The sequence below is a fragment of the Bombina bombina genome, chromosome 9 (genome assembly GCF_027579735.1).
Source record: "Bombina bombina isolate aBomBom1 chromosome 9, aBomBom1.pri, whole genome shotgun sequence".
Classification (NCBI taxonomy): domain Eukaryota; kingdom Metazoa; phylum Chordata; class Amphibia; order Anura; family Bombinatoridae; genus Bombina; species Bombina bombina.
This window is the reverse complement of record NC_069507.1, coordinates 128474882-128546970: the sequence shown is the minus strand read 5'-3', so window position 1 is coordinate 128546970 and position 72089 is coordinate 128474882. Positions and strand designations below refer to the sequence as shown.

The 72089-nt window shown below is 37.7% G+C and overlaps 1 protein-coding gene across 2 annotated transcripts; it reads left to right on the top strand.

Moving 5' to 3' along the window:
* The first annotated feature begins 23152 nt into the window (after positions 1-23152).
* On the top strand, positions 23153-68610 carry CLCF1 (cardiotrophin like cytokine factor 1). Of its 2 annotated transcripts, none has more exons than XM_053692367.1 (3): positions 23153-23282; positions 27678-27841; positions 63574-68610. In XM_053692367.1, the coding sequence occupies exons 1-3, from the start codon at positions 23267-23269 to the stop codon at positions 64063-64065; spliced, it is 672 nt and encodes a 223-aa protein (XP_053548342.1). In that variant the 5' UTR covers positions 23153-23266; the 3' UTR covers positions 64066-68610. The 2 variants fall into 2 exon arrangements, with proteins under 2 accessions (XP_053548342.1, XP_053548343.1); XM_053692368.1 differs by having other exon boundaries at positions 23218-23282; positions 27756-27841.
* The last annotated feature ends 3479 nt before the right edge of the window (positions 68611-72089 follow it).

Sequence of the window (72089 nt, the reverse complement as noted above, 5' to 3'; positions counted from 1 at the left end):
GTGCCAACCATTATCCTAAAGACCCAGAGAACATCCCTGCAGATCAAGAGACTGATCTGTCTCCTAAAAAGCAACTCATAGCTTCAGGTACTTTTGTTCCACTGCACAAGATGGAGGGGTAGCAAATCTACAAGTCAAGGACACCAGACTGACATGGGGTACCAACTTCACATAGGTGACTGATTGCTAGAATTTACTGAGACATTACAGGATACCTCTGAGTTTTGCAGACAAAATACTCTTAAAAGAAATGCAGAATATCTAAACGTTTACTGAAGACACTACATTGATCGACTGATGTTGATTTGTATTGTGTTTGTTTTTTTCCCCCATTTTGTTTCCTTTTGTACTCTCCCGTTTATTGATTTTATGGGAAGAAGGGGTGGTATGGTGTTCAGACAGACTAAGAGGCTATCCTGGGTTCTATCTTTCTGCATCAGGGTACGCTAGGAAGCAGAATAAGCTAGTTAAGTGTGGCGATCTGAGCAGTGCAGCCAGTGTAAAAGGAGATGTGAGAAGCTGAGAGAAGACATTCTATTTGTTGTTAAACCATTGCTGAGACAGGACAGGCTTATTGGGGTTTTACAGAGAAGTATTCCCATTAAAATATATGTTTATCATGGTGTGATCTAATAAACGTTTACTGACTAATAAACTTTATGTTGTTAATTATAATATTCTGTCTGTGTGTGGATCACTGAAGGGACATTTGCAACAACCCACCCAGTATCTTATTGTGACACACACACTCCCTTGGGGTAACATAAGTATCTTTGAGAATAGGTCTCCCTTAGACACCCCTACAGGTTGGACATTACCTTCATTGCCTTTGACCATTAGCTCTTACAGGAAACAGAAATCAAGGAGGGTATGATGACATTGAACTCTCTGACTGCAACAGTATTTTCTAACAGGCCAATGGTTAAAAAAACTCTGTCAGATTTTTTTAACTAAGGCGCCTGGCGCTTTTTTTAGTAGAGCTCCTCTCTGCAGTATACTCTTACTAAAGGGCTACCAAAATGGTATGTGGTCTAAACAATACAATTGTAAATGAAAGTGTTCCCTTAATATGTAGCTTAGAGTGATAGATATATTATACTAAACACATTCAAGTATAATAGGGATTTAAGGCTAAAAACATTTTTCACAAGAGCAAAATATAATGATTTTGGAGTGTGCTTGTTTCATGCATTAAACTTCCATTAGCTACAATTGAAATGATGATATCTAAGAAAAAAATTGCAGATGGGCTGATACACTGATCTGTTGTGTATTACAATGTTCACAGCAAAGATGATTTTTGTCCTCATCATTAACTCACAATAACTTTTTTGAGATTGATTTGAATGCCCTGTACTGACATCTACATAGCACAAATGTGAAATACAATGATTTGTTGTGTATAAGTGCTAGATAATTAAGCTTACACTTCAGAAAGAAATATGGACAAACTTGATGGGACTTTTAAGTGTGATCTGCTTTAAACTCTTTATTTCTATAAATTGTAGGTTTCCTTTAAATATATGACTTTGTCTCTGGAACAGCCAGATGTTCCAGAGACTCCTCCCTTATTCCATGCATGGTGCAGATAGGACACTGATTAAAGGGCTTGTGACGGAACCCGGCTAGTGATTATAGCAGGAGCCCACCCAAATAACTAGACAGACTAGCATTCCGGTGAAACAAGAACTAACGTTTATTGGGAAAACACACAGTTTATATACACAATCGCATCAAGATTAAGAGCCTTATCAGTCCCCTAAATCTCCCGCCATTCCCTCCCCTCCAGACAGGCTTGCGCCATCCATAGAGTCCATTGTCCCATAGTGTCCAGCGGTATAAGGATGGTGGTTCCAAGGTGATCCCGGGATATCGGCGGCACTTCCAGGGTGTCGTTGAGAAGCCCTCGGTCCCCAGCTGCTATAGTCCAAAAAGCGACGTGATCCATGGCTGGGGGCTGGACACATCAGTACTGGAATGCATTGAAAGCTAGATTCACCGCCTTTACATTCTTAAAAGCAGTCAATATACCTTTGTAAGGCACAATGTGATAAAGGTAAAAACTGCCTTTATAGGAGCTTAAAGGGACACTCAGGTCAAATTAAACTTTAATGATTCAGATAGAACATGCAATTATAAACAACTTTCCAATATACATCCATTAACAAAATGTGCACAGTCTTTTTATATTTACACTTTTTGAGTCACCAGCTCCTACTGAGCATGTGCAAGAATTCACAGAATATATATATGTATATGCATTTGTGATTGGCTGATTACTGTCACATGGTACAGGGGGAGTGGAAATGTACATAACTTTAAAATTTGTTAGAAAAAATCTAATACTTATTTGAAGTTCAGACTAAGTGCTATTGCATTGTCTTTTTATCATGCATTTGTTGATTTAGCAAATCTGCTGTATTGACTGGTCCTTTAATAGCGCTGGAGAGATTTCTTAGAAAATCTCACAAGCCCAGAGAGCTTTAGACCATCAGGCCCTCAGTACATTTCATGCATCTCCCTCTAATTATGGGGCAGATGTTTTGGAATCAAGGTTACTCTGCAGGTATTGTATTCATAATACAAAACTTAAAACATATTCGGCTAGATTACGAGTTTGGCGTTAGGCTTAAAAAGCAGCGTTAGCCGGTCCTAACGCTGCTTTTTAACGCCCGCTGGTATTACGAGTCTTGCAGGTACAGGTGTACCGCTCACTTTTTTGGCCAGACTTGGAAATACCGCAAATCCACTTACGTAAATTGCATATCCTCTTTTATCAATGGGATTTGCATAGCGCCGGTATTACGAATCTGCCAAAAAGTGAGCGGTAGACCCTCTCCTGTCAAGACTGGTACCGCATTTTAAAGTCAGTAGTTAAGAGTTTTACTCTACAACGCTGTAGTATAAAACTCTTAACTAAAGTGCTAAAAAGTACACTAACACCCATAAACTACATATTAACCCCTAAACTGAGGCCCTCCCACATCGCAAACACTGAAAGAAAATTTTTAACCCCTAATCTGCCGAACCGGACATTGCCGCCACTATACTAAATATATTAACCCTTAAACCGCCACACTCCCGCCTCGCAAACACTAGTTAATTATTATTTACCCCTAATCTGCCGTCCCTAACATCGCCGCCACTATATTAAAGTTATTAACCCCTAAATCTAAGTCTAACCCTAACCCTCCCTAACTTACATATAATTAAAAGAAATTTAACTAAAAATTCCTATCATTAACTAAATTATTCCTATTTAAAAATAAATACTTAACTGTAAAATAAACCGTAAGAAAGCTGCAATATAACTAATAGTTACATTGTAGCTAGCTTAGGTTTTATTTTTATTTTACAGGCAAGTTTGTATTTATTTTAACTAGGTAGAATAGTTACTAAATAGTTATTAACTATTTAATAACTACCTAGCTAAAATAAATACAAAAGTACCTGTAAAATAAAACCTAACCTAAGTTACAATTACACCTAACACTACACTATAATTAAATAAATTAACTAAATTAAATACAATTAAATAAATTACATACAATTACCTAAATTAAATTATCTAAAGTACAAAAAAAACACACTAAATTACAGAAAATAATAAACAAATTACACCTAATCTAATAGCCCTATTAAAATAAAAAAGCCCCCCCAAAATAAAAAAAAAACCCTAGCCTAAACTAAACTACCAATAGCCCTTTAAATGGCCTTTTGCAGGGCATTGCCCCAAAGTAATCAGCTCTTTTACCTGTAAAAAAAAATACAAACAAACCCCCCAACAGTAAAACCCACCACCCACACAACCAACCCCCCAAATAAAATACTAGCTAAAAAAAAACTAAGCTCCCCATTGCCCTGAAAAGGGCATTTGGATGGGCATTTCCCATATAAGGGCAGTTAGCTCTTTTGCAAGCCAAAACCCCTAATCTAAAAAATAAACCCACCCAATACACCATTAAAAAAACCTAACACTAACCCCCTGAAGATCAACTTACTGGGAGACGTCTTCATCCAAGCCGGGCGAAGTGGTCCTCCAGACAGGCAGAAGTCTTCATCCAAGCCGGGCAGAAGTGGTCCTCCAGACGGCAGAAGTCTTCATCCAGACGGCATCTTCTATCTTCATCCATCCGGCGCAGAGCGGCTCCATCTTCAAGACATCTGACGCGGAGCATCCTATTCTTCCGACGACTAAAACAGAATGAAAGTACCTTTAAGTGACGTCATCCAAGATGGCGTCCCTTAGATTACAATTGGCTGATAGAATTCAATAGGATTGAGCTCGCATTCTATTGGCTGATTGGAACAGCCAATAGAATGCAAGTGCAATCCTATTGGCTGATTGGATCAGCCAATAGGATTGAACTTCAATCCTATTGGCTGATTGCATCAGCCAATAGGATTTTTTCAACCTTAATTCCGATTGGCTGATAGAATTCTAACAGCCAATCGGAATCTAAGGGACGCCATCTTGGATGACGTCACTTAAAGGTACCTTCATTCTGTTTTAGTCGTTGGAAGAAGAGGATGCTCTGCTTCGGATGTCTTGAAGATAGAGCCGCTCCGCGCCGGATGAATGAAGATAGAAGATGCCGTCTGGATGAAGACTTCTGCCCATCTGGAGGACCACTTCTGCCCGGCTTGGATGAAGACTTCTGCCCATCTGGAGGACCAATTCGCCCGGCTTGGATGAAGACGTCTTTCAGTAAGTCGATCTTCAGGGGGTTAGTGTTAGGTTTTTTTAAGGGTGTATTGGGTGGGTTTATTTTTTAGATTAGGGGTTTGGGCTTGCAAAAGAGCTAACTGCCCTTTTGCAATGCCCATACAAATGCCCTTTTCAGCTTTTTTTTTTTTGAGGACTTCCGGTAGGAGGGGCTTAGCGCGCAGACGCGTGTAGAGAACGCCGTCTGTCTCTGGAGGCCCGAGTTGAAGCCGCGGCATCGAGTGCCTATAGGTGGGTCTGACAAAGCCCGCCCAGGACCCGTAGAAGCCGGAACGAAGCTTGGTAACCACCTAAAGCTTGCCTGTTGCAGGCCGGAAGACCCAGCTGAAGTGGTAGATAACCGACCTTCGGGAGAGACACGCTAGCCGCCAAGACCCACGAAGGGAGTGGCGAGCAGTAATAGCGGTGAAGACCCCTCGGACTACAGATTCCTGCCCCTGGAAAACGGTGACCTGGCTCACCAACTCAGGAAAGGCCCTTGGGGAACCTGAGTGTAACATCTACCGTGCCTGTCGACAAGTCCTAACGGCAAAGGAGCACCACAGGAGGATAGAGTTTGCTGTTCAGAAGAGATACAGCGGCTGAAGCTACTTTATAATAAGATAAGTGAAAACTTGCTAATTGTTAAAAAACGGAACCTGTTTGCACCTGTTCCTCGTATTTCTCTTGGAAAGTGGATATAGAGAGGGGGGGGAGGGTCAGGTATACGTCCTCACTTAAGCTGTAAAGGGGACCCTGCGCGGGTAGGGCCTGACATTGACTATCTTTTCCTTTCCCCCCCCCTGACCCACCTTGACCCATCCTGACCCATAGAGAACAAGGGGAGGAAAAAGAGAATAAAGGGAACTTTCTTTAAAAGCATCCCCTAAGGACTGGGATATAATATTTTCTGGAGAAAAAGAAACCTTGAAAGTGGCTTACTGGGGAATAATTGAGGAAACAAAAAGGAGAAGGAAGAAAGAGCTTATTAGTAAACCCATTTCAGAATTCAGGGAGGACTGGCTAAAACACAGGGCCTTTGATGGGTCAAAAGTTATTGTAGGAAATAAGCTGAAGAATATGGTTTTCCTTCCTGGGAATAAAAATATATGCAAAGTGTTTGAAGAGTTGAACTGAATTGAAGAACCAGTGATTAGGGGGATTAAGATATATCCACTGGCAAGCATATACACTAAAGGACTGTAAAAGATATATGTATGAAAGGACTCTAAAGGACGTTTCAGTTCTAATACGGAATAGACAGGGGCTAATTTTAGTATTATAAGCGCCCCCCCCAGGGGATATATGGGATTGTAAGAGGGTCAATATGATATCAAATGTGTGGTAAAATTGTGACAACATATAGCAATTCTTAATCTTAAAATAGAGAAGTGCTTGATATATGATATACACTGATTAAGTTAAGATTGTAAATTTGATTGGTATGTTGCAAGGGAATGTTGCATATATATGTGAGAGCCCTCGGAAGTATGAGTAACTAAAATCACTATATATACAACTTGCATAATTTGTGTGCGGAGGGTAAAGCTTAGTACAAATTGTAAGCAATAAATTCCAAGTTTCCCAGACGAGAAGTATACTACATTTATAGTCTATAGGACACTCTAAAAGGGCTTATTGGATAATATTAAACAGGGGTAAGAGTGTCGCAAAAAGGCGACATTATATATGAATGGCATATATGCTGTTTTAACCGGTCAGACATAGGAGTAGTAAATATACTATATTATTTTTATAGTTTACACACTGTAGGGGAAAAATATAGTACAGATTGGTTGTGGTAAAATCTAAAGCACTCCTCCCAGACAGAAGCAAAAACCCAAGAGTATTCTCGTAGTTAGGGTTAAAGATCACAGTAGAATCCTTAGAAATATAAGCCTGGTTTAATATAAGAGAATATGGCTCTGATATGTAGTAAAAGTTAAAACTGATATAGTCTAAGGTGATTTATAGAGACATAATAATATAAATAGGAGCCGACTGGAAACAAATTTTGGAGGCTGGATAAGGGGGAGGCAAAATACACTTAGAAACACGTATATTTGAAACATCGATAAACGCAAAGCAATGGGCTAATATAAAATGTATTACTGCTGAATTAATAGCTTTGAAAATCACAGGTTGAGCAGAAGTGATGGAAATAGAATAATACACACAAAGCACTGGGGCAGAACACAGTTGTACTATAAACACTATATTCATAGGATTCACGAAATTTAAATAGAGCGACCAAAGGGCTAAAAAAAATTTGGGGCATTCTAAACTGTACATGGTATTAGTAATCTTTTTGCACAAATAGGGTAGAAGGGAAAATTTTAAGTCCCTTAAACAGCACGTTATATTAACATATTGAACAAGGTATTAATTAATCACTCACAGACTAAATATAGATAGAGGGTGGAATAGGGATATTTTAGGACACACACAGAGTACGGATTATCCAGTATTCTTCACTAGTTAATATAATCTCTTTATTTTTGTCTCTCTCTGTTTTCTTAAATATATATATGGAAAAATATTTAAATAAAAGTAAAACCTCTTCACCAAATATGTCTTCTAGAAGTAAGAATCAGGAAAGAAAGGGGAGTAGAATCTCATTAGAATCCCACGGGGGGGCAGTGGAAACAAGTTTCGCTCAGAGCTTGAATAATGAAGAGTTAATTAAACAGCTTGATGCATTATTCACACCTAAGTTTGATCTGATACAAAATAATATATCTTCACTAACACTTGAGATAAAACAGTTTGCAACCAGACTGACCCATGCAGAGCAAAGAATTTCAGATATCGAAGATGGGGCTATTCGGAGGGAACAGGGATGTCCACTCAGATTGAAAATATGAAAAACAAATGCCCTTTTCAGGGCAATGGGGAGCTTAGGTTTTTTTTAGCTAGTATTTTATTTGGGGGGTTGGTTGTGTGGGTGGTGGGTTTTACTGTTGGGGGCTTTGTTTGTATTTTTTTTAAAGGTAAAAGAGCTGATTACTTTGGGGCAATGCCCTGCAAAAGGCTCTTTTAAGGGCTATTGGTGGTTTAGTTTAGGCTAGGGTTTTTTGGGGGCTTTTTTTTATTTTAATAGGGCTATTAGATTAGGTGTAATTAGTTTAAATTTCTGTAATTTGTTTATTATTTTCTGTAATTTAGTGTTTAGTTTTTTTTGTACTTTAGATAATTTAATTTAGGTAATTGTATTTAATTTAGTTAATTTATTTAATTGTAGTGTAGTGTTAGGTGTTATTGTAACTTAAGTTAGGTTTTTTTTTACAGGTAAATGTGTATTTATTTTAGCTAGGTAGTTAGTAAATAGTTAATAACTATTTAGTAACTATTCTACCTAGTTAAAATAAATACAAACTTGCCTGTAAAATTAAAAAAAAATCCTAAAATAGCTACAATGTAACTATTAGTTATATTGTAGCTAGCTTAGGGTTTATTTTACAGGTAAGTATTTAGTTTTAAATAGGAATAATTTAGTTAATGATAGGAATATTTATTTTGATTTATTTAAATTATATTTAAGTTAGGGGGTGTTAGGTTTAGGGTTAGACTTAGGTTTAGGGGTTAATAACTTTAATATAGTGGCAGCGACGTTGGGGGTGGCAGATTAGGGGTTAATAAATGTAGGTAGGTGGCGACGATGTTAGGGACGGCAGATTAGAGGTTAATAATACTTAACTAATGTTTGCGAGGCGGGAGTGTGGCGGTTTAGGGGTTAATATGTTTATTATAGTGGCGGCGACGTTGGGGGAGGCAGATTAGGGGTCAATAAGTGTAGGTAGGTGGCAGCGACATTGGGGGCGGCAGAGTAGGGGTTAATAAATATAATGTAGGGTTCGGCGATGTTGGGGGCAGCAGAATTAGGGGTTCATAAGTATAATGTAGGTGGCGGCGGTGTCCGGAGCGGCAGATTAGGGGTTAATAAGTGTTAGATTAGGTGTGTTTAGACTCGGGGTTCATGTTAGGGTGTTAGGTGTAGACATAAATTTTATTTCCCCATAGGAATCAATAGGGCTGCGTTAAGGAGTGTTTTACGCTGCTTTTTTGCAGGTGTTAGACTTTTTTTTCAGCCGGCTCTCCCCGTTGATTCCTATGGGGAAATCGTGCACAAGCACGTTACACCAGCTCACCGCTGACTTAAGCAGCACTGGTATTGGAGTGCGGTAATGAGCAAAATTTTGCTCAACGCTCACTTCTTGTCTTTTAACGACGGGTTTGTAAAAACTCGTAATACCAGCGCTTCATGTAAGTGAGCATTGAGTGAAAACCATTGAGTGAAAACTGCTCGTTAGCACCGCATAGCCTCTAACGCAATACTCGTAATCTGGGCATTGTTTTCCTTATTGTTAAATGAGTTTCCCCGCCTCTGCTAGTCAACTGAACAGGGGCATTCCATGGTGTAGCTGACATTTCTCCTCCAGGCCTGGCATAATTACTAAACATTTCCCCCTGCAGATCTCACTGCTTTTCTCCCCCGCAAACTAAAAGGTGGCCAGATTGTGTCAAAATACTTATTACCATAATAGAAAAATACATTTAAAGGAAAATAGAGCAATTGTAAAGTACTATATGCTTAAAGCAGAGCAATCTGATCTGTATTGGCTGCTGGACTCATTTTTAAAGTGCGCCCCCTGCTCCCTTCACTCTCCTTATTACTTTTTCTATTTCCAGTGAGCTCCATTATATTCTATGGGAAACATCTTTCCATTTGCAGGGACAGCACCCTTTTTAAAAAAAAGATAATTCCATGAGGGCTTCCCCTGCGTGTGTCAATGTGGTTTTCACGTCTTGCCTGGCAAAGTTGTGATCATTGGGCCCATAATGTAAGTGGAAGAGCAATAGGGTCTGTTGTGGGCGAATAGCTTGTATAAATGGGACTGATAACCAGAATGTGTTAGTGGCTGCCAAGAATTAATGACTACTATTTTTCTATCTAAGGTGCCATCTCTTTTCTGCGTTACCATTTACAAGGGGTAAATCATTGTGCTGTGTGTTAATATACCCTGTAATTCACAGTAAAAAGCATCTGTTGTATTGATTTTATTAAGATTTTGCTTGTGATTAATTCAAAATATTATTAATTTACATATTTGGTTGTCGAATTAAAGGGAAAATTAAATTAAAAAGATAGATAATCTTTTTATTTACCATTACCCGGTTTTGTATAACCAACACTGTTATATTAATATACTTTTTGGGGCATATTTAACACATCGCTGCCCACAACGCTGTCGGCATTTATCATTGCACCAGCAGTTCTTGTGAACTGCTGGGGCACTGCCGCCCCCTGCAGATTCGGGTGTCAATCAACCCGATCGTATTCGATCGGGTTGATTTCTGTCCGTCGCCTCAGAGCATGCGGACAGGTTATGGAGCAGCAGTCTTTAGACCGCTACTTCATAACTTCTTGATAACTTCTGTTTCGGAGCTTGATAATTATGCTCCTTTACCTCTAAGATGAACTTGTATCTAAGCCTCTGCAGGCTGCTCCCTTATCTCAGATCTTTTGACAGATTTTCATTTCAGGCAATTAGTGCTGACTCTTAAATAACTCCCTGGGAGTGAGCACAATGTTATCTAAATGATACACATGAACAAACAGTACATGTTATTAGCTATTCACAGCCAGATAAGAGGTGGACTGCAAAGTTAGAAATTAGCATATGAGCCGACCTAGGTTTAGCCTTTAACAAAAAATAGCAAGAGAAAAAAGCAAATTAGAAAGTTATTTAAAATGACATGCCCTATCTGAATCATAAAAATGTTTAATTTGGACTTTACTGTACCTTTAAGGCACACACATGCTCTCTGTTTGTTTTAGGCGTCTGGAGCACCCCATGCAGGAAATATTGCTGACGTCTAGTGCTCTTGTAAATGGATAACATTCTTGTAAAACTGCTGCCCAATAGTGCTCCAGAAACGCTCCTAAGCTTACGTCCCTGCTTGTTAACAAAAGATACCCAGAGAACAAAGAAAATATTATAGTAGAAGTAAATTAGAGAGTTGTTTAAAATGTCATGCTCTCTCTGAATAACAAAAGAAAAAAAATGGTGTTTCATGTCCCTTTATTGTAACATAAAAATCACTATTTCAGTAGATGTTTAAAAAACAAATTAGCATTTAGTTTTCTTTTAAAAAAGCCATGAAAAATAATGGTGATCAAAGGTTTCACACCTGTCCAGACACTGATTTCCTCTATGAATTTGGTCTACTTTTAGGAAATCTTAAAACAAAGAAAGAAGTCAGAACAGCTATGAAGCACACCAAATGTTTAATAATGTTTACAATCCCATAAATTCACAGTATGCAGAAGGGTTCTTGGAAAAGTTGATGAAAATCTGGTGTTTCGGTTTTTAATTAAAAGCAAAGTCTGAAAACTTCCACTCAGCTTTTTGGAAAACGGTTAACTTAGATCCTATTGCATTGTTTCAAGTCCTCGGCCACCTCTGTCATATAGTCTGACAAATTTATTTGAGATTTAGGAGAAACCATCAATCTTGAAAAACGAATTACACATTTTTAGTAGTCTGTTAGGTGCACTTGATGGTTTGTGCAAAGTAACAATGTACTTTTGGGAGTTTAAAAAAACAAAAACAAAAATGTTTGTATTTCATAGAATTAACATGAAAAAATATATATTCACAGAATCGGACCAGTCCGTAATGACATCAGATGCTACATTAGCGCTGCGGAATCTGTTGGCGCTCTACAAATAACTGATAATAATAATAATACATGCACATTTAGGGCGGATGGAGCTTGAGGGCCCGTGTTTCGCCAGAAACAGCAGTTATGAAGCAGCGGTCTAAAGACAGCTCTGAGTAGGCGGACAGACATCGCCGCAATTCAACCCGATCGAGTACGGTTGGGTTGATTGACACCCCCCTGCTGGCTGCCGATTGGCCGCGAATCTGCAGGGGGCGGCGTTGCACCAGCAGCTCACAAGAGCTGCTGGTGCAATGCTAAATACGGAGAGCATATTGCTCTCCGCATTCAGCGAGGTCTGTCGGACCTGATCCGCACTGTCGGATCAGGTCCGACAGACCTTTGATAAATAGGTGCCTATTAGTGTTGCGAGCAAGCCATGTCCAGTTTATCGCGGCTGTTTGTGCGTGTCAGAAGGAGCGCACGTATTACAAGTTGAAAGTAAATGCGAGCACTGAGATAGCACAAACTCAGAGCTCTGGTTAACTGTTACGCAATCAAAAAAGTTGCACAAAACACATCAAGAATACATTTAAAAGTAGTTACACTCATGTCTGATAAAAAAATGTTTTAAAAAATATTGCATAAAAAAAGTAATAAGGCCCTAAAGATATGAAGTCTCAGGTGTTAGAAAAAATGTACAGACATATATACACATGTAAACACATGCACAGACATATATATAAGTGTATTGGAGCCCTTTGCAGTCAAGTAGCTGAAAACATGAAAAATCATATTTATGCAACATTCATACTGTTACTGTAAATATTCTTTACATAGGGGAATATGTTCCAAGTATTTTTAAATAGATAATCCTATATATTTATATATATATATATATATACACACCTTTGTGTTAAAAAAGGTATCATGATTTTAGCGCATCTAATTAAATCCTTTATAAATCACCTAACTAGTATGAGGTGATGCTACCATTAGATAATAGTATAATGAATATTAATCTAGACAAATCTATCCTAAGGAATGTATCTAAAAAGGCATATACATTATTACTAAAAGTAGAAATATGTTAAAACTTATAATACCTAAACGAATGTCAAATAAGACAACTCAAGTAAATACAGTAAAATAAAATGCAGTAGAATAAAAGGTAATATAAGTTAAACACAAAAGCATAAAACACAAAAAAATGCTGACAAAATCTGAATTAAAGTCCACAAGAAAAATGTCATATGTACTCACCAGATTTCACCTCAATCAAATGAGGTAAGTGTCTTGCCCGAAAATGTATTTACTTCTGGTGGTTTAGGCGATCTTTAGCCGAAAGGGTAAAATGCTGTATCCCCCGTTCTTCCCCAGCTGATACTTAGAGTCTGTGTTGAACTCCAGGATAAGCGTACATAAAACAAGGAGGAAAACTAATAGTGTATTACCGTTTATTATTAGGAAACAAATATACACATGTAAAGGAATCCCTTGTAAATGTGCTTACTAGAGGTAACCTCAACAAATGAGGTATGTGACAGATAAAATCATTTGCAATTCACAGTTGCGGTAAAAACATGTTCCATAAAAGCATGTCAATCGATAGAGGTACACTACCAGGACCGGGTAGTCTGTATTATATCGCCTTACGCGTTTCAAAGTCTATCTCGCTAATGGAGTACTTCTTCGTCAGAGGCTTCAATAAGGGAAAACCGCTTAAAAATCAAATACAGGACCAGCGTTTTCCCTTATTGAAGCCTCTGACGAAGAAGTACTCCATTAGCGAGATAGACTTCGAAACGCGTAAGGCGATATAATACAGACTACCCAGTCCTGGTAGAGTACCTCTATCGATTGACATGCTTTTATGGAACATGTTTTAACCGCAACTGTGAATTGCAAATGATTTTATCTGTCACATACCTCATTTGTTGAGGTTACCTCTAGTAAGCACATTTACAAGGGATTCCTTTACATGTGTATATTTGTTTCCTAATAATAAACGATAATACACTATTAGTTTTCCTCCTTGTTTTATGTACGCTTATCGTGGAGTTCAACACAGACTCTAAGTATCAGCTGGGGAAGAACGGGGGATACAGCATTTTACCCTTTGGCTAAAGATCGCCTAAACCACCAGAAGTAAATACATTTTCGGGCAAGACACTTACCTCATTTGATTGAGGTGAAATCTGGTGAGTACCCATCTTTATGTACTAACGGACAAGAAACTCTCATACTCTTCCCAGCACAACGTTTTTTGACAAGTCACCACGGACACAAAAATATCAAAATATCCCCTTCGATATTTATATGGGTGTATTATAGACTTTGCATTCGTATACAGTGTATATCCTAGTATTTTATATATGACATTTTTCTTGTGGACTTTAATTCAGATTCTGTCAGCATTTTTTTGTGTTTTATGCTTTTGTGTTTAACTTATATTACCTTTTATTCTACTGCATTTTATTTTACTGTATTTACTTGAGTTGTCTTATTTGACATTCGTTTAGGTATTATAAGTTTTAACATATTTCTACTTTTAGTAATAATGTATATGCCTTTTTAGATACATTCCTTAGGATAGATTTGTCTAGATTAATATTCATTATACTATTATCTAATGGTAGCATCACCTCATACTAGTTAGGTGATTTATAAAGGATTTAATTAGATGCGCTAAAATCACGATACCTTTTTTAACACATTTCTAACATTTGGAAGTTTAATAGGGATATTACTTCCTTTTTGTGATACAGTGGCTCTGAGCCTCCCTTTAGCTACACTATATATGAACAACGCCTGTAAATACAGACATTGGTAGCCTTGGATAAGTTTTTTTAGATATAAAAATCCTTAATAACTTTCCCTCTTTATAAGGCTGATCCAAAGAGCAGTCCCTGGGTGTATGGTTCATTTTTTTGGACACTACACTCTGTTTTCTCTTGGTTTACCATATATACACCTTTATATATATATATATATATATATATATATATATATATATATATATATATATATATATATATATATATATATATATATACAGTATATATATATATATATATATATATATATATATACAGTATATATATATATATATATATATATACTGTATATATAGCAGCAAATTAATGGAGGCACTCACTGGTCTTTTCAAATTTGTGGTTTTAATTAATGTGATGTTTCGGGGGGACACTCCCTTCCTCAGATATATATATATATATATATATATAATATACAGTATATATATATATGTATATGATAAATAGAAAATATTCTGCTATGTGAAGAACATTGCAATGTGAAATATTAATATTTAATGTCGGGTTAGCACGCTTGAGAAAATAAAATGCGATCGGGTTTGTGTGACTTGTTGGTCCCCCCCCTTTTTTTGCACTCCATTAAAGTCTATGTGGGAATACGTTAACACAGTCGTGATATTCCAAGTTCGGCACTTTGCTTGTGTCGAGTTAGCTCTCGTGCAAAAACTTTTTACTTGTAATACTCGCACTACCCAACAGACGCAAAAAGCTTATTTCCAGCTGAGTTAACGCACGAGCAGGAACAATAAATATGCCTTCCTTTTTTTTATTAAAGAGACAGTAAACTTCCTGTAAATAGAAGACATTTCTGATGCATTGCTATAGAATCACACCAGCCAAGTCTTAACGTTTTTAAAATAAATGAACATTCTTTTCACTGCAATTATTATCTGAGTTTTAGTCCACAGACAACAAGGCTACACACAGTCATTATGTTGGCATAACATGCATTATTTTGCATTTGTTATCTGATAAAGCCAGTTAGGGATATCTATGTAGCGTTAGTTTTGAGAAGTCAGCAGGGTGCATTTCAAATTCTTAACGGGCCATAATAGTCCAAAAATTACCTGCACTAATAAGTTAGAGCTTGTAATTTTACAATGATCTACCCTTCTCAACTGTGTGTTTAAAGGGAAACTGAACCCAATTTTTGTCTTTTGTGAGCATGCAATTTTAAGGAACTTTCTAATTTACTCTTATTATCAATTTTTATTCGTTCTCTTGCTATCTTTATTTGAAAAAGAAGGCATCTAAGCTATTTTTGGTTCAGACCCTGGACAGCACTTGTTTATTGGTGTGTGAATTTATCCACCAATCAGCAAGAACAACCTATGTTGTTCACCGAAAATGGGCCGGCATCTAAACTTACATTCTTGCATTTCAAATAAAGATACCAAGAGAATGAAGAAAATTTGATAATAGGAGTAAATTAGAAAGTTGCTTAAAATTGCATGCTCTATCTGAATCACAAAATAAAAAATTTGGGTTCAGTGTCCCTTTAACTCCCGGAAAGGGGTTAAACACACAGTATAAGTTCCGCTCGGGACCCGCTATTTTACCTCAAAATTTCCTCAGTGGCTACATCCTACTGTAAAGTGACTTTAGGCATCCAAACAGGATACTTACAAGAGCTTAAATATCTGATATGCAGATACAGTCCCTTTATTTCCCTCCTTAATTTAAGCAAGTTTACTATAAAATGTCATGAGATTATGGTGAAATCTCGAAATAACAGTAAAGCAGGGGTTTTCAAACCTGTCCTCGGGCCTCCCTAGCAGGCCAGTTTTCAGGATATCTGAACTGGAGCACAGGTGGAATAATTAGCTCATTAGTAAACATGATTATTAACCTGCTCTCACCCAAGATAATCCTGAAAATCTGGCCTGTGTAGGAAGCCTGAGGACAGGTTTGAAAACCCCTGACTGCAGCACTGATGCTGACTGGCTTTTTTTCAGCATGCAGCTGACAGTAAAAAAACTTAACTGAAAAATAATTGTTCACAGAACACTAACAAAATGAGGTAAAAGAGATGTTAATGTTTTTATATTTTCTAGTCAGCTTTTTACAGATATGCTGCAACACTTTCAAGTTATTTTGCATATGAGTAACATGTCCTTTTAACCCCTTAACGACCAAGGACGTGTCAGGCACGTCCTACAAAAAAATACAGTTAAAGACCAAGGACGTGCCTGACAAGTCCTCTGGGGTTTCAAGCGCTGGAATCGATGGTGATCGCTTTCGGACGCTTTCAGGGTATTGCAGTGATGCCTCGATATTGAGGCATCACCGCAATACCCTTTTTTACCCACTCTGTGGCCCTCTCTGCATCGGCCATCAATGGTGCCGATCGTTGGTGGGTGGGAGCTGTAGCAGGGAGGCGGGTGGGCGGCCCATCGTTTGCTATTTCCCGATCCGGTCACTCTGAAGTGTGCGTGATGCGTCAGTAGTGCGGCGGGGGGCGGGCGTTGTTTTGTAAATGTATGGGAAGGAGGGAGAGGGGGAATAAATGTTGGCCAAGGGATCTGGGAGGGGGGTAGGGTATTGAGGGGGGTAGCTACACTACAGAAAATGTTTAATTATATATATAAAAATAATTAAAACACATTTTATTTGGCAAACTGGGTACTGGCAGACAGCTGCCAGTAGCCAAGATGGCGGCAAATATGTAGAGGGGGGAGGGTTAGAGAGCTATATGGGAAGGGGATCAGGGAGGTTGGGGGCTAAGGGGGGATCCAACACTGCAGAATCAATATTAAAAAATAAATTTAAAAAAATGCTTTTTATTTTAGTACTGGCAGACTTTCTGCCAGTACTTAAGATTGCGGTGACAATTATGAGGTGGGGGAGGGAAGAGAGCTGTTTGAGGGGGGTCAGGGAGGGATCAGGGGGTGGGATGTGTCAGGAGGGAGGCTGATCTCTACACTAAAGCTAACCCTACAAGCTACCTAATTAACCCCTTAACTGCTGGGCAAAATAAAAGTGTGGTGTGCAGCGGCATTTAGCGGCCTTCTAATTACCATAAAAGCAACGCCAAAGCCATATTTGTCTGCTATTTCTAAACAAAGCTGATCCCAGAGAAGCATTTACAACCATTTGTGCCATAATTGCACAAACTGTTTGTAAATAATTTCAGTGAGAAACCTTAAGTTTGTGAAAAAGTTAACGATTTTGTTTATTTGATCACATTTGGTGGTGAAATGGTGGCATGAAATATACTAAAATGGGCCTAGATCAATACTTTGGGTTGTCTACTAAAAACAAATACATACATGTGAAGGGTTATTCAGGGATTCCTGACAGACATCAGAGTTACAATGTAACTATGGCTAATTTGAAGAAAAAAAAATGGTTTGGAAATAGCAAAGTGCTACTTGTATGTATTGTCCTATAACTTGCAAAAAACATGTAAACATTGGGTATTTCTAAACTCAGGACAAAATTTAGAAACTATTTAGCATGGGTGTTTTTTAGTGGTTGTAGATGTGTAACAGATTTTGGGGTCAAAGTTAGAAAAAGTGTTTTTTTTTTCATTTTTTCATTATATTTTATATATTTTTTTTATAGTAAGTTATTGGATATGATGAAAATAATGGTATCTTTAGAAAGTCCATTTACTGGCGAGAAAAACAGTATATAATATGTGTGGGTACAGTAAATGAGTAAGAGGAAAATTACAGCTAAACACAAAGACTGCAAACATGTAAAAATAGCCCTGGTCCCTAACGGTAAGAAAATTGAAAAATGGTCTGGTCACTAAGGGGTTAAAGGGATACTAAACCCATTTTTTTTTTCTTTAATGATTCTGATAGAGCATGCAATTTTAAGCAACTTTCTAATTTACTCCTATTATCAAATTTTCTTCGTACTCTTGCTATCTTTATTTGAAAAGCATGAATGTAGCTTAGGAGAAGGCCCATTTTCAGTTCAGCACCAGGGTAGCGTTTGCTGATTGGTGGCAATGGGCCGGCTACTAAGCTTTACATTCCTGCTTTTCAAATAAAGATAGCAAGAGAACGAAGATAAATTGATAATAGGAGTAAATTAGAAAGTTGCTAAAAAATTGCATGCTCTATGTAAATCATGAAAGAAAAAATGTGGGTTTAGTATCCCTTTAAAGGGACAGTCTAGTATAAATTAAACTTTCATTATTCAGATAGGACTTTTAATTTTAATCAACTTTCCAATTTACTTTTATCATCAAATTTGCTTTTTTCTCTTGGTATTCTTAGTTTAAACTAAACATAGGTAGGCTCATATGCTAATTTCTAAGCCTTTGAGGGCTGCCTCTTATCACATGCTTTTTAAATCTCTTTTCAACACAAAGAGACAGAAAGTACACGTGGGCCATATAGATAACACTGTGTTTAGGCACAGGGGGTTATTTAAGATTTAGTACAAAACAATGCTAAATTTAAGACAATAGATAATAAACAGTCACAGTCATGTGATCAGGGGGCTGGAAGAAGGTTCCTAGATACAAGGTAATCACAGAGGTAAAAAGTATATTAATATAACTGTGTTGGTTGTGCAAAACGGGGGAATGGGTAATAAAGGGATTATCTATCTTTCAAAACAATAACAATTATATGGTAGACTGTCCCTTTAAGTCATCTTCAGTCACTCTATTTGTTCACAATAACATGCTCATAAACCCTCAAGCACACACTCAAACTTTCACTTACACACCGATTTCATGGATTCACTGATACTTTCAAACGTAATCTCTAAGATATATTCTCTCACTCACAAGGTGACCCTTAGATGCAACCTAAGAGACACTGAGGATTCTGCAAACACCCCTCATGTAGGGTAAAATTGCCCCAAAGCAAAAGGCATAAACAACCAACATCCATCCTCCATCACACATCCCTATGCTCAGCCCCATACCCACTGAAAGATTCCCCCCAACTTACTTGAACATTTGGTTTATGGTCTGACAACCACAAAAGAACATCCTGGTGACCCACAAACAGCTCATGGGCCAACCAGTGTGTGAGAGACAAAGCGTTTGTCTGTAAGTGAGCATATCTGAGTCAGCATATTTGAAAGCATGAGAGTAAACATATCTAAGAGAGAGTATGTGAATAATTATGAATAAATGTGTCTGAGATATTGAGTGGGAGCTTGTTTTGGTCTCTGTTAAAGGGATAGTCTAGTCAAAATTAAACTTTTAGGATTCAGATAGAGCATTCCATTTTAAGTAACTTTCTAATTTACTCCTATTATCAATGTTTCTTTGTTCTCTTGGAATCTGGCCAATTTTTGATTCAGCACCTGGGTAGCGCTTTCTGATTGGTGTCTAAATGTAGCCACCAATCAGCAAGCACTACCCAGGGCGCTGAACCAAAAATGGTCCGGCTCCTAAGCTTACTTTCAAATAAAGATAACAAGAGACTGAAGAAAAAATGATAATAAGAGTACATTAGATAGTTGCTTAAAGTTACATGTTCTATCTGAATCATGAAAATTTAATTTTGACTATGGTATCCCTTTAATGTATTAGTGTACATGTGTCATAATGTGTGTGAGCATATTTGAATGTAACTGAGTGGGTTTCTGTCTGAGAATGTTTGTGAGTTAGGATTTCTGTTGAGTGTGTGCTCAAGTGTGTTTAAATGACTGGTGTTTCAGTCTGAGTATGTATAAGTGAAGTAGTGAAAGTTTTTGCCTAAATGTATGTGTTTTTGTTTACATACCTGTTGGTGTCTGGGGATATCTGAATGATCAAGCATGTCTGAGAATGTATTTCTCTAAAAGATTGTGTGTGATTAAAGGGACAGTCAAGTCCAAAAAAAACTTTCATGATTTAAATAGGGCATGCAATTTTAAACAACTTCCCAATTTACTTTTATCACCAATTTTGCTTTGTTCTCTTGCTATTCTTAGTTGAAAGCTAAAACTAGGAGGTTCATATGCTAATTTCTTAGACCTTGAAGACTGCCTCTAATCTGAATGCATTTTGACCACTAGAGGGCATTAGTTCACATGTTTCATATAGATAACATTGAGCTCATGCACGTAAAGTGACCTAGGACTGAGCACTGATTGGCTAAACTGCATGTCTGTCAAACGAACTGAAATAAGGGACAGTCAGCAGAAGCTTAGATACAAGATAATTACAGAGGTAAAAAGTATATTAATATAACTGTGTTGGTTGTGCAAAACTGGGGAACGGGTAATAAAGGAATTATGTTTCTTTTTAAACAACAAAAATTCTGGTGTTGACTGTCCCTTTAAAGGTATAATTTACTCTGGCAAATAGCTGATAAGGGTTAATTGTATTCAAAGATGCTGCTTGAAAACCTTTTCAAATGGGCGGGACTCTCTTTCCCCATCCCCATTGGAAGGTTGATTTCTTGTGTTGTGTTTAGATAGGTTTCTTTATAGGCAGCACTGCACTATTTACATTTTCAGTATAGGAGGTAGTTTCAACATGAAAAATCTGATATTTTCTGTTTGCAAAATAAAGTTAAAGTAGGTATTTGAAAATAATTTAATACACTTAAGCAGGTACATAGATCATTGCTTTCATTACTATAATGCTATGCATTAGGTGGAGATTAGTTTATGTGTTTATCTTACACCTTTATATTTTCCTAATTCCCTGTTAATAATTTTATATTGGAATGGCACTTTGAAGTAACAGAGATGATTTTCTAGTGGATGTCAATATTTTGCCCACTTTACTGGCACATTTGTTGCAGATCCTCTTGTTTCTACATTACCTCTTTATATTGGAAATATTGTTTTTTGCTGATGTAGCTAGGGTTGCCACCCAGCCAGTATTTTACCGACACGGCCGGTATTTTTAAGGTTCATGTCAATGTAGAAAATAAAGAATAAATATTGAAAGAATGCCCCTGTCAAAGTGAAACGTCTTCTGAGTGTGATGAATACTAGTTATAAACAAATGAGCATTTAAAATCAGTCCTATCAGCTTTAGGTTTTGAGTTATGCTGTTTAATTATTTATGCAAATGTATGTTAATTAGCATGGCCGGAATTTTCTTCCAAGAAAGGTGTAGCTCATTGAATAATCTTGTTGATCCTTATTCAAACCCCAGCTGTGTTTGTAAAAACTTGTTTGCTTATGTTATCTTTTCCACTATATATATATATATATATATTTGCATCTCTATGAGACAAACTTTATTACATTGTAGCATAGGAGAGTGTTTAGATCTGTGAATTAATTATACTTGTGGTATTCATAATGTATAGTAGGTGTTGTAACCTTTTTACCCAATGGGTGTTTAGTATGCCCCTTTTAAGGAGGTGTGTGCAATGCAATTTATCAGTTGTGAGTCAATGCCGAAACGCATAAACTGTTGTTCTTGAATACCTATATGTTGCCCTCCGTGGGATTTTAATTCTTTTATTACAATAAAAGTGAAGTTTTATTCAGCATTGCTGCTTCGTCTTCTTCATTAGTTCCAATAGCTCATTGGGGACACACTAAAATTGAGAAATGTTTACATTAAATGTCCATTTACACATAGGGGAGAATTTATTCATCAGCGGATGCTGCATTCTACGCCCATCGTTTCAGGCTCTCCTAAAATGGAAATTAAGAAGCAGCAGTCATAAGACCGCAGCTCCTTAACTTCTCCGCCACCTTTCAGGTGACAGAATGAAATAATCTTGATCCGATCTGGATGATTGAAACCCCATGCTAGCGCAGGGTGCGGCATTGCACACGCATTTGGTTTTCTGTCGGAATTTAGCGAGGTCCGCTCAACCATTAATAAATCTACCCCATAAACTCAATGAGTATTTGTGTCAGAGCAAAAATGTATTACTGAAGGTGTCTATGTTTGAGTGTGTGTTTTTATTTCTATCTAAGTGTTGACTATGAAAGTTTGTGGAAATCTAAAAGTGCATGACTGAGTGTTTGGACCTATGTGTGTAAGCAAACATATCTCAATGAGTGTATATCAGTGAGTGAGTGTGTTAAAATATTTGTCTGGTTAGTGTTCATGACTGAGATAGTATGTCCAGCTAACTAGAGGCATTGTGATTGTTTCAATGTGGGTGTCTATGAGTGATGAGATAAAGTGATTATTGTGACCCCTCAGCTGTCACAAAGCTACACCGTGTTGCAGCCCTCTGGCTGCCATTGTGTTAATTGCTGAGCAATGTGTCCAAACTGTCCCTGTCATTAAGAGTTTATAGCTAAGAAGTGTAATTGCATCACCCTTTTTAGTACTTTAGTTTTCACTGTCAACCACGGGTTAATAGCTATTACAGTCCTCTTTGATTGGCAATCGGTTATTTGCTATCCATAGTTGCAACCTTGTCAGCAAACAGGTTTATTGTTATAGGGTTAATTAAGGGTGTAATAATTATACAGCCCAATTTGACAGCTACGTTGTTGTTTCCTATGCAATTCGTTGAAACCACCTCTAAAAACTAAGGGGTTAATTCATATGCAATATTCCGTAGCTCTTTCTGACATCCAGGGGCTTATAACCATTAAAAGTGTTTGCATAAGTTGTAAGCAAAACATCTGTGCAACATCTAAGGCAAGAAAGCGATGTTTTTAAGTCCACTATTGTTCTTCATGATGTAAACACCAACGTATCGTTGTTTGCAAAACTGCTTCTTTTTTTCATAGTAAACTGTTGCACATCCAAGCTCATCATTTAGAAAATTAAAAGGAGGTTTTTACCACGTGTCAGTTGAAGAGTGAAAAAGAGTAACAAAAAGAGCATCAATTTTCTGTGTTCTCATCCACGTTCTCACCTTGTACTTTTCTTGATCTCTCACTTACAGAACTTTCTGTTGTTTCTCTCCCTCCCTCTCTTTTCACTTCCTCTCTTTCTCTCCCTCTCTGTGGTTACTCATATGACGTCAGGGGAGAGGCTCCAATTCTCTCTCCCTCCCAAAATTCCAGCACCCCCCCCCCCCCCTCCTCATCTTCCCTTCCCTCTCCTCCCCCTCCCACAGATCACCCAGTCTGCTTTTAAAAGAAGGTAGGCGAGAGAAATGGCACTCTCTGTCCAGGCTACTAGAGAAACAGCTGGGCTACCAGCGACCAGTACCCACTAACTCTACTGGCCCCAGACATGCTGCTTATCACAGGTACTCAGTCTACTAAACTTCTTCTGCCCCTCTGGCTGGGCCTTCTCACTCTTCACCTCCATCAGATCACTTTTCTCAACCACTCCTCACTCTACCTCCCGTTGTCATCTCCTCATTTTTCTCTTTAATACACTTTCAAAAAGACTCCTCCTCTTCTTGAAATGTATTTAACTGCTTTGTTTTTCTTCTGTCCTCACTATTTTCTGTCCTCTTGTGATCTCATTTAACTCTCGCTGTCTCAATTTCTTCGTTTGTTTTTTTAACAAATCAGTTAAAAAAAATTCTAGTCAAATTTTGCAGTGTACTTATTCATTGTCATTTTATTTCTACCTCCAACCCGCCCTTTTCCACACAAATGTGTGCCTGTCATTTTTATATTACTGTAGAACAGTGAAAGAAGAGTGAGACACTAATGAGAGAGTGGTGGTAAAAATGTTTTTTTGTTTTTTGGTAAAGAGAGATGGAGTAACACAGAGCTGGAGACGAAGGAAATGAAGTAGAATAGATGATTGTGCCAGACAGTGAAACATGAGAGTGGCCTTTCTGACGGGCACTTGTAATGGTGTCAACATCAAAGGCAAATTGAGACATCTCTCATCACTTCCTTTCCAGATCAGACACTCAGCGCAGGCTGCCTCGTCAAACTCTCTCCACTGTATGTGCTCGTCTTCACCTTCCATTTTATCTTTACTTTCTTCTTCCTTTTATCACCTACACTCTCCTTTACAACCTCTCATGATCCCTCCTTTCCTCCCTCTCACCCTTCTTTCATTGCTACACTATACACATGTGCTTCCTATTATATGTAAAACAGAATAAGAGAGTTAGGGGCCAAATTAGACAGATACAGAGGAGCTAGAGAAGATACAATACATAGAGATGTTGTTTTATTATTTATAGTGGGATATGATTTGCTTCTATTGGAATACATGAGTATATGATTGCCCTCACTACCTGTTGTTTATTTAGAACCTGGGTGCACAATGTACCTTCTGATTTTACATGTGTATCCCCTTATAGAGAATGAGGACAGAACTCTTGTGTGAGGAACCAGCTGTAAAGTGCGTTGGCCTTGTCGCACAACCGTTATGCTCAACATCGGAAGTTGTGTCTAGGTAAATAAGAGCCTCCACAAGGGGCAACAGGTAGAGACGGATTCATATAATCATTTTCTTCAGACAGAAACATTGTTGTTCTTGTGTCAAATCCTTTAGAGACTTGTTTGTCCTATTTATCATTTTCTACCCCTTAAATCTAAATGAATTGTTCTTTAATACTTGTATAAATCAAATATGTACATATACTATACATTTAACAACCGAAAATGGCATATGTGTATATATAACATAAATTTACCAATGGTATATGTGTTTTTAATAGACTCAGACATCCCAACCTGCAAAAACTAATTTCAGGGAGGTGGCTTCACCCGCTACTGCGCCCCCCCCCCCCCCAGTTATATATTGGACACCTTGAAACCCTAAATTAGATAGGGACTTATCATTAAAGCAGCTTCCCACTAAAGTCACATTAAAAAAATTAGCTTTATTGCACAACCACATACAACAAACCTATTTTCCAGTGATCGTACGCTTGTTGAATGCTTAAATATTTTAGAATACGAAGTTTAATTACGTGCAGTAAATAAGGTAGTATTTGTGTTTATTTTATTAGAATCAGTGGGGGCTTTTTGGTTACTGATGCTTTAAGGGTTTTATAACGTCCCAGCAACTAAAGGCATTCCTTAAAGAAGCACTTTTCTGTATTTGGGCCACATTGGATCATGGTACTTGGAGTTTCAGGGAGATTTCATTCCATTTGCTGGCATCAGGGAGCCGCTATTACAATCAGGGAGACTCCCTGAACTTCAGGGAGAGTTGGGATGTCTGTAGACTACTAAATTATACATTACTGAATCTCCTAAAACTTGATGTAAAATATTACATAATCCCATTTGGCTTGACAAATTTATTCGAAACCTAGAAGCAATCCAGAATTGGGACATAGGAATTATATAGGGTTGTATGCAGAATATTCTAAAAAGGAACCAGAAATATTTTAGGATCTGTGATTCACTGCACAAGTGCCAGTAATTGTGTGGAGATTGATATGTATGGGTGTTTATAGATAACTCGTTCCCTCTCTACCTGTATCTATTGATCAGCTTATATGAACCTTAGAAGACCGAGTATTGAGAATCTGCAAATTTAGCAGATATGTGCCTTGGATCTCGGTATTTGTTGTGTCCTGATATAGATCAAGGATTGACTAGTCCCAATAGCCATTATGCCTCCAACATATGCCCTGGTGCCCATTAAACCAACACATGCATGTTGCTTAAAAAAGTTAAGTACCGTGATTATTGATGATAATTGTCAGATTGCTGCTGCATATATTTTGGGCCATTAAGGGGCTAAATCACTGCAGTGAGTATGGAAGAAGTTGTGATTTAACTCATTGTACTTGTATTCTGGGAAGCAAGGGTTAAACCATTGCTGTGTGCATGTTGTAAACAAACAAGTGGTTACAACATTGCTGCAGGTTACTTTCTTACTACCTGTTTCACACAGCATTGATAATTTGGCCAACCAACTGGTTAAGAGACTCTTGATGATGTTTTATATTTATATATAATAATACAGATTTAGGTGACTGTAGCATATATTTTATTACTTGCCGTACCGTTATGAGTTTTTGCTTTGGTGTAAAACTAATGAAGATGTTGGAGGTTTTAAATAGATTACTTTGAATTTTTATATGGGCTAAATTGTGTTAAAGGATTTTTTCCCCCCAGTGTAATGAACTCACTGTTTTCTTGTGGCTTTTTCTACTCAAGATTATACCCCTTTCAGTTTTGCATGTGCAGATCTTTATTTAATAAAGGAGAACTAGGAAACGATATGTAGTTTGTGTGACCACATACATTTGTTTATAAATACCATCAAATTTATTTGCTGTGTATAAATAGGATTGTTGATTCCGTTTGGATTTATAGTCCATAGTAATAAAGTCGTTATTTTTTTAATTTAAACATAATGTTATTGGCTTGAATAACGATATAGTATATTTTAGTAACACATACATATATATATATACATACATACGTGTATCTATATTATATATGTATATGTACCAATTTCTATAAAATTAAAAACCCGAAAAAGAAATAAGGCATTCAGATGTCAGGGGAACACTATTAAATATGTTTACAGAACTCTAATAGTATATGCATGTATATATAACTATATAGCACTGTGCATTTAGGTAGTATATTGTGTTTGCATACGTATTTTACTGGTTGCTGTTTTTAATGAATATCTTATGTATGTATGGTATATGGTGTATGTATGGCATGTATTATTATCGGTTATTTGTAGAGCGCCAACAGATTCCGCAGCGTATGTTTATAGTAGTTTTATATGTTATACTTTTTGTTATGTGTGTGTTTAACAGTTTTTGTAACTTTTATTAAGCAATGTGCGTATATATATATATATATATATATATATATACACCGTGTTCTCCCCAGGACCTTTTTAGCGGGTGCACCACCCGGTTGTTTTTACTGACCTCCTGCTTAAAGGGACATAAAACCCACATTTTTTCTTTTATGATTCAGATAGAGCATTCAATTTTAAACACATTTCTAATTTTCTTCTGTTATCAAATTTTCGTAGTTTTCTTGTTATCCTTTGTTGAAAAGCATAAATCTAAGCTCAGAAGTGTGCACGTGTCTGCCGACTATCAAATGGCAGCAGTTTTGCAACAATGTTATACATTAGGAAGAGTACTAGATTAGATGGCATCACTATTTCCTGTCATGTAGTGCTTCAGGCACGTGCACGCTACTTACCTAGGTATCTCTTCAACAAAGAATAACCTGAGAATGATGCAAATTCAATAATAGAAGTAAATTGGAAACTTTTTTTAAATTGTATTCTCTATCTAAATAATGAAAGAAATATTTTGGGTTTAATGTCCCTTTAAATTTTAGCCAATATTAAGCTAAAATGAGCTAATATTAAAAATGTTCAATTGCACAAATTACGATCAAATACTATTATATTATGCAATTAATTTGTGCTTTGAATAGTTGAAAAAGTTATAATATTAGAAAATATTACACTGCCCCCAACCGGCTACTGTGGATAACACTATTGTGTGTGTGTGTGTGTATATATATTTTATTAGTAGGATGTGGATAGGAATATCTAGACACTATATATATGTATATTTACTCTCTATTTCTTCCTTTTTTCCATTTTTATCCTTCTCTGAATTTGTTCACCCACTTTTTCTTCCATTGTCCTGTATCCCTTCCTCTGTCATCCCATTTCTTCCTCCTCTCTGGCTGTCTTTTAATTACTTTGTGTCTACTGCATTGCTTTTCTGAAGTGGGCTCTTACAGAGTCCTATGTGGCTTGCTGGTTTCTTTCCTACATATCCTATCTCTTGATGCTCTAAATGTAACAGATCCGCTTGCTCGAACGTCCATTCAGAAAAGCTACGATCTCACAAAGTACCTGGAGCATCAGCTGCGATCTTTGGCCGGACCGTACGTAAGTATAATTGTTTTTACTAATTATTTCTAATTATGTTATTTCTAATTTAATCTACTTTTCATGGGGTATTAGTCAATCAAATACATTTTATTTTGTTCTAGATCCCTCTGATTAGCTTTCCTCCTATATATGCCTTTTTTAACGTTTTAACTTGAATTTCGGAGCAATATATAAAATGCAGCAGACAAGTTAAGGCTTTTTTTCTCTTTCATATTCATTGGACAAGAAACTTCTTTGACTTAAAAAAATCTATTTTGTACTGATTTGATTGATACATCTTGGCCCTCTGTACAGGGAGTGCAGAATTATTAGGCAAGTTGTATTTTTGAGGATTAATTTTATTATTGAACAACAACCATGTTCTCAATGAACCCAAAAAACTCATTAATATCAAAGCTGAACCTTTACCAATCCAGCCACGGGCCCATCCATCTGGCCCATCAAGACTCACTCTCATTTCATCAGTCCATAAAACCTTAGAAAAATCAGTCTTGAGATATTTCTTGGCCCAGTCTTGACGTTTCAGCTTGTGTGTCTTGTTCAGTGGTGGTCGTCTTTCAGCCTTTCTTACCTTGGCCATGTCTCTGAGTATTGCACACCTTGTGCTTTTGGGCACTCCAGTGATGTTGCAGCTCTGAAATATGGCCAAACTGGTGGCAAGTGGCATCTTGGCAGCTGCACGCTTGACTTTTCTCAGTTCATGGGCAGTTATTTTGCGCCTTGGTTTTTCCACACGCTTCTTGCGACCCTGTTGACTATTTTGAATGAAACGCTTGATTGTTCGATGATCACGCTTCAGAAGCTTTGCAATTTTAAGAGTGCTGCATCCCTCTGCAAGATATCTCACTATTTTTGACTTTTCTGAGCCTGTCAAGTCCTTCTTTTGACCCATTTTGCCAAAGGAAAGGAAGTTGCCTAATAATTATGCACACCTGATATAGGGTGTTGATGTCATTAGACCACACCCCTTCTCATTACAGAGATGCACATCACCTAATATGCTTAATTGGTAGTAGGCTTTCGAGCCTATACAGCTTGGAGTAAGACAACATGCATAAAGAGGATGATGTGGTCAAAATACTCATTTGCCTAATAATTCTGCACTCCCTGTACAGCCATTTCATAGTCAAGGGGGCTTTAAAAAAAAGCTAGTTCACTAGGTATGTGAATTCTTGCAGTTCATGACAATACAAATCAGGAAGAAGGCGGCTCTTTACAGAACCGCACTTACATTTGTGAAAGTACAACACACCGAGATCTAGATTTGCACAGATTTCAGTGTTCTGCGCTTTCACAATCATAAATGTGGCTCCAAAAAGAGAGGAATGTGGCGAGCGGCCGCCTTCTTCCTGATTCGTATTGTCATAAACTGCACAAATGCACATACACTGGCGCTCTACAAATACCTGATAATAATAATAATAATACACTATGGGATTATTAGGTATTAGCAATGAAGCTCTCCATTGCACTGGCTTAAATAAATAAATGTTTTAAATTAAACTGTACATTAAACACTAAATACATGTTATAGTCATAGTTTTGAGCCCCCCCCCCTAGTCATGGGTGCTGCCATGTTGAAATCTAGCTTTCATTGAATTCCAAGGCTGACATGTTTCAGATACCTGCACTAAAACATGGGTTCCAAAATGGTGGCACACATAATTAGAGAAGTAGTGTGTGAAATTTATTGAGTGTCCCTTTAACACCATTTACAACATTTTGCAAATTAAAGGGACAGTCTAGTCAAAATTTAAATTTCATGATTCAGATAGGACGTGCGTTTTTAAACAACTTTCTAATTTACTTTTATCATAACATTTGCTTTGTTCTCTTGGTATTCTTTGCTACAAGCTAAACCTAGGTAGACTCATACTGATTTCTAAACTGTTAAAAACCGCCTCCTATCTCACTGCATTTTTACAGTTTTTCACAGTTAGACAGATCTAGTTCATGTGTGCCATATAGATAACATTGTGCTCACTCCCGTAGTTATTTAAGAGTTGGCACTGGTTGGCTTAAATGCAAGTCTGTCAAAAGACTGAGATAAAGGGGCAGTCTGCAGAGGCTTAGATACAAGGTCAACACACAGGTAAAAAATATATTAATATAACTGTGTTGGTTATGCAAAACTGGGGAATGAGTAATAAAGGGATTATCTATTTTTGTTAACAATACCAATTCTGGAGTAGACTGTCCCTTTAAGAGCAGTTCAGGGATACAATGGTTTTAAAAAAAGTGACTGATGTAAATGACCTTGTGCTTCCTAGAGAGGCCAAATTACAAAATCTGTAAGTTAGGTTTTTAAAATGTTGCAAGCTACATTAAAGGAAGATAAAACCCATCATTTTTCTTTCATGATTCAGATAGAACATTCCAATTTACTTCATTATCAAATGTGTGTTGTTTTCTTGTTATCCTTTATTGAAAAGCATGAAAGTAAGTTCAGGAGTGTGCACGTGTCTGCAGCACTATGTGACAGCAGTTTTGCAAAAATGTCATACATTAAGAAGAGCACTAGATGGCAGCACTATTTCCTGTCATGTAGTGCACTAGCCATGTGCATGCTACCTATGTAGATATCTCTTTAACAAAGAACACAATTTTTTTAATAGAAGTAAATTGGAAACTTTTTTTTTTAAATTGTATTCTCTGAGGCATATTTAAGAAATGTCTTGCGGACCTGATCCGACAGTGCGGATCAGGTCCGCAAGACATCGCTGAATACGGAGAGCAATACGCTCTCCGCATTTAACATTGCACCAGCAGCTCACAAGAGCTGCTGGTGCAACGCCGCCCCCTGCAGACTCGCGGCCAATGGGCCGCCAGCAGGGAGCTGTTAATCGGGTTGAATTGTTGCGATTCCTGTCCGCCTGCTCAGAGCAGGCAGACAGGGTTATGGAGCAGCGGTCTTTGTGACCGCTGCTTCATAACTGCTGTTTCTGGCGAGTCTGAAGACTCGCCAGAAACACGGGCCGTTAAGCTCCTTTCGGAGCTTGATAGATAAGCCCCATTATCTGAATCATGATAGAAAAAAAATTGGGTTTCATGTCCCTTTAACTATTTGATTTGCATCATTTGCAGGACTTTGCTTACTGCTCTCCTAGGAAATGTGTTACAAACACAATTTTTGCACAAAAGCAAGAAGTGTTTAAAGTTGTTTTAAGTATTTCGATCCTCTCCAGCCTGTCTGGAAGAAGTGTAACTGGGACACTACTACAGCAAAAGCAGGCAAAACAAGGCATTGTTTTATTTTCCTTAAAGGGACACTGAACCCAAATGTTTTCTTTCCTGATTCAGATAGAGCATGACATTTTAAGCAACGTTCTAATTTACTCCTATTATCAAATTTTCTTCATTCTCTTGGTATCTTTATTTGAAATGCAAGAATTTAAAGTTTAGATGCCGGCCCATTTTTGGTGAACAACCTGTGTTGTTCTTGCTGATTGGTGGATAAATTCATCCACCAATAAAAAAGTGCTGTTCAGAGTTCTAAACCAAAAAAAAAGCTTAGATGCCTTCTTTTTCAAATAAAGATAGCAAGAGAAATTGATAATAGGAGTAAATTAGAAAGTTGCTTAAAATTGCATGCTCTATCTGAATCATAAAAAAAAAAATGTGGGTTCAGTGTCCCTTTAAAGTAATAGTCAATTTTGCCAATGTAGAAGTAGTCGAACTAATCGTTACATTTTAGTATAAAGTTCATTCACCAGTTCTTACTTTTTATGCGCCATATGAAAGTTATACTTTAAGCCAGACATCCTTTTCTTATTGTACTTCTATCACTAGACTGCTTTTTTTTTTCAATGTCGTTTTTGTGCGGCAGCCACATTGCGTACCATATGGCACTTTAAGGGAAAAACAGCCTGAAGCAGAGTACTCATTGTTGCCTACGAAGAGAGTGGGTGATACCCCTCTCTGCGTCACTAAACACAAGAAACAAGAATTGTAGGGGGGCGGAGGAAGCGCACTAATACGGTATGGATTAAAAATATTGGGCTAGATTACGAGTGGAGTGCAAAATTGTGATATTTGCGCTCCACTCAGTAATACTAGCGCATGCAAATGTGCGTTGGTATTACAAGTTAAGCGTCATGTGTACGCGACGAGAGTACGCTTCCATAGGCTCCAATGGGAGCCTTGTTCTGATGCTGTGAGACACGGCAAAGAACCTAGCGCAGCACAGTGGGTAACTTGCGCAGCTTTAGGAAGCAAATGTAAAATGTATATGAATATATACATATATATTAATGTGTTTATGTGTGTATATACAGATAAATATATATATATATTTAGCTTTGGAGCTAAAAATAAGGTTAATTATGAAATAAAAATTTTAAATTTTAATTGATTGCAATCTCAAAGCCATTCAAATGCAGGCAACATCTGAATTAGTTATACTCAAATTAGTAAACAATATTACAGGAAATTCTAGTTAAACAAAAAAGGAGCAGTTATATTTTTCAATGGGATTTTAGAAAACTTTTTCACAAACCTTCACAGAGGCAAACATTACATAGCAGCTAATTAATTCAATATAGATAACAATGATTACGTTATTTGTTCAATTATTTATGTGGATGTATAACTTATACTATTAATAATAACATACTATTTTCAGTATTGTTTTTTAAATGTATTTAAATGTCCAAACACTCGATTGCAATTACCATATTTAATTGAGTTCTGGTTTTCTAGTTTAAATGTGTGATATGAGTAATATTTTCAGCTTTCTATTAAACCCCCAAAATGTATTTATCAACATGTGAACTGAGCATGCACAAACATTTTAACACTGAAAAATGCTGTACAAACAGAAAAGATATCCCAGATGAAACAGCCAAAGATGCATTTTAGAGGAAGTCAAGGATATAGGGGTCAATTTATTATTGGGCCAATGCACCCTGTTTCCGCGCGAGCCTTCAGGCTAGCCGGAAACAGGAGTTAAGAAGCAGTGGTCTATGGACCTCTGCTCCTTAACTCATACGCCACCTCTGAGGCGACGTACAGCAATCCGCCCTATCCTATACGTTCACTAGAACTGCTTGTGCAATGCTGAATACGGACAGCGTATGCTGTCCGCATTCAGCGATATCTGGCGGACATGATACGCTACAGCGTATCATGTCTGCCAGACTTTAATAAATTGACCCCATAGAATGAATTTAAAGAAAAACTTCTGAAAAATTGATTTCTAATGGATTAGAATACCATTGTCATTATAGAAGTTGTTTGCATCCCATATATCCTTTTTAAATTCTTCTGATAAGTTATTGTAGGGTGTTCAGATGGATTGAAAATGTTTTAGATTTGAAAACCCTGGGAAAAGCTATGCAAGATAATTTGCCAATGAATTCTGATTGTTTGAAATAGGGGCATGTATTTAGGCACACATGCTATGTGCCCAATATCTGTTTTAAATGGACATTCTAGCAACCCTGCAATAGTTAAAGTACCACTTGGGAGCCGCAGAGAACTGCAGGTCCTGAGCGGATACAGTAGGTAAGCGTGACAGCAGCGGTAGTCGCTAGTGTTAAAATGACACACTCTAAAGAATCAGAGCATATCATTTTTGCACTTTGATTTCCACTTTAATAGGTTGTTAAAAAAATCCTGTGCCTGTTCAGAGAACACACTGACATGATCTTTAGAATATAAATCTGGCATAAGGATGTGTTACTTAGAATTTCTTGCCTTTGCATTGTTTGCATTTCAGAGTAATTTGCATTTTTGCTAACAGGAAAAGTAACATATACCATAACATTTCAAAAAATAAAATGCTTGCTTTTTAAATATAGAGATTATGAATGGGACCCATAAGATTATGCACCACATATCCCTGCATAATATATATATATACTTGAAAAAAGTCTGTTTTCTTTTGAAGGTCATGAAAACATGGAAAGCACAGCATAATAGACCCACCTTTTCAATATATATGAAGGCAGTCTGTGTCCACCCCCATGTTTACAGTATTCCAGTAATGTGGTAACTTACTATCACCTAGATTACAAGTTTTGCGCTACAGAGGGTGCGAAACGAACACAACAGAAGTTTCTCCATAGCGCTGCCATTACAAGTTTCATAAAAAAAAACTAAATTAAACTATTAACCCCTAAACCTAACAACCCCCTAACTTTATATTAAAATTACAATATCCCTATCTTAAAATAAATAAAAACTTACCTGTGAAATAAAAAAAAAACTAAGTTTAAACTATAAATTAACCTAACATAACTATTATACTAAACTATTATTTTAAAATTAAAATAACTACCAATTAACAAAAACTAAATTACACATTAAAAAAAAACCTAAAACTACTAAAAAAATGTAAAAAATAAAAAATACTAAATTACAAAAAATACTAAATTACGAAAAATAACAAACAAAATTATCAAAAATAAAAACAATTACACCTAATCTAATAGCCCTATAAAAATAAAAAAGCCCCCCCCCCCCCCAATAAACCCCCCCCCCCTACAATAAACTACCAATAGCCCTTAAAAGAGCCTTTTGTTGGGCATTGCCCTAAAGAAAGCAGCTCTTTTACCTGGAAAAAATACATAGACACCCCAACAGTAAAACCCACCACCCAACCAACCCCCCTAAAATAAAAAAAAACTAACTAACAAAAACCTAAGCTACCAATTGACCTGAAAAGGGCATTCGTATGAGCATTGTCCTTAAAAGGGCATTCAGCTTTTTTACATTGCCCTGAAAAGGGCATTCAGCTCTTTTACCTAATAATCTATCTGATTGTGACTTATAGCTAGGCTGACCATATTGCCACTTTAAGAAGGGACACATATAAAAAATACATATGCCAGGGTTCTTATACAAAACATTTCTTTAAACAGCCCTGAAAACAGCCCGGACATATGTATTTTTCATATGTGTCTCTTTTTAAAGTGGCAATATGGTCACCCTACGTTATAGCCAACACTCTGACATCACAAGAGGCGGAAAGTCCTTGCACCCAGCATACCAACGTATGCTCTGCAGGTCATGTGTATACTTAAGTTATCAAAAAAGCATGATAGCTTTCACAAGAGACATGCATTTGAAATGTGACTCTTTTGTCCCTTTGAGTAGTGTTCTCTGTTGATAAGTGTAATTTTAAATGTCTCTTTAATTGATATTCTTAAACTTCACTTTTTGTTATTTTTTTTTTTCATTAAACAAACCACTGAAGTTGGCAGGATTTTTTTATATATATATATGGCACTTGCAAAAATAAAGAGTTAGTTACAGCATTTAGCCAAATTGTAAAAGGACCAAGTGCAGTGTTAAGGGCACTTGTGTCCCTAACCTGCAGCCTGGGTCCCCAGCCACACATGATAGCTTTTAACCAGGCAAACTTAGATACAAATAAAAAGTAACCCAATGATTTGTAATTTCTCTGTACACATAAAAAGCACGCAGGTGGACTGCACTCTCAAACTTGAGTGGATACATATCACATGCCACTGACAAAACTTGCATCTCTGGTTGCTGACCAGGCACTCACAGATAGCTGGGTTGACATCCAGGGACTAAGATGGTTAACCCCAGACAAGTCTAGGTGCAAAGCCCAATAGGAAAAGTCACATATAAATGCCACATATTCTGTGTGTTGTAATTAGCAGTTTTCAATTTAATAATCACATCAGAGGGTTAGACACTTGATCCAGCATGCACAGGTGAAACACGTTCACAAACTAACCATACGCAAACAAACTTTACTAGAGATATGTTATGCCTCAGCCATGCTTTTTCATATTCAAATCTTTATATCCTCCATTTTAAAGTGATATTATTTATTATTCATATCAATAGAATGTCCAAGGCTCTTTGAAAAAAATTAAATCCCCCTTTAGATGCAAAAAAGAAAAATAATTTTTGAATGTCCCTTCAATATATTCATGTTCAGACCAGATCAGGTTCCAAAACTATGCAAAACCCAGGCGGGCCCATGAAACAGATTTGGAAAGGAATTCACATGGGATATCTTAGATCACTTCAAAATCACCAAATCAAATTTTACTGGGTTCTATATTGTCAGAATTCTTTAATTGGATCTAAATAAACATTAAATCAAATTAAACATTACGATAATTTGAGTTATTTCTTCCACATGAGCTTAAAGCCGTTTTAGAACACAGCTGACACTTTATATTGTTGAAGCTATGAATTCTGTAACCCATAAAATTAATTTCCCGGCCATACTTCATTAAAACTGATGCAGTTGTTTTAGCAGTAGAAATTTTTCCTATCTCCAAAATACAAAAATGTGACTTTTCACGTTATTTTCAGGAATTTGCAGTGATTATGTATCTACACAAAACTGCAACATTTCAACAAAATTTGTTTATACATTCATAAGTTTATAAGCGCTCAAAAATTAGATTTAACGTCAAATACTTGAGCACCACTGTGCAGCTGTAATATATATTTACTCAGCACCATGTATAGACTTATCCCTCCTATTTTATTGTACATACTTGGTTTTTGCAAGCTTATATATAGCCCTTGTGCCATAACATTTTGAGTATATTAACAGTCCGGTCTATTTCAGTCATAAACACAATACTGCACGAAATGTACTTTTTATAATGTTAAGTGTTTATATGAATATGGTGTATATAACATTTTATATATTAGATCAATTCTACTGAGAATAAAATGCTCTTTGTTCAATATATATATATATATATATATATATATATATATATATATATATATACACGTCACGTTGATTGGAGTAGCTGTGTTAGTCCAGAGATTTAGATATCAAAATAACAAGAGTATTGCATTGAGCAATGATACTTTTTTATTTGCTGTCCATTTTCTACAATTGCCAGCACATATTTTGATATATTATATATACAGGTGGCCCTCGGTTTACAACGGTTCAATTTACACCGTTTCAGAATAACAACCTTTTTTTCCAGTCATGTGACTCCTATTAAAAAGCATTGAGAAGCAGTGCATTTATTAAAATAGCCAGTAGGTGGAGCTGTCCGCTTGTGTTGCAGCAAAGCCAAGCAAGCTGAAATTAATCAGTTTAACCAGACCTGACCCATTGAGCAGATTTCAAACGAACAAGATCATCCTGTCTATAAATCAGTCCAGATTGGAATGCATAGAAAGAACTGTTTGCAGAAAAATGCAAGTGAAGTCTGTGCTGTGTGATTTTTTTATTAGGTTTAAAATGCTGTTTAGCAAATGTTTTTGTTCATTTAACTAAGTTTAATGACATATTCTGTGTTGTGTGATTATTTTATTAGGTTTATAATGCTGTTAAGCATTCAAAGTCTTCATTTCAAAGCTTTAAAAATAATGTATTAGGTGTTACTTATGACAATTTTGACAGGGGCCTGGAACCCAACTCCCTCACTTCCCATTGACTTACATTATAAACTGGGTTTCAATTTACAATGGTTTCGATTTACAACCACTCCTTCTGGAACCTAACCCCGGCGTAAACTGAGGGCTACCTGTATATATATATATATATATATATTTATAAATATTCTTGTTACGAGATATGCTTAAAAATGAGAATAAGGCATACTAGTAGATCTCTAAATGGATTACCAGATAGTTGGATGATTCCCCCCTCCCATGTTCTAACCTGTTTTAAGACTATCGTCCCTGCAGTACTGTGTGTTCTAACCGCTGCAAAGGGGTTAATATACAGTAGAACTGTAGCTCTGGAATCAGAGTGTACTGCTGATCCCGAGCAGAACCCGTCGCTAAACCAATCAACAGTGCTAGTTGCACATCTGAGTCATGTGACTAGCGCTGCTGATTGGATCAGCGGCGAGTTCTGCTTAGGTCTAGCAGTGCACAACTGCAGGGGTTAAAACACAGTACTTTAGGGTCGATAGCCATAAAATGACATGCTCTAATGGATTAGCACATGTAATTTTTCGACTATAATGTACCTTTGATGATATTATGGCTTCACAAATGTGTAAATGTGTTTTTCACAAGTACATTCTTCATCTACAATTTTGAGCTGAAGAAGAAAACAGGTGTTTTTTGTATGTGTAAGTCGTGATTTGGCAGAATTGCATTCAAACATCAGACGCACACGATGCAAAGAAGTAGATCATGCTGACAAAAAACAGTACGCCCCAACTCTCTAAAGTCTTGTCACCCTTGATCGACAGGGCAGAGTTTAGTAGAATTAGAAAAATAAATTAATTGTTCAAATATATTTATATGGTGCAGAACTTTTAGAAAACTGTAAATAGAATGTATTGCATACTGTACATGGAGTGCATTTTAGACATTAAAGGGACCTTAAGCACCTCAATATATTAATATAAATTGTTTAATTACATGTAGTAAACAAAATTGCAATATACTTTTACTATTTATTTTGTTCCTTTCCTGTAATTTAATTCTGAATATTGTGCACAGCTACATTCCACACAGTCATTGGTTGCATACTCTAGTAAGACATTTATAACCATTCCTAAGTGGCCCCAGTAGAAAAGGTAACCTAAGTTACAATATGGCTTTATGGACATTTACTTTACCCTTATTTTTTCAATATTTCAACAACAATATAACTTTTAAAAATATATGTACAAATGTTTCAAAGGATAATTTTTGTTCTGAATATATATTTGAAGCATTGATTTATTTAGTGTTTAATGATCCTTTAATATTAGCAATCATAATATATCAGTTATCAACAGGAATTAAAAAAAAAAAGTATTAGTCGTATAGAGTAACAGGATTTCAGAGGCAACAGAAGAGTTAATAAAAACGGTTATATGGAGCAATAGGAGGAGTTCTGGGGAGCGGTTATACACTCTTAAATCCCATGACACAGACATTCCCAGTGCTCTATTTACATAAACACAGGTGCATTGCTGTATACACTGGTTTATAAGACCCTCTCGTCTCCACGCATTTTACACTCTCCAGTTCTCAAGATGTTTGGCTCAGTGCTGTCTAAAATGAGACCGCTTCCGTTGCAGTTAGCCAAGAGAGTGTGAGACAGACAGATGTATGAAGAAGAGAGGGGGAAAAAACAAATGAACACAGATCTACACAGGAAGTGAAAATGTAAGATTAAGATATATAATGCAGGAGACGGGGTGTGCTATAAAACGACCAAAGACGTAGAAGCAAAGCTGATACACTGAATCACACAAACATGGCTCGGGAGAAGGGTCTGAGACTGAAGGGAGAGGCGGTAGTGTTTTGGCTGCGAGAGTGACTGGTTATAATAAGAGACATGGCAGCGGTCTTGCTTTCTACACACTGTGTAAACTTTAAATGATTAAAGGCAAGCGCTCCCTGTCTGTCTCTCCTCACAGACCACTCCAACTTGGCTCTCTCTCTCTTTTCCATCCTCCCCCTTCTCTCACTTTCCACCGTCTGTTTCTCGCTATCATTCTTTGTTCATTCTTTTGTCCGTTTTTATATTCTTCTATGCTTTTATTTCTCATTGTATCATTTTTTTTTCTTTCTAGCTTTTTTTTTTTCTTTTTTTAATAATTTTACCTCCCATCACTATGACCCTTCCCCCTTTCAGTTTTCTCTTACCTCCTCAGTCTTGTTTTCTACCCCTCAATCTCCTATTTCTCCTGATCTCCTCTCTCACACACACAAACACACGCACATTCATTTAATTACATCTCCGTTGCCTTGGGGTTTTGTACAAATTACAGAAACATGCTGCATTATGGGACCTATCTCACTACTCGGACAGGGTCTTACAAGACCTCACAGGAATTGTCACATCTGTAGGTCTAGTGTAGTTCTCTATAACGGTCTCTTTTGCTTGTCAGTTTACAATAGGATATTGAATCAAGATGGTCACTGTGAGATGCTGATAATTTAATACTCTTCATTAGATGCTCTAACTTAAACCTTCAGTAATGAAGGCTTTAAGCAAGTGCATACAAGCCTCTGATATGTAATTCTGTGATTATTTATGTTAGGAATGTTGTATATAAATATAAGAAATCTGTGTGACTAGACACACTGATACTTTGTGTACACACACAGATACACTTACACATATGTATTCCCTAAGGCAAGAAACAGCAGCACTGTATACACAGGATACGCATGAGGTGTCGCTGGATCTACATAGCCATGTATGCGCTCACATAAACAGTCCCTGGAATGTATACACACATTCACAAATAATTATCTTTCCAAGGTCTTTCCCCCTCCTCTTTTTTTATTTTCTGCTTTTTTTTTTTTTTTTCATTTCCATCGTACACTACCACAAGTAGCTTAGCTCATTGCCAAGTCTGAAGAAAGGGAAACAGGCAGCATGGGAGACTATATAGTCATGTAAAGAACCAGGCACATTGAGCTCAGTTGTTTTGGTTTAAGTGTTACTAGGGCTATATGAAGCTAGGAATCTGTTCGGCTGGACAGAGCTTTACCACACCAAACACTTCCATATGAGGCAAGTCTATAGATAACATCTATAGAAATAAAGACTTATGTATAGCATGAATGGACGTCACTATAAATATTCTAAGGCTGGATAGAATTATAAAGATCCATCCACCTTTAGGACTGAAATAAGTGTATATATGTAGCACAAGGGATGTGTGATATATGTCTATTACAGACTTCCCACCACAGATTTCTTATTCTGGTCAGAAAAATACAGAACTGAACCATCAAAAACTCGCTGGCATGGAGAGGTCACACAGAATCTGGTGTTTTTTTTTTTTTTTTTTAAGCATTATATTGTTATGTATGTGTCTCTTCACACCTTTAGAGAATCGGGCCCTGTGTTTGCATAGATATATAGAGAACAAAGTATTTCTACGACCTAATATTTCAAAATATGCCCCAATTGCCCCCAAATTTAAGTTTAATTAATAAAAAAATGTAGCCCTTTTTAAAAAAAAATAAAAACTGCACAAAGCAGTTATAATGGGTTAAATTGAGCGGCTGTGGGGTGTTAGAAAAAAACGGCACTAAAAAATGCCTTTATATTACAGTCCATGGGGACTGTGTGTTCCCTATATATATATATATATATATATATATATATAAATATATATATATATATATATATACTTAAATACATATATAACACATAAATATATATTTATATACATACATATTTAACATTTGCTGCCCATAGCTGCGTGACTTAACCCTTTCGCTTGCAAAAGCGATATTTTGGCTCCACTCGTAATCTGGCCCTATATATTTTTGTCAACAGATTTAAAAAGAAAAAAAAAAATCTGAATGATGTAACTGTTTTTTTCTGATTACTAAAGCGTGCTCTGGATAAATCATTTTTATAGCTTCGGAAATAGGAAATTCATCTATAATCTTGGCTATATTTTAAACCAAAGACACACACAGATGGATACTAATGTGATCAAAATGTAACAAAAAAATTAAATTGAGCACAAATTTCTCGGACATACCTCAGCAGACAGATGCCTGACGGTTGTTTCGCCAGAGCTCTCTCAAAAGCGATGTGTGTGATTTTTTGTAATTTGATTTATGTACATATAATAATTATTGACTTTTTCAGATACCTCAGCAGTCCTATTTTTTTTTTCTATTATTCATTTTTTTAATGTTGTTAATGAGGGTGTGTGCCTAAGGTGTTTTCTTTTTCTTGTCTTTGTATTTATAATTACATATAGACACCCCCATATGTGTAATCTACATTTGTGGAATGAGACAGATTGGGTATTAATTGACTATGATAGAGTCATATATTTGTGTAGTTTAAGAATCCCCCCATTTTCCCCTTTTTTAAATTATATATATAATTTTAAACTAGTCTGATGAGGGGGATACCTGGTTCCTCAGTAGCCACATCCCAGTGTAAAGGAACTTTAAGCTGACAATTAGGATGCTAGTTCCGGAACTTGCAAGTAAGCAAGCATGCATCTGGCATGTGCAGGCACAGTCACTTAAGGAAGTTTACTATAAAGTTTTGCGAGATTTATATATATATATATATATATATATATATATATATATATATATATATATATATATACACACACACATTGTGCTTCACTTTATTGCAGTTCGCAGATATTGTTTTTTTTTTTTACAAACTTAAGATTTGTGGCAACCATGCATCGAGCAAGCCTATTGGTGCCATTTTTCCCAACATATATACACATATAAACCCACAAATACACATGTATACACATACTGTATATACAGAATATATGTATATACACACCACCAGCAAAAGATTATGACTCGATGAAGGCTCAGATGATGGTTATCATTTTTTTAGCAATAAGGTATTTTTTAATTAAGGTATGCACATTGTTTTTTTTAGACATAATGCTATTGCACACTTAATAGACTACAGTGTAGGGTAAATATAACTTTTATATGCACTGGGAAAACAAAAAATGTATGGCTAGATTACAAGTTAACCCTTTTATGGTTGCATGATAAATAACCAGCCATTACAAGAGGCTGGTTACTGCTACCGCAAGCTCAGATCTCTGGTTAATTATTATTATTATCAGGTATTTGTAGAGCGCCAACAGATTCCACAGCGCTATAAACATAGGCGGTATATAAGATAACATTTATAGGGATCAAATGGGTAGAGGGCCCGGCCGAGAGTTGCACTGTTGTAATCGGCTCTTATGAAGGCGATCTACAAACAGCTGGGCTCATAGGCTTACATTCTAAGGGGTTCAAGGGGAAAGCAATGGAGTTAGGAAAGGTTAGTGTAGGTTGTATGCATCCCTGAATAGTAGAGTCTTTAGGGAGCGCTTGAAGCTGTTAAAACTAGGGGAGAGTCTTGTGGAGCGAGGCAGGGAGTTCCACAAGATGGGAGCCAGTCTGGTGAAGTCCTGTAAACGGGAATGTGAGGAAGTAAAAAGAGAGGAGGAGATCGTGAGCAGAGAAAAGGGGAAGGGAGGGAGAGTATCTGAAGACAAGGTCTGAAATGTAGGGGGGAGCAGTGCAGTTGAGGGCTTTGTATGAGGATTTAGTGTTTTATCCTGGAGGCAACAGGAAGCCAGTGAAGGGATTGGCAGAGAGGTGCAGCAGATGAAGTGCGATGTGTAAGGAAGATGAGCCTGGCAGAGGTATTCATTATGGATTGTAAGGGAGCTAGGTGGCAGCTAGGGAGACCAGAGAGGACAGAGTTGCAGTAGTCGAGGAGGGAAAGGATGAGAGAGTGGATTAAAATTAAGCGCAACTAGGGTGCGCGAAACGCGTCAGTCTGCCTATTTTTTGTTCCATTTGTCTGCCTTGGTGTGTACCTGCTATTTGGTACGTTCAAATAAATTAGAATTATTTTGTATGGCCCATTGTGCAGCCGCTTCTTTCCTGGATTAAAATCTTAGTTGTGTCTTGTGTAAGGAAATGTCTAATTTTAGAGATGTTTTTAAGGTGGAAGCGGCAGGCTTTAGCCGAGGACTGAATGTGAGGAGTGAAAGAAAGGTCTGAGTCAAGTGTGACCCCAAGACATCGGGCATGCGGGGTAGGGGTAATGATGGAGTTATCAACAGTTATAGAGAAATGGAGGGGGGATTTTGGAAGAAGGGAGAAAAATAAGGAGAGCTCAGTTTTGGAGAGATTTAGCTTAAAGGGACACTGAACCCAATTTTTCTTTCGTGATTCAGATAGAGCATGAAATTTTAAGCAACTTTCTAATTTACTCCTATTATCAAATTTTCTTCACTCTTGGTATCTTTATTTGAAATGCAAGAAGTTTGGATGCTGGCCCATTTTTGGTGAACAATCTGGGTTTTCCTTGCTGATTGGTGGCTAAATTTATCCACCAATAAAAAAGTGCTGCCCAGTTTATGAACAAAAAAAAAAAAAAGCTTAGATGCCTTCTTTTTCAAAAAAAGATAGCAAAAAAAAAACAACAAAAAAATTGATAATAGGGATAAATTAGAAAGTTGCTTAAAATGGCATGCTCTATCTGAATCACGAAAGAAAACATTTGGGTTCAGTGTCCCTTTAAGGTAGTGAGGGGACATCCAAAACGAGAAATGAGTAAGACAGTTAGTGACACGGGTTAGCAAGGAAGGAGATAGGTCTGGTTCAGAAAGATAGATTTGGGTGTCATCGACATACAAATGATATTGAAACCCATGGGACTTTATTAAGGAACCTAATGATGACGTGTAGATTGAAACGAGATGGGGACTGAGGACAGAGCTTTGCGGTACCCCAACAGAAAGTGGTAATGGGGCAGAGGATGCTCCAGAGAAGGCTACACTAAAGGTACGGATAGATAGATAGGAAGAAAACCATGAGAGAGCTGTGTCGCAAATACCAAAGGATTGGAGGGTTTGGCGTAAAAGAGGGTGGTCAACAGTATCAAAGGCTGCAGACAGATCAAGGAGTATAAGCAGAGAGAAGTGGCCTTTGGATTTTGCTGTAAGTAGGTCGTTGGTAACCTTAAAGGGACACTGAACCCAAATTTTTTCTTTTGTAATTCAGGTAGAACATGCAATTTTAAGCAACTTTCTAATTTACTCCTATTATCAAATGTTATTCATTCTCTTAGGCCTAGATTTAGAGTTGGGCGGTAGCCGTCAAAACCAGCGTTAGAGGCTCCTAACGCTGGTTTTTACCGCCCTCTGGTATTTGGAGTCAGTCAGGAAAGGGTCTAACGCTCACTTTCCAGCCGCAACTTTTCCATACCGCAGATCCATACCGCAGATCCCCCTACGCCATTTGCGTATCCTATCTTTTCAATGGGATCTTTCTAACGCCGGTATTTAGAGTTGTGGCTGAAGTGAGCGTTAGAAATCTAACGACAAAACTCCAGCCGCAGAAAAAAGTCAGTAGTTAAGAGCTTTCTGGGCTAACGCTGGTTTATAAAGCTCTTAACTACTGTGCTCTAAAGTACACTAACACCCATAAACTACCTATGTACCCCTAAACCGAGGTCCCCCCACATCGCCGCCACTCTATTAAAATTTTTTAACCCCTAATCTGCCGCTCCGTACATCGCCGCCAGCTACATTATACCTATTTACCCCCTAATCTGCTGCCCCTAACACCGCCGACCCCTATATTATATTTATTAACCCCTAATCTGCCGCCCCCAACGTCGCTGCCACCTACCTACAATTATTAACCCCTAATCTGCCGACCGGAGCTCACCGCTACTATAATAAAGTTATTGACCCCTAATCCGCCTCACTCCCGCCTCAATAACCCTATAATAAATAGTATTAACCCCTAATCTGCCCTCCCTAACATCGCCAACACCTAACTTCAAGTATTAACCCCTAATCTGCCGACCGGAGCTCACCGCTACTATAATACATTTATTAACCCCTAAAGCTAAGTCTAACCTTAACCCTAACACCCCCCTAAGTTAAATATAATTTAAATCTAACTAAATAAATTAACTCTTATTAAATAAATGATTCCTATTTAAAGCTAAATACTTACCTGTAAAATAAACTCTAATATAGCTACAATATAACGATTAATTATATTGTAGCTATTTTAGGGTTTATATTTATTTTACAGGCAACTTTGTATTTATTTTAACCAGGTACAATAGCTATTAAATAGTTAATAACTATTTAATAGTTACCTAGTTAAAATAATTACAAATTACCTGTAAAATAAATCCTAATCTAAGTTACAATTAAACCTAACACTACACTATCAATAAATAAATTAAATAAACTACCTACAATTATCTACAATTAAACCTAACACTACACTAGCAATAAATTAATTAAATATAATACCTACAAATAAATACAATGAAATAAACTAACTAAAGTACAAAAAATAAAAAAAATATTTACAAACATTAGAAAAATATTACAACAATTTTAAACTAATTACACCTACTCTAAGCCCCCTAATAAAATAACAAAGCCCCCCAAAATAAAAAAAATGCCCTACCCTATTCTAAAATCTTTTGCCTGTAAAAAAAAACATACAATACCCCCCCCCAACATTACAACATTACAACCCACCACCCACATACCCCTAATCTAACCCAAACCCCCCTTAAATAAACCTAACACTAAGCCCCTGAAGATCTCCCTACCTTGTCTTCACCACACCGGGTCCCGATCTGTCCAGAAGAGCCTCCGAAATCTTCATCCAAGCCCAAGCAGGGGCTGAAGAGTGACGTCCATCCTCCGGCTGAAGTCTGGATCCAAGCGGCAAATTAAGAAGTCCATCTTCGGGAAGAAATCTTCATCTTATCCGGGCAGAAGAGGACATCCGGACCGGCAAACATCTTCATCCAAGCCGCATCTTCTATGTTGTTCCATCGGATAACGAGCGGCTGATCTTGAAGACCTCCGGCGCGGATCCATCCTCTTCGTTCGACGTCCAACTGAAGAATGGCGGTTCCTTTAAGGGACGTCATCCAAGATGGCGTCCCTCGAATTCCGATTGGCTGATAGGATTCTATCAGCCAATCGGAATTAAGGTAGGAAAATTCTGATTGGCTGATGGAATCAGCCAATCAGATTCAAGTTCAATCCGATTGGCTGATCCAATCAGCCAATCAGATTGAGCTTGCATTCTATTGGCTGTTCTGATCAGCTTGTCATCCGATGGAACAACATAGAAGATGCGGCTTGGATGAAGATGTTTGCCGGTCCGGATGTCCTCTTCTGCCCGGATAGGATGAAGATTTCTTCCCGACGATGGACTTCTTCATTTGCCGCTTGGATCCAGACTTCAGCCGGAGGATGGACGTCACTCTTCAGCCCCTGCTTGGGCTTGGATGAAGACATCGGAGGCTCTTCTGGACAGATCGGGACCCAGTGTGGTGAAGACAAGGTAGGGAGATCTTCAGGGGCTTAGTGTTAGGTTTATTTAAGGGGGGTTTGGGTTAGATTAGGGGTATGTGGGTGGTGGGTTGTAAATGTTGGGGGGGGGGTATTGTATGGTTTTTTTTACAGGCAAAAGAGCTGAATTCTTTGGGGCATGCCCCGCAAAGGGCCCTTTTCAGGGCTGGTAAGGTAAAAGAGCTTTGAACTTTTTAAATTTAGAATAGGGTAGGGCATTTTTTTATTTTGGGGGTCTTTGTTATTTTATTAGGGGGCTTAGAGTAGGTGTAATTAGTTTAAAATTGTTGTAATATTTTTCTAATGTTTGTAAATATTTTTTATTTTTTGTAACTTAGTTCTTTTTTATTTTTTGTACTTTAGTTAGTTTATTTCATTGTATTTATTTGTAGGTATTTGTATTTAATTTATGTATTGATAGTGTAGTGTTAGGTTAATTGTAGGCAATTGTAGGTATTTTATTTAATTAATTTATTGATAGTGTAGTGTTAGGTTTAATTGTAACTTAGGTTAGGATTTATTTTACAGGTAATTTTGTAATTATTTTAACTAGGTAACTATTAAATAGTTATTAACTATTTAATAGCTATTGTACCTGGTTAAAATAATTACAAAGTTGCCTGTAAAATAAATATTAATCCTAAAATAGCTACAATATAATTATAATTTATATTGTAGCTATATTAGGGTTTATTTTACAGGTAAGTATTTAGCTTTAAATAGGAATAATTTATTTAATAATAGTTAATTTATTTTGTTAGATTTAAATTATATTTAATTTAGGGGGGTGTTAGGGTTAGGGTTAGACTTAGCTTTAGGGGTTAATACATTTATTATAGTAGCGGTGAGATTGGGTCGGCAGATTAGGGGTTAATTATTGTAGGTAGGTGGAGGCGACGTTGTGGGGGGCAGATTAGGGGTTAATAAATATAATATAGGGGTCGGCGGTGTTAGGGGCAGCAGATTAGGGGTACATAGGTATAATGTAGGTTGCGGCGGTATACGGAGCGGCAGATTAGGGGTTAATAATAATATGCAGGTGTCAGCGATAGCGGAGGCGGCAGATTAGGGGTTAATAAGTGTAAGGTTAGGGGTGTTTAGACTCGGGGTGCATGTTAGAGTGTTAGGTGCAGAGTTAGGAAGTGTTTCCCCATAGAAAACAATGTAGCTGCGTTAGGAGCTGAACGCTGCTTTTTTGCAGGTGTTAGGTTTTTTTTCAGCTCAAACAGCCCCATTGTTTCCTATGGGGGAATCGTGCACGAGCACGTTTTTGAAGCTGGCCGCGTCCGTAAGCAACGCTGGTATCTAGAGTTGCAGTGGCGGTAAATATGCTCTACGCTCCCTTTTTGGAGCCTAACGCAGCCATTCTGTGAACTCTAAACACCAGCGGTATTTAAAAGGTGCGGGAGAAAAAAAGCATGCGTTAGCTACGCACCCCTTTGGCCGCAGAACTCTAAATCTAGCCGTTAGTATTTTTATTTGAAAAGCAAGAATGTAAGTTTAGATGCCGGCCCATTTTTGATGAACAATCTGGGTTGTTCTTGCTGATTGGTGGATAAATTCATCCACCAATAAACAAGTGCTGTCTAGGGTTCTTGACTTTTTTCTTTTTCAAATAAAAATAGCAAGAGAACAAAGAAAAATTCATAATAGGAGTAAATTAGGAAGTTGCTTAAAATTGCATGCTCTATCTGAATCACAAAAGAAAACAAATTGGGTTCAGTGTCCCTTTAACAATTGCTGTCTCTGTGGAGTGATGGGGACGAAATCCAGATTGCAGTGGGTCAAGGAGGAAGTTTAGTGTAAGGAAATGGGATAGACGTGCATGTACTAGCTTTTCAAGAAGCTTTGAGGCAAGAGGGAGTAGGGAAATAGGGCGGTAGTTGGATGGGGAGGTTGGATCGAGAGAAGGTTTTTTGAGGTGCATGTTTTAGAGATAAGGGAAATATACCAGTGCTGAGGGAGAGGTTGAAGATGTGTGTGAGTATAGGGGTAAAGGCTGTGACACACTGCAAGCGATGCAGCGCGAGGCGAAGCAGCTGCTTCGCTCCATGTCTCAAAGCTTCTGAAGATCAAATATTTCATCTCTGAGCGCTCAGCTATGCGACCTGACGCAGCAGAATGCTCAGAGATGAAAAGGCAGGACACACTGAGTGCACACAGCCGCATCTACATGCTGAGCGCCGCTCCGCTTGCAGTGTGTCACAGCCTTAAGGGTAGAAGAGAGGGAGGGTAGTAGCTGTGAGGAGATGGGATTGAGGGGACAGGTAGTAAGGTGGGAGGACAGTATAAAGGCAGAAACGTCTTCCTCTGTAACACGGGCAAAAGAGCTCAATTTATGGCTATTTGGGTTTTGGATGATTGTGAGCTTTTGAGGGGGTGGGAGATTGGTAATATGTTGAGAGCTGATTTCATTTTTTAAGGGAGTCAATTTTGTTATTGAAGTCACTGGCAAAATCTTGAGCTGAGAGAGAAGTTGTGTTAGGAGGTAGGGGTGGGCTGAGAAGAGTATTGAACGTGGAGAACAGACGTTTTGGGTTAGAGGAAAGAGTAGAGATGAGAGTAGAGAAGTATTGTTGCTTATAAAGATTAAGGGCAGAATAGTTGGAGTTCAAGATGAACTTGTAGTGAAGAAAGTCAGCTGAACTCCGAGATTTTCTCCAGTGTCGCTCAGCAGTACGGGAACATCTGCGTAGGTACCGTGTCAGAGGAGTATGCCAGGGCTGAGGGTCAGTGTGTGATTTCTGAGCTATGGTATGTGGAGCCAGATTGTCAAGGAATGATGTAAGGGTGGAGTTATAGTGGCAGATTGGTCAGGGCAGAAAAAGGAGGAGATGGAAGAGAGGATAGGTTCGAGAGAGATAGAGAGCTGTTACTGATCTAATGACGTAATGCTTCTGTGAAGTTTGGTGTGAGGGGTAGAGGGAGGGGGATTCGTAGGGAGGAATGTGATCTTGCAAGTGAGGAGATGACGGGTCAGAAAGAGGAAAAGGGGAGTTTGTGAAATTTGAGATAGTGCATCGACAGCTGAAAATCAGATAGAGGGAGTGACCATTAATTTTACAAATGGCCCCCAATCGCCCCCAAATTTAAGAGTAAGCTTCCATTTTTATTTTTTTTTAAAAAGTAGCATCTTTAATTTTTCATAAAATAATTGCATGAAGCAGTTTGTAGGGGATAAAGTGAGCCGGTGTGGGGGCTGAAAAGTGCCTTTACATTGCAGTCTATGGGGACTGTGTGTTCACTCTAAATATATTTCTATATGCTTACACATATAAACACATACAAATATATATGTATCTATTTGTGTGTGTGTGTAAATATATATATATTACATTTTCTGCCATTGCTGCGCGACTTACCCCCTTCACTACACTAGGTTCTCTGCCGTATCTCAGGGCATGAGAACGAGACTCCCATTGGAGTTACAAAACTCCAGTATCAGTAAGGCTAAACAGAGGAATAAAGATTCTATTTTTTTTACAACTGAAATACATTTGATAAAGAGCAATATTTAGGACTAGATTACCAGTGAGGCGCAAACGTTTTTGCACAAGTAATGTCGCATTTTTGCGACCCATTTTAATTACGCTAATTAATTGCTTCAATCCTTACTGCAATCTAAGAGCTGTGGTAAACTGTTTTCCTAAACTAAAAAGTTGCACAAAACACATCAAAATACATTACAAAGTACAGTTACACTCGTAATAACAACATCTAATAAAAATTATTCAAAATAAATATTGCACAAAAAAGTTATAAGAGCTCAAAGATATGAGATCTCGGTTGTTAGGGGGGGGGGCTGCCAAAGGACTATAACATTGAGATACATACAGATACATTGGTAAAGATGTATTTGTATGTGTGTGTGTGTATATATATATATATATATATATATATATATATATATATATATGTATATATATGTGTGTGTGTATTTAACTATGTATTTACTGTACATATATCACATTCCAATGTTCTGCACATAGGGGAATATGTTCTTTGTATTTTTAAATAGATATTCCTATATGTTTATGCAAAACAGAAAGAGAAGCAGTCTGCCAGGAAAGAACAGCAGCTCAATAGCTTGTTCTATAGCCAGGTTGCCACCTGGGAGTAGCTTCTTTTTGCTTAAAGTGAAGGTAAACTTTGATGAATGAAAGCCTGTTTTTTTTAAAATACTATTAAAAACAGGGACACTTTCATTCATCAGAGTTTACAAAGCAGCCGTTTTGATTAAAAACTTACCTCTCTTCTTTGCACAGCCAGAGCAGCTTCCCCCACCCGGAGATCCTCTCTTCACACGTCATCAATGACTAATCCAGCTTCCTTCAATCACGGCTTTCCCCCTAGGGTAGTCATTGCCTGAGGCAATGCAGTGATTGGAGGAAGCTGGATTAGTCATTGATGACGCGTGAAGAGAGGATCTCCGGGTGGGGGAAGCTGCTCTGGCTGTGCAAAGAAGAGAGGTAGGTTTTTAATCAAAACGGCTGCTTTGTAAACTTTGATGAATGAAAGTGCCCCTGTTTTTAATAGTATTTTTTAAAAAACTGGCTTTCATTCATCAAAGTTTACTTTCACTCTAATTGTGCTTTTCACAGATGAAAACTTTCCTGTAGTATATCAGTCTAATTCCACCTAACAAGGTCAGTCCAGCTCCGAAATACCAGGCAATTCTCCTCAGAACAAGGAAAAACGCAACCCCAGACGATTCCTATATACACATATATATATATCTATACCTATATATAATCATGTGTGTATGTGTGTGTATATATATATATATATATATATATATAAAAAAATAACTCATTGTGTAGTTCATTAACAAATCTAGACAGGCCCGAAGGCTTGTTGTCCCACAGAAAACCTCTGAATTACATTGTTTCCAATACAGCAAAGGATTCTGGGTAAGATATACAAATTAAGTACACAATGACACACCTTTTTACTTCAGTCTGCTTTTCAGCAGATTCCCTTTACGCCAAAGTATCGCTGTTCACACAGCTTATAAACTTAGCTAGGGTTAGTGCAGTGATTCATAACCATCCCAGGACAGACTGTTTTGTAGTTGTTGCTACTCATGTTGTTGTTGTATTCTGCCCGGAATCAACTTCACCCTGCAGTGATTCAAACCTTCTCCCAGCTGATGAGTAGCAACAACCGTCACTAGCACTCTCCCAACTTGAGGGAGATCTGGGGGCTCCTACCCGCTCCTACCCCGGTGATCGGTGCTGCATAATGAAAGGCATCGCCGGGGCTTCCGTTTTGCGTGGTGACGTCACACGCAATAAACGTGATGACGTCACCGCGCAACTTTATTTAACATTAACAATGTTAAATATAGGAGCAGGGGGCATGCTGCTTAGAAGCCTGTATCTCAGGCATCTAAGCAGCTACAGACCCCCAAGACCCACCATTGGAAAGGTAATCGCCTAACCTTTCCAACAGTGTAAGTCTTGGGGATCTGAAATAAATAAAAAAAAAGTAAAAAAAAAATATTAAATAAAAAAAACCTTTAAGAAAACCTTAGCACCCAGGTGGGAAAGTGCTTAGCACTCAAAGGGTTAAAAAAAAAAATTACAGATTTATTTTTTTAAATTGAAAAAACCCAAAACATTTAATGCACACAGCAGAAACTGTAATACAATTACACTGCAGATGTTAAAAAAAAGTTGTGAAATTTGTTCTTATAATAATACAGAATTTAAAGCTTACTGTCTACTTATTGTAAAATGGGGTTCCCCACCTCTGCAATGGGCTGAACAGGGACATTCCAAGGACATAGCTGAAAGTTCTTCACCAGGATCAGAGTTGTGCCAATGCTGGCAAATATGTGTAAAATGCTCCTTAATAACCCAATTATAGGACTACTGTGTGGTTTAGAGTAAGTCACTGTGTGTAATGTGTGACTATATATATATATATATATATATATATATATACACACACACAGTATATATATATCTATATATACACACACACAGTATACATATATATATCTATATATACACACACAGTATATATATATATATATATATACACACACACAGTATATATATATCTATATATACACACACAGTATATATATATCTATATATACACACACAGTATATATATATCTATATATATACACACACACAGTATATATATATATCTGTATATACACACACAGTATATATATATCTATATATACACACACACAGTATATATATATCTGTATATACACACACACAGTATATATATATCTATATATACACACACACAGTATATATATATCTATATACACACACACAGTATATATATCTATATATACACACACAGTATATATATATCTATATATATACACACACAGTATATATATATCTATATACACACACACACAGTATATATATATCTATATATACACACACACAGTATATATATATATATCTATATATACACACACACAGTATATATATATCTATATACACACACACAGTATATATATATATATATATATATATATATATCTATATATACACACACACAGTATATATATATCTATATATACACACACACAGTATATATATATATATCTGTATATACACACACACAGTATATATATATATCTATATATACACACACAGTATATATATATCTATATACACACACACAGTATATATATATCTATATATACACACACAGTATATATATATCTATATATACACACACACAGTATATATATATCTATATACACACACACAGTATATATATATCTATATATACACACACACAGTATATATATATCTATATATACACACACAGTATATATATATCTATATATACACACACACAGTATATATATATATCTATATATACACACACACAGTATATATATATCTATATATACACACACACAGTATATATATATATCTATATACACACACACAGTATATATATATCTATATATACACACACACAGTATATATATATCTATATATACACACACACAGTATATATATATCTATATATACACACACACAGTATATATATTTCTCCTGTTAAGTGTGATCAGTCCACGGGTCATCATTACTTCTGGGATATTACTCCTCCCCAACAGGAAGTGCAAGAGGATTCACCCAGCAGAGCTGCCATATAGCTCCTCCCCTCTACGTCACCTCCAGTCATTCTCTTGCACCCAACGACTAGATAGGATGTGTGAGAGGACTGTGGTGATTATACTTAGTTTTATACCTTCAATCAAAAGTTTGTTATTTTATAATAGCACCGGAGTGTGTTATTCCTTCTCTGGTAGAATTTGAAGAAGAATCTACCTGAGTTTTTACTATGATTTTAGCCGGAGTAGTTAAGATCATATTGCTGTTTCTCGGCCATCTGAGGAGAGGTAAACTTCAGATCAGGGGACAGCGGGCAGATTAATCTGCAAAGAGGTATGTAGCAGCTTATTATTTTCTGACAATGGAATTGATGAGAAAATTCTGCCATACCGATATAATGTAAACTCAGCCTTAAATGCAGTAGCAGCAACTGGTATCAGGCTGTCATGTATGTATATTTTACACTTCAGTATTCTGGGGAATGGCACTTCACTGGAATTATACTGTGTGCATAAGACTTTAGCCTAATTTGCAGGGACTAGCAACAGGCTTTTTTAATAACACTTAATTTATGTTAAACGTTTTTTGCTGGCATGTAAAATCGTTTCATTTTCTGAGGTACTGGGTGAATAAAATATTTTGGGCACTATTTTTTTTTTCCACTTGGCAGTTGTTTTATTTAATTTATGACAGTTTACTGATCTCTCTCACTGTTGTGTGTGAGGGGGAGGGGCCTTTTTTGGCGCTTTTGCTACGCATCAAAAAATTCAGTCAGAAGCTCATTGTATTTCCTGCATGATCCGGTTCATCTCTACAGAACTCAGGGGTCTTCAAAACTTGTTTTGAGGGAGGTAATCACTCACAGCAGAGCTGTGAGATTGTAGTTGACTGTGATAAAAAACGTTTATTTCTGTAACTTTTTTTCTGCTATCAGGGCTAGTTATCCTTTGCTAATGGGAACAAGCCTTTGCTAAAATTGTGTTTTTTACAAAGATTTGATGCTATAACCTTTCAGTTTATTAACTTTCAACTGTCATAACTCTTTCTGTGCTTCTTATAGGCACAGTACGTTTTCATATTATAGTAAATTACTTGAAACGTATTTCCAATTTGCTAGTTTATTTGCTAGTGTGTTAAACATGTCTGATTCAGAGGAAGACATCTGTGCTATATGTGCTAATGCCAAAGTGGAGCCCAATAGAAATTTATGTACTAACTGCATTGATGCTACTTTAAATAAAAGTCAATCTGTACAAATTGAACACATTTCACCAAACAACGAGGGGAGAGTTATGCCGACTAACTCGCCTCACGTGTCAGTACCTGCATCTCCCGCTCGGGAGGTGCGTGATATTGTGGCGCCGAGTACATCTGGGCGGCCATTACAAATCACATTACAGGATATGGCTACTGTTATGACTAAAGTTTTGGCTAAATTACCAGAACTAAGAGGTAAGCGTGATCACTCTGGGGTGAGAACAGAGTGCGCTGATAATGTTAGGGCCATGTCAGATACTGCGTCACAACTTGCAGAACATGAGGACGGAGAGCTTCATTCTGCGGCTGACGGTTCTGATCCAAACAGATTGGATTCAGATATTTCAAATTTTAAATTTAAGCTGGAAAACCTCCGTGTATTACTAGGGGAGGTGTTAGCGGCTCTGAATGATTGTAACACAGTTGCAATACCAGAGAAAATGTGTAGGTTGGATAAATATTTTGCGGTACCGTCGAGTACTGACGTTTTTCCTATACCTAAGAGACTTACTGAAATTGTTACTAAGGAGTGGGATAGACCCGGTGTGCCGTTCTCACCCCCTCCGATATTTAGAAAGATGTTTCCAATAGACACCACCACACGGGACTTATGGCAAACGGTCCCTAAGGTGGAGGGAGCAGTTTCTACTTTAGCTAAGCGTACCACTATCCCGGTGGAGGATAGCTGTGCCTTTTCAGATCCAATGGATAAAAAGTTAGAGGGTTACCTTTAGAAAATGTTTGTTCAACAAGGTTTTATATTGCAACCCCTTGCGTGCATTGTGCCTGTCACGGCTGCAGCAGCGTTTTGGTTTGAGTCTCTGGAAGAGACACTTGAATCAGCTCCGTTAGATGAGATTACACACAAGCTTAAAACTCTTAAGTTAGCTAACTCATTTATTTCAGATGCCGTAGTACATTTAACTAAGCTTACGGCTAAGAATTCCGGATTCGCCATTCAGGTGCGCAGAGCACTGTGGCTAAAATCCTGGTCAGCTGACGTTACTTCTAAGTCTAAATTACTTAATATACCTTTCAAAGGGCAGACCTTATTCGGGCCCGGATTGAAAGAGATTATCGCTGACATTACAGGAGGTAAAGGCCATGCCCTGCCTCAAGACAGAGCCAAACCTAAGGCTAGACAGTCTAATTTTCGTTCCTTTCGGAATTTCAAAGCAGGAGCAGCATCAACTTCCTCTGCTCCAAAACAAGAAGGATCTGTTGCTCGCTACAGACAAGGCTGGAGACCTAACCAGTCCTGGAACAAGGGCAAGCAGGCCAGGAAACCTGCTGCTGCCCCTAAAACAGCATGAATCGAGGGCCCCCGATCCGGGAACGGATCTAGTGGGGGGCAGACTTTCTCTCTTCGCCCAGGCTTGGGCAAGAGATGTCCAGGATCCCTGGGCGCTAGAGATCATATCTCAGGGATACCTTCTGGACTTCAAATACTCTCCCCCAAGAGAGAGATTTCATCTGTCAAGGTTGTCAACAAACCAAATAAAGAAAGAGGCGTTTCTACGCTGCGTACAAGAGCTTTTATTAATGGGAGTAATCCATCCAGTTCCACGGTCGGAACAGGGACAAGGGTTTTACTCAAATCTGTTTGTGGTTCCCAAAAAAGAGGGAACTTTCAGGCCAATTCTGGATTTAAAGATCCTAAACAAATTCCTAAGAGTTCCATCGTTCAAAATGGAGACTATTCGAACAATTTTACCCATGATCCAAAAGGGTCAGTACATGACCACAGTGGATTTAAAAGATGCTTACCTTCACATACCGATCCACAAAGATCATTACCGGTATCTAAGGTTTGCCTTTCTAGACAGGCATTACCAGTTTGTAGCTCTTCCATTCGGATTGGCTACGGCTCCAAGAATTTTCACAAAGGTTCTGGGTGCTCTTCTGGCGGTACTAAGACCGCGAGGAATTTCGGTAGCTCCGTACCTAGACGACATTCTGATACAAGCTTCAAGCTTTCAAACTGCCAAGTCTCATACAGAGTTAGTACTGGCATTTCTAAGGTCGCATGGATGGAAGGTGAACGAAAAGAAGAGTTCTCTCTTTCCACTCACAAGAGTTCCCTTCCTGGGGACTCTTATAGATTCTGTAGAAATTAAAATTTACCTGACAGAAGACAGGTTAACAAAACTTCAAAGTGCATGCCGTGTCCTTCATTCCATTCAACACCCGTCAGTGGCTCAATGCATGGAGGTAATCGGCTTAATGGTAGCGGCAATGGACATAGTACCCTTTGCACGCCTACACCTCAGACCGCTGCAATTGTGCATGCTAAGTCAGTGGAATGGGGATTACTCAGACTTGTCCCCTTCTCTGAATCTGGATCAAGAGACCAGAAATTCTCTTCTATGGTGGCTTTCTCGGCCACATCTGTCCAGGGGGATGCCATTCAGCAGGCCAGACTGGACAATTGTAACAACAGACGCCAGCCTACTAGGTTGGGGCGCCGTCTGGAATTCTCTGAAGGCTCAGGGACAATGGAATCAGGAGGAGAGTCTCCTACCAATAAACATTCTGGAATTGAGAGCAGTTCTCAATGCCCTTCTGGTTGCCCCAGTTGACAACTCGGGGGTTCATCAGGTTTCAGTCGGACAACATCACGACTGTAGCTTACATCAACCATCAGGGAGGGACAAGAAGCTCCCTAGCAATGATGGAAGTATCAAAGATAATTCGCTGGGCAGAGTCTCACTCTTGCCACCTGTCAGCAATCCACATCCCGGGAGTGGAGAACTGGGAGGCGGATTTTTTAAGTCGTCAGACTTTTCATCCGGGGGAGTGGGAACTTCATCCGGAGGTCTTTGCCCAAATACTTCGACATTGGGGCAAACCAGAGATAGATCTCATGGCGTCTCGACAGAACGCCAAGCTTCCTCGTTACGGGTCCAGATCCAGGGATCCGGGAGCGGTCCTGATAGATGCCTTGACAGCACCTTGGACCTTCAGGATGGCTTATGTGTTTCCACCCTTCCCGATGCTTCCTCGATTGATTGCCAGAATCAAACAGGAGAGAGCATCAGTGATTCTAATAGCGCCTGCATGGCCACGCAGGACTTGGTATGCAGATCTGGTGGACATGTCATCCTGTCCACCTTGGTCTCTACCTCTGAAACAGGACCTTCTGATACAGGGTCCTTTCAAACATCAAAATCTAACTTCTCTGAAGCTGACTGCTTGGAAATTGAACGCTTGATTTTATCAAAACGTGGTTTTTCTGAGTCAGTTATTGATACCTTAATACAGGCTAGGAAGCCTGTTACCAGAAAGATTTACCATAAAATATGGCGTAAATACCTATATTGGTGCGAATCCAAAGGTTACTCTTGGAGTAAGGTTAGGATTCCTAGGATATTGTCTTTTCTACAAGAAGGTTTAGAAAAGGGTTTATCCGCTAGTTCCTTAAAGGGACAGATCTCAGCTCTGTCCATTCTGTTGCACAAACGTCTGTCAGAAGTTCCAGACGTTCAGGCTTTTTGTCAGGCTTTGGCCAGGATTAAGCCTGTGTTTAAAACTGTTGCTCCGCCATGGAGTTTAAACCTTGTTCTTAACGTTTTACAGGGCGTTCCGTTTGAACCCCTTCATTCCATTGATATAAAGTTGTTATCTTGGAAAGTTCTATTTTTAATGGCTATTTCCTCGGCTCGAAGAGTCTCTGAGTTATCAGCCTTACATTGTGATTCTCCTTATTTGATTTTTCACTCGGATAAGGTAGTTCTGCGTACTAAACCTGGGTTCTTACCTAAGGTAGTCACTAACAGGAATATCAATCAAGAGATTGTTGTTCCATCCTTGTGTCCAAATCCTTCTTCAAGGAAGGAACGACTTCTGCACAATCTGGATGTAGTTCGTGCCCTAAAATTTTATTTACAGGCAACTAAAGATTTTCGACAAACGTCTTCCCTGTTTGTCGTTTACTCTGGTCAGAGGAGAGGTCAAAAAGCTTCTGCTACCTCTCTCTCTTTTTGGCTTCGTAGCATAATACGTTTAGCTTATGAGACTGCTGGACAGCAGCCTCCTGAAAGAATTACAGCTCATTCTACTAGAGCTGTGGCTTCCACTTGGGTCTTTAAGAATGAGGCCTCTGTTGAACAGATTTCCAAGGCTGCAACTTGGTCTTCGCTTCATACTTTTTCCAAATTTTACAAATTTGACACTTTTGCTTCTTCGGAGGCTATTTTTGGGAGAAAGGTTCTTCAGGCAGTGGTTCCTTCTGTATAAAGAGCCTGCCTGTCCCTCCCGTCATCCGTGTACTTTTGCTTTGGTATTGGTATCCCAGAAGTAATGATGACCCGTGGACTGATCACACTTAACAGGAGAAAACATAATTTATGCTTACCTGATAAATTCCTTTCTCCTGTAGTGTGATCAGTCCACGGCCCGCCCTGTTTTTTACGGCAGGTAAATATTTTTTTAAATTATACTCCAGTCACCACTACACCCTTTGGCTTCTCCTTTCTCGTTGGTCCTTGGTCGAATGACTGGAGGTGACGTAGAGGGGAGGAGCTATATGGCAGCTCTGCTGGGTGAATCCTCTTGCACTTCCTGTTGGGGAGGAGTAATATCCCAGAAGTAATGATGACCCGTGGACTGATCACACTACAGGAGAAAGGAATTTATCAGGTAAGCATAAATTATGTTATCTATATATATACACACACACAGTATATATATATCTATATATACACACACACACACACACAGTATATATATATATCTATATATACACACACACAGTATATATATATCTATATATACACACACACACAGTATATATATATCTATATATACACACACACAGTATATATATATCTATATATACACACACACAGTATATATATATCTATATATACACACACACACACACAGTATATATATATATATCTATATATACACACACACAGTATATATATATCTATATATACACACACACACACACAGTATATATATATATATCTATCTATATATACACACACACAGTATATATATATCTATATATACACACACACAGTATATATATATCTATATATACACACACACACACACACAGTATATATATATATATATATATATCTATATATACACACACACAGTATATATATATCTATATACACACACACAGTATATATATATCTATATATACACACACACAGTATATATATATCTATATATACACACACACAGTATATATATATCTATATATACACACACACAGTATATATATATCTATATATACACACACACAGTATATATATATATCTATATATACACACACACACACACACAGTATATATATATATATATATATATATATATATATATATCTATATCTATATATACACACACACAGTATATATATATCTATATATACACACACACAGTATATATATATCTATATATATATACACCCACCCACACACAGTATATATATATATATATATATACATATACACACACACACACTATATATATATATATATATATATACACACACACACACACTCACACACACAGTATATATATATATATATACACACACACACACACACACACACACAGTATATATATATATATATATACACACACACACACACACACACACAGTATATATATATATATATATATATACACACACACACACAGTATATATATATATACACACACACACACACACACACACAGTATATATATATACACACACACAGTATATATATATCTATGTATATATCTCACACATTACACTGTGAGTTACTCTAAACCACAACAATAGTCCTTTGATTGGCTGTAATAACCTGTGCAAAAAATATCATGACTAGAGGGGCTGCCTAAAAGCTTTGGAAAATGTAAATACAGCATTAAAGGGACATTAAACACTTTTCTATGGTAATATAAAATGATAAGTTTCATTTATAAAAACAACTCTGCTATATACTTTCAGTATTTATTTTGTAAGGTTTCCTGTAATTCCACTCTGAAATTGTGAGCTTTTCAATTCCTATTAGAAATGGAAGTGCAGAACACTTTTATATTCCACACAGTCATAGGGGCCCATTTATCAAGCTCTGGATGGAGCTTGAGGGCCCGTGTCTTTGGCGAGCCTTCAGACTCGCCAGAAACACCAGTCTAAAGACCGCTGCTCCATAACCTGTCCGCCTGCTCTGAGCAGGCGGACAGACATCGCCGCAATTCAACCCGATTGAGAATGATCGGGTTGATTGATACCCCCCTGCTGGCGGCGTTGCACCAGCGGCTCACAAGAGCTGCTGGTGCAATGCTGAATAAGGAGAGCGTATTGCTCTCCGCATTCAGCGAGGTCTGTCGGACCTGATCCGCACTGTCGGATCAGGTTCTACAGACCTTTGTTAAATAGGCCCCATTGGCTGTACTCTCTAGTGACCTATTTATAACTGTCCCTAATTGGCCACAGCAGAGAAGGTAACTTAAGTTATAATATGGCAGCTTCCATTGTTTTATAGACACTAAGGGCTCGATGATTAAAAACTCTCTGGTCTGGCGAGATTATTAAAGAATGCTTGCCAGTCCTTCTATTTCCCTGGTGGAATGATCTAAAGCCACTTTTTACCCTGAAAACACTAAGGGGCGTATACAGCATTTTCATATGAAATTTGCACAACAAAATTCGTATTTTAAACATTATACAAAACAAATATTTGAACCATTCACACAAAAATAAGTAGGGGAAAATTGTATTGTTAAGGTGCATCAAAAATCGTAATAAAATTCTTCACCAAAATCACCAAAAATCGTATGTTAACAAAAAAGTAAAATTTGTATGTAATTTACACAGGAATTAATCAAATTAAATATGCACAGCGTAAATCGTAATTTGTAGTACAATGGATGTGCAAAACACACACAGAAATCTGAACGTATAAATACAAAATGCAAAGCGTAATTTTAATTTTTTCGTAAAATGGGCTGAACATGGGCATTCCATGGGCGTATATGAAAATGTCTCTCTAATCCCAGCTTAATTCTATGAAGATTTTCGCACTGCAGATCTTAGTTTTTTCTCGCCAACTAAAAGGTGGCAAGCTTTTCTCAAAACATTACGTACACTTATAACCCCAATAGAAAAACAAATGCATACTAAAATATAGGTGAATGTAAGATGCTCTATGCAGAAAGCAGCATAATGTGGGTTATATTGGCTGTAGGATTTTAAAGTGCTCCCCCTGCTAACTTCGCACTAAGGAGTGAAGTGTCCCTATCCAGCAATCTCCATTACTTTTAATAGGAGCCATCTCGCCACTTGCAGAGACTGCACTTTTTTTTACGATCATTGCACGAGGGCAACCCGGCGAGAAAAAGTAGGTTTGAGCTGGGAAAGATGATATCATCGAGCCCTAAAACTTTACACTTATTTTGTCACTATTTAAACAACTAATACAACTTTAAAAAATACATCTACATGTTCTCAGACTAATCTATTCTTTGAATGCATCATTCTATCTAGCATTTATTTAGTGTTTAATGTCCTGTTAAAATTTCCAAAAACAGCATTGTGCAATCAAAATATTTCACTGAAATGCATTATGGACTAGATTACAAGTGGAGCGCAATAGAAAGCACAGGGTGCATTATCTTTTGTGCAACATCACACAAAGAATAAAGCACAATCTGGTATTACAAATGGATGGTTAAATATTTTAAACAAAGCATTTTAATGTGGCCAAAACGTTTTTAGGATGCTCATTATACTCTTATTACAAGTAGGGATTTAAGTGACGCGCTCAAGCACAGTCCAAAATACAGCTGTAATGTAATGGTGTTTACGACCATAAGTAAATTATGAATAGTATAGCACAGAACTACATAAATAACTCAATTACTTTCAGGCTATTGTCTTAGTGCACCATCGGTATAGTGCTCAACATGAATTTTACTGTGCGCGGCCCCAGTAGTCTATTATGTGAGGGATTTAGTGCGCCCACGATATTCAGTTTACAGATGTTAGTGTGCCCTAGACCAGGACTCTTAACAGGACCCTTAACAGGCCAGATATTCATTATATCTTAACTAGAGCACAGGTGAAATAATCATCTGATCAGTAACCATGGTTACTCACTTGCTCTCGCCCTTCAGATGATTATTTCACCTGTGCTCTAGTTAAGATATAATGAATATCTGGCCTGTTAAGGGTGCTGAGGACTGGAGTTGAGACTAAGGCAATAAAAAAATATCTTTGGATTCGTAATATGAGCACAAAAAGAGAGGTTTTACTGATTTTTGCATTCCGCTTGTAATCTAGGCCGAAATGTTTTGCTGATCATTTTGTAGGTTGATGTCCCTTTAAGGGATTTACCTCTTTGTTTCTATTGCAGTTCATAAACACAAGGCATAACTGCTCAATATTACAAGGTGTTAGGTTGTCCTTTAAAGTGTTCACACATGCTGTTTATTCGTTTCAGCTAACTAAACACAAACCCTTAATAAAGCGAGCACACTGATAACCTGCTGTGCTCAGATATTGCAGGCGCCAGCTAATAAAGTATACAGAACATAACGCTTTTATTATGTACTTGTTATAAAGAGAGCATCACAGTTCTCATTTAATCGCTACTTTTCTTTTCATCAGCTGAATTACCTTGGGCCTCCCTTCAACGACCCAGATTTTAATCCTCCACGTGCAGGGGGGCCTGACACAATTCCCAGTGCGTCTGTGGACTTTCACCTGTGGAGGAACCTGAATGATGGTTTACGTCTGGCGGAGAATCACCGGGCATACAGCCTGCTCCTCTGCTACCTGCGTTCCATTGATGGGGAGGTGGCTCGAACTGAATTACGAAGGAGTCTTGGCCGCTTCTGTTCTAACCTGCAAGGTCTGGTGGTTAGTATTGCAGGAGTCATGTCCTCCTTGGGTTACCAACCCCCACAGGAGATGGTCACAACCTCCTCTCCTCCAGCACTGGGTTTCGGGAGGGGTAATGACTTCTTACGCAAAATGGAAGACTTCTGGTTACTGAAAGAACTGCAGATCTGGCTCTGGAGGTCAGCCAAGGACTTTAACCGACTCAAAAGAAGGGTACCAGCTGTTGTAGCCTTCAGGGTGGAGTCTCGTGGTTTCTGAGGTAGTGGTGGAGATGCAACTATTGTTTTTCTAAGCTGTTGACAACAGTGATAACCATGAAAAAAAGGCCAGTAGGAGTAATGTGTAACCACTGGTACATTGCATGGTCATTAAATATGGAGTCAAGTCATGCAGAAGAAGATAATGGGGGTGTTCTGGGGGTTGCATCAGGAACATGGGAGACTAAGTGATATAAAGCAGGAGGCAGTACTGATGCTAATGGCAGAAAGGGATTTAACAGCTGAATGTGTGTTGCTGCCTTAGTCAGAAGGGTTATGAGCAGCAGTCAATTGCATAACTAAAATGTATCTCTGCTGAAGGCAATTTTATGATAAAGCAGGGATTCCTTTTTCTGTATTCTGTAAAAAAAAAAAATCCACATGGGAAAAATAGATTGCCTTTACTATTCCATTGCCACTACAGAAGTAGACCTTGTTACCCACTAGTGTGTGTGTGTTGTAAGATTTTTTTTAATAATCCTATAAATACAAATGGCCCCCAAATAACAAACATAATTTTAAAGTGCTCTGCAGTTATTTGCAAATTATTTTCAATCTGCCTTAAAACTTCAAAATAACCATCCACAATAGGATAGCTGCTAATAATACTATTTATAATAATCTGAGACAAAATTTAATTGTCTTCCTTGTGTTTGCCCTTAGTAAAATGGCACACCTCATCACCAAGTATTGGCCAGTACTCTTGCTAATTAGCTGTTTTAATTTGTGATCTGATAAGCCGTTTTAAAAGTTTTGACATAGCAAAATAACAATTAATACAACACAGCCCTTATTCCAGCCCACTTTAAAAAAGCAATTGTAAATGTCAATTAACTCTTTATTATTGTTTTAATCAACACCCAAAAACCTCTTAAAAATCTATTTACCTATTATCAGACCATGCCATTCAGATTAAGGAGTAGATTTAACAAATGTCGGGCGGACATGATTCAAAGAGCGGATCATGTCTGCCAACATCGCTAAATGCCGACAGCATACGCTGTCAGCATTTAACATAGCGCAAGCATTTCTGGTGAAATCCTTGTGCTATCCCCCTGCCCATTCGCGACCAATCGGCCGCTAGCAGGGGCTGTCAATCATCTCGATCGGGATAATTGCTGTCCACCACCTCAGAGGTGGCAGAAGAGTTAAGGAGCAGTGGTCTTACGACCGCTGCTTCTTAACTTAAGTTTCAGGCGGACCTGAAACTTCTGGGGTGAACTGCTTGTTAAATCTACCCCTAAGCATCCAAGTCCAGCTGAAAAAGACTTTTACAAATCGTCAATAAAGGTCGCCCTGAAAAAATTAACATTTAATGGATGCTTTTAGAATTAATTCTTAATCATAAGATGACACTTCTTGTTTAATTATTACACTTAGGTTTTTATAAAAGTGTTTTTTTAAGTATTTTATTACAGTGTTTTGGGGTAAAACATCACATACAGCATGCAACAAAATATGCTGAACATGAGAGAGTGAAATTTGGTCTTATACAAAGTCTATCAATAAATCAACTAATACAATGTTTTGCATGAAATTTGGTGACCAGAGGAAATTGTTTTTTTTTAGATCACTTACCCAGTTTGTGGAGCTGGAAGTTGTAAATGAAGATGTTGTAATTATCAGTGTCTTCTATCATAGGTGCTAACAGCATTAATATGTTGCATAGCAGAGAGATTATGGGGCATATGCCTCTGTTTCCGCGCAAGCCTTCAGGCTCGTTGGAAACAGAAGTTATGAATGCTCCATAACTTGTCCGCCTACTCTGAGGCGGCCGACAGAAATCAACCCGATCGAATACGATCAGGTTGATTGACACTCCCTGCTAGCGGCCAATTGGCCGCAAATCTGCAGGGGGCGGCATTGCACTAGCAGTTCACAAGAACTGCAGGTGCAATAATAAATGCTGACAGTCTATGCTGTCTGCATTTATCGATGTGCAGCGGACATGATCCGCTATATCGTATTATGTCCGCTCGCACCATAGTAAATAGGCCCCTATAAGTTTAGTGGCAAGATTTGAATGTATACCTTTGAGAAGTTACTTTTTTCAAAAAGCTGTAAACTTGCAGGCAATTAAAGGGATCTGAAATGTTCTTTTGTGATTCAGATAGATCATGCAATGTTAAACAAAATTGGCTTCATTCTCTTGGTATCCTTTGTTGAAGAGCATACCTGAGTATTCTCAGGCGCATCAATGCACTGCTGGGAGTTATCTGCTGATTGATGGTTGCACATGTATGCCTTTTCTCATTGGCTCACTAGATGCGTTTAGCTAGCTCCCAGTAGTGCACTGCAGCTCCTACAAACAAAGGATAACAATAAAATTAAGTAAATTGGAAAGTTGTTTAAAATTATTTTCTCTCTCTTAATCATGAAACAAACAAAATTGGGTTTCAAGTCCCTTTAAGTGAATTATATCCCATTGTAATGTTAGCCAGCGAACACTACCATTACATAATATTGTAAATAGGCCACATTTTAAGAAGGTCATGCAAATGGGTAAAGAGAATAAAATACCAAGGTTCCTTGATAAATTAAAGGAAGAACATTTTAAAACAAATAGATACAAAAAAACACTAAAGATATCAGATGATTCAGTAAACATTAAAGGGACTGAAGTCAAAATTAAACTTAAATGGATTGGATAGATCATGCTTCTATTATCATTTTGATTGGTTTAATTAAGCTCAGGAGTGTGCAAGTGTCTTCAGCCATCTTGCTGCAGTGTTTGCAGCAATGTTCATAACAATGTTATACATAGTTACATAGAAGCATATATTTTGATGGCAGATAAGAACCATAGGCCCAACAAGTCTGCCTAAAAATACTTATACTTAGGTACTTATCTAGTTTGTAGGGTAGCCTTATGCTCATCCCAGACATTCTTGAAGTCCGCTGCTGCTGTGAATGCTAAAGGGATAATCTAGTCAAAATTAAAATTTCATGATTCAGAAAGAGCATGCAATTTTAAGCAACTTTCTAATTTACTCCTTTTATCAATTTGTCTTTGTTATCTTGGTATCTTTATTTGAATGTAAGCTTAGGAGCCGGACCATTTTTGGTTCAGCACCTGGGTAGCACTTGCTAATTGGTGGCTACTTTTAGATACCAATCAGAAAGCGCTACCCAGGTGTTGAAGCAAAAATGGGCTGGCTTCTACGCTTACATTCATGCTTTTTCAAATAAAGATACCAAGAAAAAGTGATAATGGGAGTAAATTAGAAAGTTGCTTAAAATTGCCTGCTCTATTTGAATCATGAAAGTTTAATTTTGATTAGACTATTCCTTAAAGACACGTGCACGCTCCTATCATCTTACCTTGCTTTATTTTTCAGCAAAGGATACCAAGAGAACAAAGCAACTTTGATAATCACAGTAAATTGGAAAATTATTTAAAGTTGCACGCTCTATATGTATCATTAATTTAAAATTTTGACTTTACTGTCCATGATTACATCAGCATCTACATTTATTTTTTTCATATCTCTGTATGTGTATTTTTGATACTATGGGGCTGATTTATCATCGGTCTGTCGGACATGATCCGCTCAGCTGATCATGTCCGACAGACCAATTGCTTGTGCAATGATAAGTGCTGTCTGCATTCATCAATATGAATGCAGACAGCACTTATTGCACAAGCAATTCTTGTGAACTGCTTGTGCAATGCCGCCCCCTGCAGATTTGCGGCCAATCGGCCGCTAGCAGGAGGTGTCCATCAGCCCGATCATATAAGATCGGGCGGATTGATGTCCACAGCCTCAGAGGCGGCGGACCAGTTAAGTAGCAGCTTCATGACTGAAGACTCGTGTGGAAACAGGGCCATTCGGAGCTTGGTAATTCTGCACCATTGTATGTATAACAATTGCCACTTTTGTATTTGTTTGTACATATGTCCCTGTGGGTACATTTTCTATGTGAAAATATATTCAATGTGTTATTTGCCTATGTATGTTTTATATTTGTCCTTGTCTGTATGGCGCTGACCTATCTGCTCATTAGTAATTACATATTTATTTATTGTCGTTCGAAATGTTATTTATTTTTTTTCTTTCTATTTATTTTTGAGTTCCAAGGAGTACTTGTATTTACTTGGATATATATGACGATGTATATATGATTGTTAAAATATACCTAGAGATATAGATATATCTCTAGGTGTATATATGTAAAGGTACAAATAAATGTCTACACTGCCATACTGATTAGACTGTGTATGTATGTCTATAGGAATTGATAAGAAAAAATCAAGGCATAAGCTAAATGTCTGATTTCTGTGTACATATAATGTAAATCATAGGTACAGACAAGTCTTTTACATAGTGTGTGTCTCTCATGTATGGATAATTCTCATTGAATACTATGCATTCTATTTTAATAAAGATTGTCAGGGTGTAAAAAAACAAAAAACAAACACTTTTCATACAGTTACTGATATTTTCTGAGTGTATAAACCATGTACCCAAGAGACTGTACAAGAGGTATGGATGCAGGCACACTATGTGCCTCAGTCTAATTGCTTAATAAATGGCTTTTATATGTATTAATGAATCTTTGGTTTATCCATATATGCACACATTTCAAATCTAATACCATACATTACATTATGTAAAGCTTTGCAAAAGCTAATTTCCTTGTTATATTGTTACTATTATTGATATTTTTTTTCATTTTTTGCCTCCTTTTAAAAAGTGTTTTTTCCATTGCCCACAGAGAAGCTGTAATTCATCTTGCAGACTTCAAAACACAGAGGCCCAAATATTCAGAGCATCGGTCTGTCAATATTTTCTAAAAAAAAAAAAGGGGGGGCGGACACACAAAGGTCCGGCAAGTGGCTATGTGTATAGGATATAATGGGGAGTGCTACGTCAGTTAAACATCGCTATCATCTCCAGTTGTCCGCACTTTCTGTAGCCGGGGGATGTCATATTTGAAGTGTTCCTACACAGTGCAGATGCACTGTCTGGACTGTGTAGGAACACTTCAAATATGGCACTGATCACTGAAACCAAACACCGTTTCTGTGTAGGAACACTTCAAATAATGCCTGTGACCTAACTGTAACTACACCTACACTGTGTGCCTCACACTGTAAAGTCTCGCTACTGAAAAGGTAGTGAGACAAACATGGCTAATACCTGCATAACCTGCACTTCAGGGATTGTAATTTATTGCATTGCTGGTGATGTATCTCAATCAAAGTGCATGTTACTCCCAGAGAACACCTACACCTATGTCTTTATCTAGCTATGCTCCCCCTGGAACACCCAGCTTATGCCCTAATACTGCCTACACCTACATCATGTCTTAGCTATACTCCCCTGAAACGCCCAGCTAACTCCCACAGACCACCTATGTCATGTCTTCATTATAATCCCCCTGGAACGCCCGGCTAACGTCCACAGAATGCCTGCACCGACGTAATATCTGCAATCTACCTGACTAATAAAGTATATTAAAAAAATACTCCCTATAATAAACAAGAGGAGCTATGTCGCTACATTTATATCCTATAATAAAATGATATGCATTGTCATGTATAATGCATATTATTTTAAGTATTTAATCTAATTTAAAATGTAGTTATTTTTTATTCATTTTATTATTTTAAACATAAATATCTAATTTAAATTAGATATTTATGCTTAAAATAATATATATTTCTCCTGTTAAGTGTGGTCAGTCCACGGGTCATCATTACTTCTGGGATATTAACTCCTCCCCAACAGGAAGTGCAAGAGGATCACCCAGCAGAGCTGCTATATAGCTCCTCCCCTCTACGTCACACCCAGTCATTCTCTTGCACCCAACTAATAGATAGGATGTGTGAGAGGACTGTGGTGATTATACTTAGTTTTATACCTTCAATCAAAAGTTTGTTATTTTATAACAGCACCGGAGTGTGTTGTTCCTTCTCTGGTAGAATTTGAAGAAGAATCTACCTGAGTTTTTTGTATGATTTTAGCCGGCGTAGTTAAGATCATATTTGCTGTTCTCGGCCATCTGAGGAGTGAGGTAAACTTCAGATCAGGGGACAGCGGGCAGGTTAATCTGCAAAGAGGTATGTAGCAGCATATTATTTTCTGACAATGGAATTGACTGAGAGAATTCTGCCATACCGATATAATGTAAGCTCAGCCTCAAATGCAGTAGTAGCAACTGGTATCAGGCTGTCATGTATGTATATTTACACTTCAGTATTCTGGGGAATGGCACTTCACTGGGATAATACTGTATGCATAAGACTTTAGCCTAATTTGCAGTGACTAGCAACAGGCTTTCTAATGACATTTCATTTATTTGATGTTAAACGTTTTTGCTGGCATGTTAAATCGTTTAATTATCTGAGGTACTGGGTGAAAAATTGTTTTGGGCACTGTTTTTTTCCACTTGGCAGTCGTTTTATTTAATTTAAGACAGTTTACTGATCTCCCTCACTGTTGTGGGTGAGGGGGAGGGGCCTATTTTGGCGCTTTTGCTACGCATCAGAAAATTCAGTCAGAAGTCTCTTGTCTTCCCTGCATGATCCGGTTCGTCTCTACAGAGCTCAGGGGTCTTCAAAAGTAATTTGAGGGAGGTAATCACTCACAGCAGAGCTGTGAGATTGTGACTGACTGTGATATAAAAAACGTTTATTTTCTGTACATTTTTTCTGCTATTCAGGGTTAGTTATCCATTGCTAATGGGGGCAATCCTTTGCTAAAATTGTGTTTTTACCAGAAAGAATTTGATGTTATAGTTTCTCAAGTTTATTATTTCTCAACTGTTATAACTTTTTCTCTGTGCTTCTTAAAGACACAGTACGTTTTCATTTTATTTGTAAATTGCTTTGAAAAGTATTTCCAAGTTGCTAGTTTAATTGCTAGTGTGTTAAACATGTCTGACTCAGAGGAATATCTCTGTGCTATATGTGCTAAAGCCAAAGTGGAGCCCAATAGAAATTTATGTACTAATTGCATTGATGCTACTTTAAATAAAAGTCAATCTGTACAAATTGAACATCATTCACCAAACAACGAGGGGAGAGTTATGCCGTCTAACTCGCCTCACGTGTCAGTACCTGCATCTCCCGCTCGGGAGGTGCGTGATATTGTAGCGCCGAGTACATCAGGGCGGCCATTACAAATCACATTACAGGATATGGCTAATGTTATGACTGAAGTTTTGGCTAAATTACCAGAACTTAGAGGTAAGCGTGATCACTCTGGGGTGAGAACAGAGGGCGCTGTTGATAATAGGGCCATGTCTGATACTGCGTCACAGTATGCTGAACATGAGGACGGAGAGCTTCAATCTGCAGGTGACGGTTCTGATCCCAATAGAATGGATTCAGACATTTCTAATTTTAAGTTTAAACTCGAAAACCTCCGTGTACTGTTAGGGGAGGTATTAGCAGCTCTGAACGATTGTAACACCGTTGCAATCCCAGAGAAATTATGTAGGCTGGATAGATACTATGCGGTACCGGCGAGTACTGACGTATTTCCTATACCTAAGAGGCTTACAGAGATAATTCTAAGGAGTGGGATAGGCCCGGTGTACCCTTTTCCCCCCCTCCTGTGTTTAGAAAAATGTTTCCAATAGACGCCACCACACGGGACTTATGGCAGACGGTCCCTAAGGTGGAGGGAGCGGTTTCTACTCTGGCTAAGCGTACCACTATCCCGGTGGAGGATAGTGCCTTTTCAGATCCAATGGATAAAAAATTAGAGGGTTACCTTAAGAAAATCTTTGTTCAACAAGGTTTTATAATGCAACCCCTTGAATGTATTGCGTCTGTCTCGGCCGCGGCCGCTTTTTGGTCCGAGTCCCTGGAAGAGACTCTTGACTCAATAACTATAGATGAGATTTCAAACAAGCTTAAAACACTTAAGCTAGCTAATTCATTTGTTTCAGATGCCGTAGTACATTTAACAAAACTTACGGCTAAGAATTCCGGATTCGCCATTCAGGCACGCAGAGCACTGTGGCTAAAATCCTGGTCAGCTGACGTTACTTCTAAATCTAAATTACTTAACATAC

Coding starts and splice junctions, on each gene's coding strand:
- CLCF1 (XM_053692367.1), top strand. Junction 27,842..63,573: donor GATCTTTGGCCGGACCGTAC/GTAAGTATAATT, acceptor TCTTTTCATCAG/CTGAATTACCTTGGGCCTCC.